Here is a 65260-nt window from a genome sequence, read left to right on the forward strand (position 1 = left end):
CCCTAAGTAATAATAATATACAATTAATATAAAATATTATACAGAAAATCAAACATGGAATACAAAAGAAACCACCTTAAGCATACCTTAGCTATTCCACAATGTTAGGCATCCAGTAAATTTTCAAATTATCCTTACTCATTATTGTTCCTCTATCTATATACTTGTGAAACAGCCTAGGGGGTGGGACGTGTCTAGCTGGCCAAGTTAGAATAGGGCCAATCAGGGTGCGGTCAGCTTTGCCCTGATTGGCCCTGCCCCTGCAGCTCCCGCCCTCCGTCCCTGGACTCTAGCCTCTTTGCTCTCAGACACCTCAGTGCCTGGAGCCAGCAGCAGGTAAGGGGAGAGGGCCCTGGGCAAAGGGTTGTGGTGGAGGGCTTGCTAACGAGGGCCTCCCGCTGCCGGCTACGGTGCTCTGTCTTGGCCCTACTAACGAGCTGCCCAACCCCCGCCCGTCCCACTTGATCTGGCTGCGAGCTGCGGCCCAAAGCCATCTTAAGCTGCCTGGCAAGGGGCCAGGGTAGGGGACCCTTCCAAGGCCCGTTCTTAGGAACAGGCTTCGAAGCTGGTAGTATCTATAAATACAAAATTTCAAATGTATAAAAGAGAGATGCAAAAGAACATCCTATATATGAGTATCATAATAATCATTACTATTGTTGTTGTTGTTGTTGTTATGTGTGAAGTCGTGTCCTACCCATCGCGACCCCATGGACAATGATCCTCCAGGCCTTCCTGTCCTCTACCATTTCCTGGAGTCCATTTAAGTTTGCACCTACTGCTTCGGTGACTCCATCCAGCCACCTCATTCTCTGTCGTCCCGTTCTTCTTTTGCCCTCGATCGCTCCCATAATTACTATTACCTGGGCCAAAAGCTCCCTCTATAGTGGAAAATCCAGTGTTTCTGTGTGCCAGAAGTCAGGATCTCAACACAGTCATTTACCAGTCCCTATTTAATACCCTTTTTTAAAAAAGAGGTACACCACTAACATACCTAATTAATAAACTTAAAGGGCACTTATATTATGCATGTAGATGTCTTATATACTATCAAATTATAAGAAACAGGATAAGTCCTAGGAGGTATTTAAACTGTATGGTGTGACAAAATGCTATTTCAAAAGGACAGTTTTTCCCCCTTCTGGGCTGGGGAGAGAGGAGGGCCTGCTAAGCCCCTGTTCACCTTCCCTTTCACATGTTAATTCACCTGGCCAGGAAGCAGGTACCTGGAAGAGGGGAAGGGAGACCTTTTTCCCAGAACTCTTAGGTGAGGAACTTCCTGTGGGAGGCAACAGGAAAACTATATAGGATTGTAACCAGAGAGGTCTTATTGGTTTTTGGGCTTGGGGTCTCTCACCTGCCGAACATCGGGGAAAGTACCTGCTCTTGGGAGAAGGGGTGGGCAGCCATCTTGGCCACATGAACCATGCAATGAAATGTTGGAACCTCTTTACGCGAAGGTGCCTGCCCTGTATTTAAAACCAGTTGTTGTTGTTGTTGTTAGATGCGAAGTCATGTCCGACCCATCGTAACCCCATAGATCCTCCAGGCCTTCCTGTCCTCTACCATTCCCCGGAGTCCTCGCACTGTCTGCTTCAGCGACTCCATCCATCCACCTCATTCTCTGTCATCCCCTTCTTCTTTTGCCCTCGATCGCTCCCAGCATTAGGCTCTTCTCCAGGGAGCCCTTCCTTCTCATGGGGTGGCCAAAGTATTTGAGTTTCATCTTCAGGATCTGGCCTTCTAAAGAGCAGTCAGGAATGATCTCCTTGGTTTGTTCGCCTTGCAGTCCAAGGGACTCGCAAGAGTCTTCTCCAGCACCAGAGTTCAAAAGCCTCAATTCTTTGACGCCCAGCCTTCCTAATGGTTCAACTTTCACAGCCATACATTGCAACTGGGAAGACCATAGCCTTGACTAGACACACTTTTCTTGGCAGGGTGAGGTCTCTGTTTTTTAGGATGCTGTCTAGATTTGCCATAGCTTTCCTCCCCAGGAGCAAGCATCTTTTAATTTCTTTGCTGCAGTCAGTGATCTTGGAGCCCAGGAAAATAAAATCTGTCACTACCTCCATTTCTTCCCCATCTATTTGCCAGGATTTGAAAGGGCCGGATGCCATGATCTTTGTTTTCTTGATGTTGAGTTTCAAGCCAACTTTTGCACTCTCCTTCTTCACCCGCATCAACAGGCTCTTTAGTTCCTCTCCACTTTCTGCCATTAGAGTGGTATCATCTGCATATCTGAGGTTGTTGATATTTCTCCCTGCAATCTTAATCCAAATTTGTGACTCATCTAACCCCGCCTTTCTCATGATGTGCTCAGCATATAAGTTAAATAGGCAAGGTGACAGTATACAGCCATGTCAAACTACTTTCTCAATTTTGAACCAATCAGTGATTCCATGCCTAGTTCTCATTGTTGCTTCTTGACCTACATATAGGTTTCTCAAGAGACAGATAAGATGCTCTGGTATTCCCATCTCTTTAAGAACTTGCCACAATTTGTTGTGCTCCACACAATCAAAGGCTTTAGCATAGTCAATGAAGCAGAAGGAACTCCCTAACTTTCTCCATTATCTAGCGTATGTTGGCAATTTGATCTCTAGTTCCTCTTTGAAAATTTGATCTCTAGTTCCTCTTTGAAAACCTGCCTGTACTTATGGAAGTTCTCGGTACTCCTTCCTTCCTTCCTTCCTTCCTTCCTTCCTTCCTTCCTTCCTTCCTTCCTTCCTTCCTTCCTTCCTTCCTTCCTTCCTTCCTTCCTTCCTTCCTTCCTTCCTTCCTTCCTTCCTTCCTTCCTTCCTTCCTATTTATATACTGCCCTCCTCGAAGGCAGTTTACATATAACTGAAACTATACATGGAACCATACATTTAATAACATTCATATTAACTGATGTAACCGGGTAACAGTATAACATAACAGTATAACAGTATAACATGAATAATAGTAGTTCAAACAGGTCGAGGAGTCTTAGTGTTTTTTTTGGGGGGGGGAGCAGGGGCCCTGCAGATGTTGGTTGGTTTGCCTGGCCTCAGCCAAATGCCTGGTGGAAGAACTCCCTTTTGCAGGCCCTGCGGAACTGTCTTAGTCCCGTCAGGGCCCTGATCTCCTCTGGGAGCTCCTTCCACCAGATGGGGCCAGGACAGAGAAGGCTCTGGCCCTGGTCGAGGCCAGGAGAACTTCTTTTGGGCCAGGGACCATTAGCCAGTTGGTGGCAGCAGAGCTTAAGCTCTTTTGGGAACCTAGCTTGTAGGATTTTGAGCATAATATTGCAAAAACCAGTTAGGGTATGTTTAGTAGAGTAGCGATCCCCAACCTGTGGGCCACGGACCACATGTGGTCCTTTGACTAATTGGAGGTGGGGCCCGAAGGACGCCTCCCCCCCCCCCGGCCCTTTACAACACACTTTGGGTGTCCTTGTCTCCCATCACTCCCAGATGGGACTCTCTTGTTGCAGAGAAACAAGCTCAGGGTTCCCATTGATTGGTCATTGTCATGAGTTAAAATTTCCATGAAAATGAAATGTTCCTTATGTTCATTGTTGTGTGTGTTGTCTGTATCTTATTTTGAAGGGATGTTTAAACATTGCCATAGTGATCAGAGAGCGTTAGGGCAGTGGTTGAGAGTAGAGGAATAAACTACCCCCCCACCGGGCCTCAAAAAAAGGCGTTGAGTGGTCTCCGGTGATAAAAAGGTTGGGGGCCACTGTAGTCTTTTGTCTCTTTTGCTTAATTCTGTGCTGCGCTAAAGATTTGCTTTTTAAACCTTGTTCTTTTAATAAATATTTAATAAATTGGAAGTGGGCCATGTTTCTCTGATCCACAGAGCTCCCCCGCCTTGGAAACGCTATCGGGAGTGCAGAGGGACGACCTAGAGGGGTGAACCCTTGCAGTAACTCATCCTCCACCATGTTCAGGAGATGGGGCCTTGGGAGACCACAGAGGTGAGGCCTCAGGTGTGGAAAGGGCACTTGGGGTCCTGGTTCTCTCAGCTGCGACTCTGTGCTTTAGCCAGGAGGTGTCAGCGGGTACCCAGAGTGTTTGTTTTGCCACCCGCCTGGAGTTGACCAACAGCCAGAATGGGGTGAGCAAGGACGAAACTGGGCCTGCAAGACAGAAGCGAGCTGGTTCTGCCACATATGGTGAAATTGTGTCCATAGAAAAGATGAAAAAACAGTTGTAGCGGCTTTCTCAAGAACAAGTTATGTCATACTAACCTTATCTCTTTTTTGAGGAAGTTTCTACCTTGCTAGGTAAGGGGGATGCTGTGGACGTAGTTTACCTTGATTTCAGCAAGGCTTTTGAGAAGGTTCTGCATGATATTCTTTATTTATTTATTTAGATTTAGATTTAGATTTTAGATTCTTATTGGCAAGTTGGTAAAATGCGGTGTGGATCCTGTTACTGTTAGGTGGGTTAAGAACTGGTTGGCAGATTACACCCAAGGGGTGGAAGTCAATGGTCCGTCATCTTCTCGGACAGGAGTAAGGAGTGGAGTGTCCTGGGCCCATGAAGGATTTGGAGGAAGGAGTAGAGGGGTGCTTATTCAATTTGAGGATGACCCTCAACTGGGGGGGGGGGCAGACCCTCCAGAAGGCGGAATCAGGAGACAGGAGGATCATGAGAGGCTGGGAAACTGGCCTAGAATGAATCAAATGGATTCCAACAAGGATAAAGGTAAAGTCCTGCGAGGCGGCTGGGGAGGGCGGGGCCAGACGTGCTCCCCGGGGCCCCTCCCGCGCTGGGGCTGCCCTCCCTCCCTCCCGTCCGTCAGGCGCATCCCGCGGGCACGCTGGCCTCCGATTGGCGGAGGCGGGCAGCCGCGGCCGGGGGGCGGGCCGGCGTCCCTTTGTCTCCGTCCAGTTGTCGAGGCGGGCGGCGGGCGCCGATTGGTTGGGGCGCGGCGAGGCCGGCGTTGGCGATTGGCGGCGTGCGGGGCGCGGGGCGCGATTGGCGGGCGCTGCTGGAGGCCCGGGCGAGCGATGGCGGCGGCGGCGGGGGCGGCAGGCGGGCTGGGGCGCGGCGCGGGGGGGGGCCGCGGCTGGGGGGGCGCGGGGGGGCGCGCCGGGCCGGGGGCGGCGGCGGGGCGGGGCGGCCTGTAGGCGGCGGCGGCGCCATGGAGCGGGAGGCGCAGGCCGGGTGGGCCGCGCTGCTGGGCCGGGAGCGGCAGGTAGGCGCGGGGGGGGGGCGCGGGGGGGCGGGGGCGGGGGGGGCGCGCCCGGCAGCCTGGCTGACCGCCTCCCCCTCCCCCCTCCCGCAGGCGCGCGAGTTCTGCCCGGGCGCCAACCGGCAGCCGTACGTGTGCGAGACGGGCCACTGCTGCGGGGAGAAGGGCTGCTGCATCTACTACTACGAGCTCTGGTGTGAGTGGCGGAGGGGGCGCGTGCACGGCGGGGGCGCGTGCACGGCGGGCGGGGGGGCCGCCCCGGCTGAGTGCGCGCCGCTCTCTTTCCCTCCCTCCCGGCTGCAGGGTTCTGGCTCCTGTGGACGGTCCTGATCCTCTTCAGCTGTTGCTGCGCATACCGGCACCGCCGCGCCAAACTGCGCCTGCAGCAGCAGCAGCGCCAGCGGGAGATCAACCTCATTGCCTACCACGGTGCCTGCAACTACCCGCCCTCCACCATGGACCTGCGTGAGTAGGCCCTGCCTCTTGGGCGCCCGCAAAGGACGGGTCCGCAGCGAACACTGGGGCTGGCCGGGGGTCAGTCCGGCATGCTGGGCAGGCGGGGGAGGGGGCAGCCGTGACCTCCCATTCTGCTAGTGAGGAGGGGTTGGCTTGTGTGGCGATGCCGGTTTGACCTCCGCCCATGTTCTGTTTCTCCTGCAGGGATGCTGGCTTCCTTTAAGCTGCCAGCCTACGAGGAGGTGGCCAACCACCCAACCACGCCCCCTCCCCCATACAGTGCAGCTCTCGGGGGTTCTGCCAGCCGCCTGGGCTCCAGCACGCTGACACTGACGGGCAGCTCAGAGAACTGCACCAGCTGCTCCTGCGAGTCCAGCTGCCTGACATCCCCCAGCAGCACCTCACTGTCAGCCACCGAGGCCAGCACGCTCAGTGAAGCAGAGGCCGACGGGGCAGGGGCCTGCAGTAGCCGCACAGGGTGCAGCTGGGAGTTGGCCAGCCCCTCGCTGCCAAGTCGGGCCCCAGCCCCCAAGCACACGCTCTTCTCGTCCAATGTGGAGCTCTTTGAAGGAGACCCACGGCGGGTCTCTGACAGCGACGAAGCCCCAGAGGCCCTGGATGAGGACGAGCATTTCCGGCATCGCCGCCTGACCGGGGACTCCGGGATCGAGGTGGGGCGGGGCCAGGACGAGGAGGCACCGGAGGAGGACGGCGAGGAGGAGGCCATGTATTTGCTTGGCAAGGGGGGTTCCGGCTCGTCCTCTGAACCTCAGTGTCTGTGTGGCATACAGACTGAAGGGGAAACCGAAGACCTGCCCTCCTCACCTACTTTGCCTGTCTGAAGAGGGTAGCCCCTTCCCGCTTCAGGAGAAAATCTCACTGGCCCTCCGAGGCTGCGCGAATTAGGGAGAAAGCAGTTCACTGTGGAGAACCTCCGCCTTACTACCAACACTGCCCTTGGCCAGCTCTCGCGTGCGTGCCGTACTTATTCCTTTGCCCACGCAACATGTTGTGCTCCCTCCCTAGCTCTGTGACCAAAGGTCTGCTGTCCTCCCCCATCCCTGCTTGGGAGCCCAAGGATTCTGTGGCCGGGAGGGAGGAGCTGGGCCACTCACTTGCCTCTGGCTACTGTTGTGTCTGTGTGTCCGCACACCCTGCTGGCTTCCTAACGTTTTGGTACAAGGTGTAGCTCTTCCATTGTGGAGGAAGACCCCAGTTCTGCTCATTTTCCTCCTGAAAGCTGCACTGGGGAAATAGACTACTTGGTGTGTTGAGAGGATAGTTCTGGCTGACATCAAACTGCCTAGGCTGGAAGTGGGGAGCTGGCCTTCTCCCCCCACCCCCCCTCTGCTGGAAGCAGCTTGTTTGGCCCCTGCCATCCTGGTACCAATGGAGTGGAGGTTCCCTCCAAATGTTCGGCAGAGGGCAGCAGTGCGTGCTTATTATTAAAAGAGATGTGGTAAACAGAGCACCTTGTTTTGATTGTACAAAAAAAAAAGGGTTGGGTGCATCTGGGGGGAGGGTCATTCTGGAGGGAGCAACAGGGACAGTGTTCCTGCAGTCAGGATGGGAGACTACCCTGGAAACCCAGGGTGGTTGTTTGAAGGCAGGTGATGTGAAAACACTTCTTAAACTCTGTTGCTCTGAAAGCACCATGAGAAGGTTCACCAGAGGTCAGCTGTGACTGGATATTTCCCACTGCTGGGCAGGCATCTTAGTCTTTCTCACTTTTACCCTTGTGTCCACCAGACCTACTGCCAGCCCGACATGCAGGAAGGGACTTCCAAAGAAGGAGAACCCACCACCTCCCGAGGAAGCCTGTTCCACTGAGGAACTGCTCTAATGGTCAGGAACTTCTTCCAGATGATTAGCCAAAAATTCTTCTGAATTAATTTAAACCCACTGGTTCCGGTCCGATCTTCTGGGGCAACAGAAAACAACTCTGCTCCATCTTCTTTAGCATGCTTTGGGCTGATCCTGTGTTGAGCAGGGGGTTGGACTAGATGGCCTGTATGGCCCTTCCAACTATTCTATATGACAGCCCTTTAAGTACTTGAAGATGGCTGCCGTATCATCTCTTAGTCGTCTTCTCTCCAGGATAAACAGACCAAGCTTACTCAATGTTTCCTCATACGACTTGGTCTCCAACCCCCTCACCATCTTCGTAGCCCTCTGGACATGCTCCAATTTCACTACATCTTCAGTGGTGCCCAGAACTGAACACAGTTTCTGAGTGAGGTCTAACCAGATTGCAGTAAAGCAGTAACCAAATCGTGATCAGGACGCTATACTTATTTTAATACATCCCATTTGCCTATTTAGCTACCGAGTCACACTGCTGACTCATGTTCAGTGTCTGGTCTACTAAGACCCCCCCCCCAGATCCTTCTTATACATACTACCACCAAAACAAGTCCCCCCCATCCTATAGTGATGCATATTTTTCCTACCTAAATGGAATTCATTTTAGCTCAGTTTTTTAACCTGTCAAGGACATCCTACATTCTGATTTTGTCTTCTTGTCCCTCTGCCTCTCTTTTTGCTGCAGTACTTAGGCAGTACAGTTACTCAGGGCTAGACTACACATACATGGAAGCAGAATATCCTGGCTACTAATGGCAAGGGGCTATCAGGCAACCATGTACCAGGGCCCACAACTGCATGATTTGGTTCACATCCCTGATCCAAAGCACCAGAGAACACTCCCATTTTCTCCATTTTATTCAGTAAGAAAATATAATCATTTTTGACATTTCCTCACTTAAAAGGGACAGGGCCCAATTGATCATCGATTTCAAGGGTCCCCTGCCCACCTAGGTGGCACTAGTATTCCTCAGCCATCATGAGCACCACCAGGGCAGACCAACCTGTGAAAGGGTAGCAGCCCTGGCCCTTGCCTGTGCCATCGTGGTATTGCTCCCAGAGGTAGCCACTCTCCATGTACTGCCGAAAGACATTAGCAATGAGGTTGGCTCGCAGTTCCCGGTACAGGGTGGCTGCCTTCTCCTGGAAAGGGCCCTCCAGAAGGCTGTAGTGGTGAAGAGCCCGCACAGCCAGATAGTTGATGTTGATCCAAATGGGGCCCCGCCAGTAAGGGGGGTCATGCTCAGTGTTGTGCTGGAGGTAGAAAGGGCTGCTGCGTGACAGGGAACGCAGGCCAAAGGGGGTCCACAGATGCTTCTCATTGCGCATGTCTGCCAAAAGTGTGCCCAGTCGTGATGATTCGGGCTGAAGCAGTTGCAACAGCAGAGGGAAAAGGGTCACATAGCCCAAGGCACCCCCTACAAACTGCAGCTTGGGGGGCTTGCGGACCACCCGCAGAAGCCTTGGAGTAGGGAGGGGCTGTCCTGGAGGAGGGGGTCGTGGCCTTTCCCGTTCCAGTGACACAGCCTGGGTGTGGTTGCCAAAGTCAGCAAAAGTGCCCAGTGCCTCGGCCCAGTGGTGCTGTCCCAATAGCTGGTTGTCAGCCAGAATATCTGCCATGTGCTGGTAGGCCCCTGCTGGTTCCCCCAGATGCTCAGCCACCTTTGCCATGACGTCTGAAGCAAGTGCCATCCAGCAGCGGAGGTCTAGGTGACGCTCATCTGGTGACGGGTGAGAAGCTCTTGGGTAATCATCCAGCCCCGAGGTCAGAGTCTTTGGGTTGAGAAACACCTGCGTGTCCTGGTCCCTCCCACGCCATTGGAATGTGTAGGGCACCCGTCCAGCCTGGGTGCGATTGTACCAATCATACCAACTCTGCAAGCGAGGGTAGAGACGCCGCAAGTAGGGCATGTCGGCCGTGCCCTGCGACAGGAGCTGCTGCAGCACCAAGAAGAAGGTGGGGGGGTTCCCTGCACTGCTGTGCTGCACCACAAACTCTGCAGGCACCTTGGTGCGGGCCTCATCCCCCAAGATCTGCTCACGAGGAATCCAGCCTTCGGCATTCATGAGGTCAAACCAATGTGCCAGCACCTCATGGGTCAGGAGTGGATCCCAGCGGCTCAGCAGGAGTTGGTGGAAGCCTTCATCCCACAGGAAACCCCGGGGGAAAAAGGAACGTGATGGCACAGCTGTAAAGAGGGGACCCTCGAGATAGTGCTGTGGGAGGTCACTGTGGGGAGACTGCACCAGCGAATGCCCATAGAAGTAACCCATCCCACCCAGCATATTGCTGAAGGCAGCCTTGGCGAAGTCCTGCTCCTGTGCAGAGAAGCCCTTACGGGCCAGCATAAACGTCCTCTCAAAGCGCTCCTCAAAGGCCTCCCTGTGCCTGGCCAGCTCTTGTGTCAGCGTGCCTTCCGCAAGACGCCCAGCTCGGTCTGTAACGCTGCCTGACTCAAAGAGCACCTCCAGTTGGCAGGGCACAGCCACGGTCACCTGGTGAACAAGGAGCTGACTAAGAGGCTCTATCCCATCAGGCGGTCCCCAGTAAGTGTCTACTCCAAAGTAGCGGTGTTTGGGGGCCCCTGGGGGTGCATACACAAACCGAGGACTGAGGCTGGCTTTCACCACATCGGTCAGGCGGTGCAGGCCCTCCACCTTTGCCTCTAGGTAGTTGTAGCTGGAGATGGGGAGAGGGAAGAAGCGTCATGGTGAGAGAAGCAGGCAGCCAACTGTACCTCCCACAACCTCTGTGGCTGCCCAAACGTTACGCAAAAAAAGACAGGACGGCCAGCCAGCTTGGCAGGTGGCAAAGTACCTTGCATAAAGGGGGATCATGCCAGCTTCACTGGTGGGCTGCTGAAAGGACATGGTGAACTCCCCCAGCTCTTCTGTTGTGCCTGCAAGAGAGGCCATGCGGTTCTTCTCCACCACAGGCTGCAGTGTTCCTTGCCCATCAGTCGCCACATAAAAGAACAGGGAAATCAAGACAGGTGGGGTTCCCACTATCCCCTGTAGATGGGAAAGGCAGGAAAGGAATGTCTGATGTTAACCTCACACAGCCAAAGTTTTCTTGTGACGCTAAACCTATCTATGAGTATGTTTACAGTCCAACCTAGACTTGTGATCAGTTTGAGGATGATTCCACTGATGATGAAGCCTTTTTGAATTCAAAAGGAACAGCAGATTGGCGAATCCTCTCCACCTGGCTCAGACCATTTCTGATTCCTGGTGCCCTGGCATACCCCGCATTTCACTACCCAGAAGAGTCTCAAAGTGCTTCTCTTCTCCTCTCCGCAACAAAAACCCTGTAAGGCAGGTAGAGCTGAGAGAGAACAGCTCTAAGAAAACTCTGATTTGCTCCATGTGGAAGAGGAGGAACGGGGAATCAAACACAGTTGTCCAGATTAGAGGCCACTCTTAAGCAAAACAGCCCTTCCTGCACATTCAGCAGGGCCATAATCCTCTGGTACGGGGAACTAGAAGGAAAGAGTGCCTAGGAGAAATGCTACCACAGGCCAATCCCCGCTGCAAGGCCAGGGTACTTTCCCCCAAAGGACCACAAAGGTTCAAGGAGCCAAGGGAGGCGCTAGCTGTCTCCCCACCCACCTCTGGCCGCACAGTGATCCTCCAGCTCCAGTCCCCGCCGTGGCGGCCCCCCGGGCGCTTAACGAAGGTTGTCTCCAGGTGGAGGCCTGCGTCGCGAATCTCCTGCACGCCGAAGTGGACCCCGTCGTGGAGCAGCCAGCCATAGCGGTCCAGACGGTCGCTCTGCTCGCAAGTGTGCCGCAGCCGAGGCTCCCGGTCCGCCTGGCGCAGCCACATGAAACCTGCGGGAGAGAGACACAAGCGCCGCGGGGGTTGGCGGGGGCGAGCGGGAGGGGGCCCCTCCCCAAGGCCGGGCGGGGCTGACCTGCCACGGGGGCGCGCGGGCTGCGCGTCTTCATGCCCAGGTAGACGTGGGGCCGGTAGGAGCCCCAGAAGAGGCTGGGCGCGGCGGCGGCGCTGCTGCTGTTGGCGGGGAGGGCGCGCGCGGCCGGGTGGGGCGCCAGGGCCGAGGGGGGGGCCGCCCCCCAGAAACCCCCCCCGAGCAGCCCCCAGACCGCCGTCAGGCCCAGCGCCACCGCTACGGCCGCCCCCCGCGCCGGAGGGGCCTTCCTCGCCGCCGCCGCCGCCGCCCCCCGCGGGCCTCTCTCGTGCGGCCGGGGCCCCTCGGGCGCTCTCCGCCGCCGCTCGCCCCGCGCCATCCTCGGCGCCGCTCCCGACGCAGCTCAGCCGGGTTCGCCGGAAGCAGGGCGGCCATGGCGACCGCGCAACCCGGAAGCACAACCCGCCCCTGCCACGCGTGCGCGTGTCCTGGATGAGGGCCGCTCCCGGCGTGCTTCGCGAATCCCGCGGCCTTCTGGGAAGTGTAGTCCCGCGGCCGGCCGCAGGCTCTGTCCTGCAGGGTCCCCGCCTGCGGTTCTTCCCCCGGGAGGCCGGTTCCAGGAGGCCGTCGAACCGACCGTCCCCGTCCGAAGCGTTTGCCACTCTTGCCCGTGCAGAGGCAGGCAGGCAGGCAGCTTTGGGGGCTTGTGGGTCAAGGAAACTCCTGTTGTTCGGCGCAGATTTGGAGAACTCCCTGTCTGCATTTCTGCGGTCAATTACATATTCAAAGGACTTTCAGTGTAATTAATTGGGAGTGATACACTGGATAAAAGAACCCCATTTAGGCCACAGGACTATCCCCCCACCCCCAGTGCTGGTGGGCAGTAGAGCCAGGGCAGGCGCCAGGAAGCACCGCTTTCCTCAGAGGAGGCTCCAATGTTCTGAGGCAGTCAGCCTCTGGATCGCCAGAGAATGACCCTGGCCTCCCTGTCGTTGTTGGCCCTCTAGCAGACCTGGTTGGCGCACCAGCCGATTGTACTGGACGGCATGACATTCTGTACGTTTGCAGCTTAATAATGTGCTTGGTGGCATTAGAACCGCACAAAGTGCAAGCAAGGCCTTACACGGGAGGAAAAGGTGTCCTTATACATGACACCTGAGGGCCAACCCCCATTTTCATACCTTGTCTGAGTCAGAATGTGTGCATGGGGGCAGTCTGGAGCATGGCTTTCTATGTGTGTTTTTGGAGCACAACTTTGTGGCATACATAACCAATCACCTCCTCCTCCCTCCCACATCTCTGGCAAAGACACTGCCTGTCAGGTAGGAACCGCTGCTTGTCCGGTCTTCCAAAAACAGCAGGAGCCATATTTGTTGCCCAATTCCAAGCCACCCAACAGTTACGCAACTCACCCAGATTGCAGTGCAAGGAGGACAAAGGCAAAGAGCAAACAGCTGTGTCCTTTGGATTGATCTTTTATTGCTGCTGGCGCCCCACCTCAGTTGCCTGCAAGGACATCAGGCAGCCCGGCCAGAGCCCCCAGACCACTTGCATGAAATACTGCCCCCCCCCCCAGCAAACTACCCTATACCCTGAGATGCTCTCACCCCACCTGCACAGCCGGAAGCCAAAGCAGAGCTCCAGTGCTCTCCCCCTCCCCAACCTGCTGCACCAGTTCTTCAGTGGGTGATCTCAGGTTAGTTTCTGCCAAGGGAGCAGGGTGGAAAGGGACAGGCCTCCCACCCCCCCACCCCGCTCTGTGGCCCTGGTCAACTCATCTGATGCAGTGCTGGGAGACACTCTGGCCTGGAGAGCAGAGGGAGGCCAGTGTATGGTATGGGGTGGGATTTCTGGAGACCAAAGAGCCAGGGCTAATCCCAGCTCTGGCCCCATCACATTTTCCTTCCTGAGATGGGCAGGGGGAGGGGGACAGGCCAGAGACCTGTGAGATGAGCTTGGCTCCCTCTCTCACCAGTCCACCTATGGGAAGCTTGGGCTTGCAGTGCCAGGTGCTGCCCTGGCAGGTGGAGGATGTTAGGAGGGAGAGGGCAGGGCTACCAGCAACCAATCACTGCTTGATTTGTCCACCATCTCCTTCGCTGACAAAGCGTTTCCGGCCCCTGAGGAGAAAGAGGAGGCAGTGAGGGAGGGGCCAGAGGACCAGGGCTCCAGGAAGACTTCTGCTCCCATCCAGCCCAGCTCTGCTCAACCCGCAATCTCCATGTACAGTGGCCAGCGAGAACAGGCAAAAAGGTTATTATTTCTAATAAACTAAAGGAGGGATCTAAACGGCTGTCTCATCTGTAGGTAGAAACGACTATTTCCAGTCTGTTTGGAAACCTTTCCAGGAAAGAGTCCAGACTGGCTCCAATACAAGGGGACATCCTAGACGGAGTCCAGCCTGCTCTCCCGCCCACCCTGAGGGGTAAGAGCGTACCGGGCAGGACAGGCGTCCCTCAGCTGCTTGGTGATGACCCCCTCCTCGAAGCAAAGGTCCACCAGCCGCTCCAGGATGTTATGAGCCAGGGGGACATCCAGACTGATGTCTCCGAGCTCCTCGTACACCCGCCGGAAGCCCTGGAGGAGGGAAGGGGTGAAGGGAAGGACCAGCCAAGGCTGCCAGCCCACTGGCCGGAACCAGATCTGTCTTATGAGGTATACCATAGCGGCTGGTAGTCTCCCTCTTCCCCACAGGCCCCCCGGGCTCCTACCCGATTCATCTGGTCCAGGGTCACCAGCCCCGTCTCCCACAAAACCTTCAGCAGTTTTGTCATCATGGTCACGGCCGTCTCCCCCGAGGACTCTAGCACCATCAAAACTGCCTGGCAAAAGAGCAGAGCCGGGAAGGAGCATCAGCCACAGAGGCCGAGGTGCGGGGCCCTACAGCAGGGCATGTCTATGTCAGGTGCAGGGCCAGCTCCCCATCCCACCTTGCACCTCTGTACCTCATAGACGAGCTCGTGGTGGAAATGGGGAACCTCCAGCTGGCGCAGGCAGTGCTCAGCCTCTGGCACTTCTCCCGAAAGGAGGTACTCGCGGAGCAGCAGGTTCATCTGCAATGGGAGGAGGAAGGAACCTTGGCTGAGGCACCCTGGGACAGGTGGCCAACCAAAGGAGGCCCAGAGACTTGAGACTCTCGGAATCCTAGAGTGGGAAGGGGCCACACAGGCCATCTAGTCCCACCCCCTGCTCAGTGCAGGATCAGCCTCAAGGCTCCAGGAGAAGGATCTGTCCAGCCGCTGCTTGAAGACGGCCAGTGAGGGGGAGCTCCCCACCTCCTGAGGCAGCCCCTTCCATGGCTGAACTAGACTCCTAGAATCCTGGAGTGTGAATGGGCCATGCAGGCCATCTAGTCCCACCCCCTGCTCAGTGCAGGATCAGCCTCCAGCATCCAGGAGAAGGATCTGTCCAGCCACTGCTTGAAGACCACCAGTGAGGGGGAGCTCCCCACCTCCTTAGGCAGCCCATCCCACTGCTGAACTAGAATCCTAGAGTGGGAAGGGGCCACACAGGCCATCTAGTCCCACCCCCTGCTCAGTGCAGGATCAGCCTCAAGCATCCAGGAGAAGACAGCCAGCGAGGGGGAGCTCCCCACCACCTTGGGCAGTCCACTCCACCACTGCTTCCTGCCGCCTTCAGTTTCCCAGAAGCACATGGTCTTTGATTCAGGTCTCTGCTTAAATGCCATGCGGTGAGCACAAAGTCCTTTAATGATTGCTCTGTGTACATTTGTGTTTGGACCTTTAAGTGAGAAATGATCGCTCTCTCCCCCCACACGAGGAACGGCTCAGCAGCAGAGAACAGGCCATGCAAACAATGGGCTTACATGGTGGGAGGAAAGGTACCAGCTGGATCGCAGCAAGAGTCATTCAGCAGTGGAATGGGCTACCTTGGGGGATGGTGAGTTCCCCACACCCCACTGGCCATCTTCAAGGAGCGGCTACCATGGGCGGCTGAGTCTGATCTGACATGGAGGAGGGGAGGCCCCTCCAGCTTTGGTTTGGTAAGGCCAAGGGGGCTGCAGAGCTCAAAGAAGGCATATATGGAAATTGCCCCCCACCTCCCCTGCTGTACCGTCTGCTTTTTGGTCCAGTGAATGGTACCCATCCAGACATCGTACGTGCTAACCCCTAAGGAGGAGAAATGCAGCAAGCACCCTGGCTGGGCTACAACCCCAGAGAATAAGGCAAGGCCCAGGTTCTGCAGCAGAAGAGATCAGGACCACCCTCCCCACTGGAGAGGATGAACATTCCTGCTCTCTTACCAAGGCTTGCACTCAAAGCCAGGAGCTGCAGGGGAACCCCACTGTCAGGTACAAAGATCTGAGAAAGACCCGCACAGGCCACAAGGCCTCTTGTCGAGGCGGTTCCAGAGCGAATCCCTGCAGAATCCTGGCTTTCAGGCCCCAGCGAGAGAGAGCAGGCCCGCCAGTCTCCTCCGTGCTCCCAGGTGAGGTGGCAGAAGCACCTTGGGTGCATATTAAGGCCAGAAGAGCACTCCCACGCCTCCTCACCTCCTTGATAAGGTGCTTGACGGGTCTCTGGCCACCCCCAACGCCCCACACATTGTCCAAGCGGTTGACGTCTTGCTTGATTCGCAGGAGAACAGCAGCACGATCCAGTGCAGCCCTGCAGGCATCAAGAAAGACCTTCAGAAGGGAGCAGAGGGTGCCTGGGCCTCCTGCCTAAGCCCCCAATGGGAGGTTGGCTCTCTCACCGAGCATGCTCACAGTCGACACGGCCCTTGTAGCGTTCGAGGAAGTTGAGCGGCAAAGCGTGGTCCGCCACGGCCCGGGCAATGAACTGGCCCAGCATCTGCAGCGACAGACGGACGGACGGACAGAGTTCAAAGGGCACGTGTCTCCCTAGCACTCTGCCCTCACCTCTCCCACCAGGGCTGGGGCCTGACCTGCGGGGCCTCCGGCGTGTCCAGAATCAGGTCAGGGAGATCCCTCAGCATCCCATCAAAGGCGGCCGCCATGTCCTCGGCGCTGAGCACCTTTCCCACCAGGTCGGACAGCAAGCGCGAGGTCAGCTCCCGGTGGCTAGCCTTGCCCTCCAGAGACAGGGCCACCGCCACCGAGGGCACCGCCGCCTTGTGGCCTCCGAGGTTCAGGCCTCGCAGCAGCTCCTGTCAGACACGTGGCTGCTGTCAGTGGCTGGCCCCTGGCCCCGCCCCCATTAGGGTTGAGAAGGTCCCCCTGCGGCGTCAGCTGAAGGGATTATGCTGCCCCTAAAGGAGGGAGGAGCCTGAGCGGAGCCCCCCCCCCCGCCCCGTGGCTGTATCGTGGCCCTCTCCCATCCCGCGGGAGTGCAAGGACTTGTGGAGGAGGAGCCTGATGCCCGGCCTGAGACTCACAGTGGGTGGCAAGGGCCAGCGCATCTCTCTGCCCTCCGCCAGTCCTTGGCAGATCAGCAGCACCTGGCCCAAATCCCTTGGCTCCCCTCTGCCTCACCCACCCCCAGCCTGGCAGCCCCAGGGGCAGGCTGGCAAGCCGGAGGAAAGTTGGAGGATAGGATCCAGTTGAAGCTGCACCAACTCCCCCTTCCGCACTGAAGGCACCTCGCCATGGCCCCCCACACTCACCAAAACCTCCAGGGGGTCTCCATGCTCAAAGTATTCCAATACCATGGGGTGCACATTCTTCTTCAGCTCCTCCTCCTCCAGCTCGGGCACCACCGTGGCATAAACTGTATCGCCCTATGGAGAGTGCACAGAAGGCACTGGCAGGGCAGCCTCCAGGCCAGAGGGAGTCACCTCTCCCACCCCCTCCGGAGCCCTGCTGGCAGAGTTTCACTTCGGCACATGGGGGGGGGGCGATGCCGGTGAGAGGCTGCGGATCCCCCCCCCTCCCGCAGGCGCAGGTCTAGGGGAAGCCCTCCCCTCCTTTCCTTTGGAGGGGGAATATGCCACCCGGCAGGGAGACCCAGTCCTCTAGCAGGGGCGCCTTTCCTGTGCTGCGGCAGCGGCGGGGGGTGGGTGGGCTGGGGGGACGCGTAGTACCTGGGCCGCCTCGTCGTAGTTGGGGTCCCGAGCGTCGGGCTCCTGGTAGGTGTAGACGACGCCCGGCGCCCCCCACACGCCTTTGCCTCCGGCGCCACCTGGGGAGAGGGGGCACTTGTGGGACGGCGGGGCGGGGGCAGCGGCCGGGGGGGGGAGAGGGGCGGGGGGAGGTGCGCGGTACCTTTCTTGGGCAGGCCGCGCCCCTTGCCCATGCGGGAGCGGCGGTCGTGGCTCTTGCCCGCGGGCGGGCTGTTGGGGTCCGGGACAGGCTCGCCGCCCTCCGAGAGGGACTCGCGGGCGGAGTCGCGGGAGGAGGTGCGCCGCAGCCGGCGCTTGGCCTTGGCCTTCAGGCGCGCCTCGTGCAGGGCCTTCTCCTGGGGGGTCCACGGCCGCCCCCCGTCGCCGCCGCAGCCGCCACCGTCCATCAGCTCCTCAGCCAGCTCGTCCCCCTCCGCGGCGGCCTGCGGGACACACGGCGGGGGGATGGGGGGTTCAGCGCTGGGCCGCCCCCTCCCCCCCTCCGCCCCTCCCCTCCGCCCCCTCCGCCTCCCCCTCCGCCTCCCCCTCCCCGGCCCGGCCCGGCCCGGCCCTCTGCACATGCCCCGAGGCGAGGCGCGTGAAGCAGGGGCGCACGAAGGCGGACTTGCCGGCGCTAAGGGCCCGCGCAGGGGCTCGGCGGAGAGGGCTGAGGTCGACATCGCCGGGCGGAGCGAGGGAGGCTTATCCGAGCCGAGCAGCCCGCGCGTCCCGTCCGGCCTCGGGCTGGGCCTTGCAGGAAGTGAGCTCAGGGCCGCCCCGCAAGAGGAGGAGGCGGCGGCGGCGGGCGAGGCGTGCCGGGACTGGTAGTCTCCGCCGTCCGTCCCCGCGAGGTGGGCTGAGCTGGGCTGGGCTGCAGGCGAAGGGCCCCGCGCCCGCCCTCCCCGTCGGCGGAGCGGGTCTCCCGTGCAACGCCTCCCGAGGAGGGGTCGGGAGGAATGGCGGCTTTGGGCGACGGGGGCGGGCCCTGGCGCGGAAGCAGAAATGGGATCCCGGCGCGGCCGGCCCGGGCCCCACGACCAGCGGAGGGCGAACGGCTGGAGTCTCGCCTTCCTGGCCGCAGGCGCAGCCGGGACACACCGCTGCCCCGCTGGACGAGAGCAGGGAGGGTCCCCCGAGGCCAGCAGGGCACCAGGCCGAGGCCTTCTCCCTTTTGCAAGAACTGCCGAGGAAGAACCCGTCTCTGCCCAGAGCATTCCCACAGGCGCTGTCTGTCATGACCGTGGCCAAACACCCTGCCACCAAAGCGACTTCGGTTGTGCGTCAGAGACACCATGCGTAAACTCACTGCCTCCCTTGCTGCTCAGAGCCCACAGGTCTCCTTTCAGAGTCCTGGTCTCTCTAATTACTGCGGAATGTTACCACAATTTGCAGGTCTGCAAAACCACTTGCACCTCGCTGTGCATTTGGAGCCGTTACTTGTACACTGTATGCACGATCCTTAGCCCCTTGATGCTTGTTAAATTTGGGTGGGTAGCCACGCTGCTCTGAGGCAGCAGCCTACGGTCTGGTCCAAAGTTGACATGGAGGATGAGGGATGGGGTGCAGTGCAGCTTCCCTCCCAAAATGTGCTCTTTGGCCCCAGAAACAGCAGTGGCCCACTGTGGTACCTCATTGCCTTGACTGGAGCAACATCCTTTCCTTCTTGAGATGGGGAAGCCGAGGAGGGGGGCACAACACACTGGCCCCTTGCCCTCCCTCCTAGGGTCATGCCTTTGGCAATGCAGGTGGCAGAACCAGCAGTGCATCCCTGTGTGCTGGTTGGCTGCTTCCACCTGCCTGTCTGGGCATCAGAGGCCACCCCAAACCAGGTTGCTGCTATTATTTTCATTATTATTAACTTTGCAGTGCTACCTTCCTTTAATGTTATTGTTGTTATTGTTATATGTTAATATTGTTACCACCTTACTGTTACCTGAATGATGTTACCTGTACCATTTTGTTGTTTCATGTAAACCACCCTGAGCCTTCGGGGAGGGCAGTATATAAATATAATACAATACAATAAATATTTCTATACTGCCCTCCCAGCAAACTGCCTCAAGGCAAGGGTACAACATATAAATATAATGACCTAAATTAAACCCAATAAAATAAGGTGTTCACTTTCCTGCTTGCTTCTCCTCAGCTGCAGATGCCTGCCTGCAGTTCCCGCTGGGCCTTTCAGACAGGGAAGACCCCTTGTTGGTCAGGCCACGGCTAGTGTGCTGTCAGCTGCATCCCTACGGACGAGGAAAGCGGCTGGAGTTGCCAGCCCAAAGGAGCCTGGGAGGATGAGCCCTGGCAGGCTGAGGCTGCTTCCTGATGCACAGGCCTCTCCCTCCATCCCTCCCTCCCTCCCTCCAGACGTTGCTTTCTGTGGCAGAGGGTAAGAAGCAGCTGCAGCTGTCAGATGAGACATGCCCACAGGAAAGTCAGAAAGTGGGTATTTACCCAAGTTTATTCTGAAATCAAAATGAAATTTCAATGGCTGCAGAAAAGATGGATTTATTTTATTGCAACAGAGTAAGAAGTGATAGGGAAACCAATTTCTCCCCCCAACCAGGACACATCTGGGACTAGATCCGCTAGCTATGGACCAGACATCAAGGCACCTATTCACTTTGCGACTACTTATGCTCCCAGCAGCAGCAGCAGCGCCAGTCCACTTGGCTGCAATGCTCTGAAAGCCTCAGGACCGGGCGGGGGGGGGGTGCTGCTTCAGGGCTCCACAGCTCTGTGCATGCAGGGCAGACCAGGCACTTTCCAGCGGCGGCCCCCGTGCAGCCGCAGTGCCAGCCACTCCTGCTGTGGTGGGCTGAGGTAGGTCTCCGGGCTGCAGCCGCCTCCTTGCCTGCGGCTGAGCAGGTCCCCTGCCTGGCTCTCCCCGGCAGCCCCAGCTTGGCCAGGCAGGCCTTCCAAGCTCTCCAGGCTGTTGAGGCTGCCTGGGCCACTGGCTGGTGTGCGGATGCTGTGGTAGGAGCCTGTGGGGAGAGACGGAAGGCGAGAGAGAGGCTGGCCCCTTCGCCCACTACCTGGGACAGGTACACAAGACTGGCACTGATGCCACAACCATAGACCCTCCTTCCGTGGTCTCCCTCTGTGGGGCCAGCTGCAGTGGGGGAGGGTCCTTCATATCCTGCAGGAGGGAGGCTCCCGAGCATTCCAGATCCCCTTCCATTACCACCTCCTGCTGGGACTCCACTGGCGCCTCCCTCCTGCAAGGGGGGGGGGTAAGGAGCAACCTCACTCATAAGGCCGTAAGAGGTCAGCCATGGGGGACTCCTCACTCAGCGGCCCTCCCTGATGACATGCAGCTCTTTACCCCTGGCAGGCTCCCCCTTCATACCAGGCCACATCCCACCCCACTGGAGGGGGACGAATTCCCCTTCCATTGTCGCGCGCACCGCGGCACTCACAGCACAAGTGGAGAGCTTCCCAGGTTTGGCGCGGCAGAGAGGCCTGGCTGGGCTGCTGCAGGAGGCAGGCAATGGCGTTGTCGGCCTGTTGGAAGACGCGGAGGGAGAGCACCCGCTGCCTGCTCTCCAGGGGGAGCCCTGACTCTTCGGACTGCAGCAGCTCCCTGACCAGCTCAAAGTCCCGCTTCAGCTGAAGGGCACCCTGCAGGCTGGAGTGGGGAGAGCAGTCTACTCACGGCCACCCTGGCTGACAGGCCTTCCCTCTCCCGGTGGCTCAGCCTTACCTGAATTTAATCTGCTGGGCCAGGATGTGGTCCATCCAGGCTTCCAGAAAGGCTGCAGTGACCTGGCTGAGCGCTGGCTCCCGCGCCTCGCAGGGCAGCAGTTGGATGCCCTGCAGGACCTGGCCCAGGACGGCCTGGGCAGCAGAAGAGGCATACTCGCTGGGGGAGGGAGGGATGTCTGCAGGGGCAAGCAGCGCAAGTGGCACTCAGGGCACTGGGGCGTGATGCCTGCCATCAGGCGCCTCCCTCTTCCCAGCCAGCCCCAGCTAGAATACCTGTCTGGAGAGCGAGGCGCCAGTGCTTTCCCAGTGGCATGGTTTGACCAAAGATCTCTGCTGACAGGTGCTTGCATGCAGAAGCAAACAGCCTCGGCGTGTCCACTGTAAAATGCTGGGGAAGAGAGACGGAGACGAGGCTGTTGCCATGTACCCAGCCCCCAGGGCTCCCTGCAAACACCTGGACCCCAATCCACCAGGCTTTGCCAAATGCTCACCTGAAGACTGGTGGCCAGGGCCCTGATCTGGTGGCTCAGCTCCTGCTCCTGCCAAGAGACCAAAGTGCTGTGCTTCTTCCCCCCACTGGAAGGGGCTGTGCCAGCCAAAGCCACCATCCTGCTCACCTCTGCCTGTAGCAACTGCAAAAAGCAGCAGGGGGAGGGGGTGTCCTTTTCAGAGGCCATGGCATGGAGTCCACCATGGGGTTGCCCTCTCTGCCCGGGCCCCAGGGACTGAGCGGTCCTGCATGTCATAGGTGGACAAAGGTGCCACTCCCCCCCAGACCCACTGCTGGCTGGGGTCAAAAGGCACATGCTGGGGTTCTACTTGCCTGCACATCACCTTGGGCCACAAGCAGGAACTGGCTGAGGGAGCCAGACGCCAAATACCGCGAGGCTCTGCTCAAGGCCCAGTAGCAGGCGGCCTGGCTGGCAGCCACGGAGAGGGACAGCAGATCCAAGCGGCAGCCTGAGGGCCAAAGGTGGGAAGAGTGGCAGTCAGCAGCTGCCCAACAGAGCGGCCCGGGCCCAGCGAGGGCCAAGGGACACTCACCGGGGCCCCCGAGAGACCAGGCATCGACACAGCGCAGGGAAAAGGCCAAAGGCGGGAAGAGGCCCTGAAGGAGCCGAGCTGTGCGGCTGCTTGCCACGGCTGTGGTCTCAGACAAGGTGGCCATGCATTTATCGGTGAGGCTGGAGCCCAACGCGTGGCAGAAATCTGGTGCGGAAAAGAAGAATGTCTGTTGAGCCCCTTCTCAGGTCCAAGGAACCCACCGCCCATCAGAGCTCTGCTTTCTGCTGGAAACCCGGTCCCAGCTGGCTCCACCCCCCAGCTGACCTCTCCCAGGCCGCTTGCTGTCCAGCACTCCAACTGTCCAGCACTCCAACTGTCTAGCTGCTGACCTTGGTCCCAGTGCTGGAGGGTCCGGCGAACCAGCAGGTGGAGCAACAAGCCCTGCAGCTCCTCAGCGCTCTCTTGGGGGACAGAGACTGGAAGCAGAGAGAGGAGACACACACACACACACACCCACCCTAGGTCAGTGAGCCTCACCCAAAGACCTGGCCTGCAGAGCAGGAGGAGGGTCATGACCTTGGCTCTTGTTTCCTGGAGAGGCTTTACTCAGGGCCACCAAGTGAGCTCTGCCTGAGCCTCCCAGGGCTTCAGTCGGCCACCGCTCCCCACGCAGGGTCCAGTGATACTGCACCAGCTGCAAGACCTCCCAATTTGGCACACTCCAAGCTGAGCCTGAAAGGGTGTAGAGTCCACCCCAGCATCTCCCGCACCTACCATGGAATGAGGCACGGCCCAGTTGGTGGCTCAAGATGGCTATGATTGTTGATGGGATCTGAGCTGGGGGCGAGTGGAGCTCCAGCTGGTGAGTCAGGGAAGTGGCGGTGGCGCTCCAGATGAGCGGGCAGTATTGTGTATAAAGCGCGCCAGCTGCTTCCGAGTAGGAGGCGTCCAGCCAGCGCACAGCCTTCCAAGCAGGCAGAGAAGCAGAGTCTGATTGCCCCGGGTCTCCATCAGAGGCCTCCAGACCCATGGGGGGCTGTTCCTGCTTGGGCCGGTGAAGGAGGTTATGCCAGAGATTGCCTGTGGAGGCCACCAGTTCCCCCAGGATCCGGAGCAGGTGCTCTTCCTCTGCCTGGCCCAGGGCCTGCAGCTCTGCAGAGAGGCTGGGGGCACCCTCGCCAGCCGGTGGGGCTGCATCTGGAAGCCAAGCCCTCACCCCGCCCTCCCAAGGCACACCGGCTCCCACTCCCCCTGCCTCTGCCCCCAGCCCAAGGAGCAGCCTGCGGAGGAGCCTGGAGGCCGCCCGCTGCCCTCGCTCGGCCGCCAGAAAGCTCAGCACCCTCTCCCCAGGAAAGGAAGAAGGCCACCCCAGGTTTCCCTTCAGCCTTGAGCCTGGCTCTGCCCACAGTGCCACGGAGAAGCGCTGCCAAGGCTTCTCCCTCGCCACTTGGTTGTAGATGTCCAGCCCCTGGAAGAATTCGGAGAGCGTTGCTGGGGTCTGGGGGGGCGTGTGGGCCAGGCGGCGCAGCAGGGCCTCCAGGCAATGCTCCAAGAGGCAGAGGGCCTGCAGGGCCAGGGCGGAGAAGGCCTCCTGCATGTGCAGCACTGCCTCGTGCCTCTGGAGCAGCAGGGGCTGCAGCCAAGGGTCGCTGCGCAGTTGCCGCTGCAGGGCGTCCCAGTGGGCGGCGTGGGTGCGCAGCTCTTCGCACAGCGCCCTCAGCAGGCGCCCCCACCCGGCCTCCGGCCTGCCGCCGGCCAGCAGCAGTGGGCGCTGCGCATCCCTGAGGCGGCGCACGAAGGCCGAGGCGGCCCCGAGTCGCCGGCTGAAGCTGCGGGCCAGGCGCAGGTGGTGGCGCTGCTGCAGCAGGGCGTGCAGGGCGGCGCTGTGGCGGGCCACGCTGCCCCGCGCGGCGTGGAAGGCGAAGGCGGCCTGGGCGGGCTCCGGGCGCCCGTGGCCCTGCAGGCTCTCCGCGCGCGCCTCCTCCTGGCCCGCCAGGCCGCGGCTGAGGCCGAGCAAGCCGCGCTCCACCTGGGCCAGGCGCGCCACGCCGCCCGGCCACGCCTCCTCCGGCTCCTCCTCGTCGTCGTCGTCGTCGCTGGCCTCGGGGCTCCCGCTGGGCCGCGGGGGCGGCAGGCGGCCGGGGCGGAGGCAGCGGCGCAGCAGGGCTTCGGCGGCGCGCAGCGACTGGGCCAGGGGCGCGCCCGAGCGGGCAGGGCAGGGCCGGGCGGCGGCGGCAGGGACGGGGCCCCGCCCCCGCCCCCGCCCAGGGGGACGCGGCCGCCCCTCCCCCGCCGCCGCCGCCGCCGCCGCCGCCGGAGCCACCTGGCCGGGCCCCCCCCGGGCGCCGCCGCAGCCCCGCCGCCGGAACGACATCGGGGGGAGGGAGGGGCCTCGGAAGGGGCGGGCCTGACGCCGACGGTCGCCGTGGGAACGGGGATTCCCCGGCGGACGACCAACCACGCAGCCTCAGCCGCCACGGAAGTGCAGGCGCGCCAATCGGAGCGCGGGCCGCGGTCACGTGCGGCAGCCTTCGGCCTGCAGGCGGCGCCGTTGGAGAGAGGCCGCGCGAGCGGGGGAGGGGAGCGAGCCCCGCCCACCCGGGCATCAAAGGCGCCGGTGCCGCGCGCATCGGGAGCCCCCCCCCAAGGACGGCGCCGCCAGCCCGCTCCCCCTCGTGGCTTCCGGGCAGAGCCCCCCCCCCAAGGGGCTCGCAGCCCCAGTCGCGGGTCCGGGAGGTCAGCAGAAGTGCTTTTGTTTGGCAGAGCGTCCCACCGCCTGGTTGAGGCCCGTTTAACCTCCCTGGGGCGAGGGATCCGGAGCAGGGACTTGACTTTAACACCATTTGGGGACCTATTGGAAGTGGCAGTCCAAAAGATACAAAGGTCCCACACTATTTAGGGCTTTGGGGGTAAGAACCAAGCCTGTGGATTGGATTAGGATGGGATTAGGGCCTCAAGCCTGGGCAGCTCGGACGGCATATGCTGGCTCTCCACTGAATACCAGTAAAGGCCCACATAGCTGCATTCTGGGCCAGTTGAAGTTTCCGGATCAGCTTCAAGGGTGGCTCTGCAGAGAGCGAGTTCCAGTCATCAGTCCTGGAAGTAACCATTGCGTGGGTGGAGATGAATAGGACGCTATTTGCCACCCCTGGCGAAGATGATGAAAGGTCTTTTCCACTCATTCTTTCTTCCTCCAAGAAGCTGAGAATGGTATACATAGTTAACCCCACCCCACATCATGGCTCTGAGAGGCAGGCTGCATAGAGAGTGATGTTCTCCTGGGAGCTTATTGTACATCGCTTTTATATTCAAGCAGTTCAGCAATGCATCTAAGCACATAGAACGAAGTTTGAGTCCAGTGGGGCCAACTTTATTCCGTTGCTTCAGCTCCATCTGACTCTAAGCACACAGACACACACAGCCTTGGTGAAGGACCCATAAGAAGGGAGTGGGAGACCCCTGAGCAAAACACACGGCTCTACTTCCAGGAGAAAACAAGGACAGAAGGAGCTCCATGCGCAGGGAGTTCCAGAGTGGCCCTCCTGCTCCAAAGTCGAGGCACTCCAGCCGCTAGACTGGGCTGGCTCCGGTGCATGACGTGCTCGCTGCAGGCAAAAATACAGCAACACGAAGAGGGGGGGTGGCGACCGTGGCTCTTCTATCTGGAGTCCTTGAGGCTTGCTAGGCCCCCGCCCCCGGCAAGGGATGGGTTGTCTTTTCTTTTCTTTGCAGTTCCAGGTTGGGAAGTCCACTGATTCGGGGACGGAGGCTGGGAGGGCGGGGGACAGCGCACCACCCACCCCCACGAGCTGCCCTTCCTGGAGATCTGCAGGCTGGAGAAAGTGGGCGGGCCTGCCCTCAACCAAGATGGCGGAACATGGGCGTCCTCGCAACGGAGCGGATTTCCGGCAGGCGAGCAGGAAAAGCGTCCCTTGGCGGAAGTGGGCGGCGGCGGCAGGCCATGCCTCTGGCGCCGAGGGGGGAGGCCGCGCTGCCCTCCATGCAGGTAAGGGGCGGGCCAAAGGGGGCGGCGAGGGGCGCCGGGGAAGCCGCCTGACCCTTGACCTTCTCCCCCCTCGCGCAGGGCTTGCAGCTCGACATGCAGCAGCTGGAGGAGGAAGGCGGCGGACAGGACCGAGACGGAGGCCCCGGTGAGCGGCGGCGCGGAGGGAGGGCTCGGGGGGGGGGCGGGAACCTGCCTGTGATTGGCCGGCTCACCCAGCAGAGGCGGCCCCGCCCCCACCCCCGGCAGAGAACCCTAGAGTGGGAAGGGTCCATGCAGGCCATCTAGTCCACCCCCTGCTCAGTGCAGGATCAGCCTCCAGCATCCAGGAGAAGGATCTGTCCAGCCGCTGCTTGAAGACGGCCAGTGAGGGGGAGCCCCCCACCTCCTGAGGCAGCCCCTTCCACTGCTGAACTAGACCCAAAGAATCCTAGAGTCGGAAGGGGCCATGCAGGCCATCTAGTCCACCCCCTGCTCAGTGCAGGATCAGCCTCCAGCATCCAGGAAAAGGATCTGTCCAGCCGCTGCTTGAAGACGGCCAGTGAGGGGGAGCTCCCCACCTCCTTAGGCAGCCCATCCCACTGCTGAACTAGACTCAGAGAATCCTAGAGTGGGAAGGGGCCATGCAGGTCATCTAGTCCCACCCCCCGCTCAGTGCAGGGTCAGCCTCCAGCATCCAGGAGAAGGATGTGTCCAGCCGCTGCTTGAAGACCACCAGTGAGGGGGAGCTCCCCACCTCCTTAAGCAGCCCATTCCCCTGCTGAACTAGACTCCTAGAATCCTAGAGTGGAAAGGGGCCATGCAGGCCATCTAGTCCCACCCCCTGCTCAGTGCAGGATCAGCCTCCAGCATCCAGGAGAAGGATCTGTCCAGCCACTGCTTGAAGACCACCAGTGAGGGGGAACTCCCCACCTCCTTAGGCAGCCCATTCCACTGCTGAACTAGACTCCTAGAATCCTAGAGTGGGAAGGGGCCATGCAGGCCATCTAGTCCCACCCCCTGCTCAGTGCAGGGTCAGCCTCCAGCGTCCAGGAGAAGGATGTGTCCAGCCTCTGCTTGAAGACGGCCAGTGAGGGGGAGCTCCCCACCTCCTTAAGCAGCCCTTTCCACTGCTGACCTTGACCCATAGAATCCTAGAGTGGGAAGGGGCCACACAGGCCATCTAGTCCCACCCCCTCCTTAAGGCAGGATCAGCCTCAAACACCCAGAAGAAGGATCTGTCCAGCTGCTGCTTGAAGACTCCCTTTGAGGGGAAAGTGTTTTAGTTTCTGAAGGCCCTGATCTCTCCTGGCCTTGCTTGGGCCAAAACCTAAAAGTCCTTGGCCCTGGCTGAGGCCAACTTCTCCTCCTTTGGGCAGATGTTGGTGGGGGTCGTGTAAGGGAAAAAGCAGTCCAAATAGATATTGATTAGCAGCGGGAGAAGGTTAGCACCTGTGGTACCCGACTATTTAGAGCTATTTAGGGCACTCCGCTCTGCGGGTATGAATTTACTGGTTGTCCCGGGCCCACGGGATGTTCGCCTGGCCTCGACCCGGGCCAGGGCCTTTTCAGTCCTGGCCCCAACCTGGTGGAACGAGCTCCCAGAAGAGCTAAGGGCCCTGCAGGATCTACCAGCTTTCCGCAGGGCCTGTAAGACGGAGCTCTTCCGCCAGGCATATGGCTGAGGCCAGGGCAGCTCTCCCACTAATCCATCAGAGGATCCCCTGCAATATTGAGATCTCTAACACCAAGATCATGGTTAGATGTATTGTATTGGTGCCACCCTTTTCTGAACATTATTCTCTCCACCAGGCTGAACTAAGATCAGAATTGTGACCACCGCCGCTATATGTTATGTGATATGTTATATGTAACTTTTAATTGGGGGTTTTATGGGGATTTTATTGTGTTTTAACTATTTATGTTGTAAACCGCCCTGAGACCTATTGGGAGAAGGGCGGTCTAAAAATTAAATAATAATAATAATAATAATAATAATAATAATAATAATAATAATAATAATAATAAAATAGGTGCTGAGCCTTTCTGCTTTCTCTGCATCCTCCATTAGAGTTTGTCCATCCGCACCCAACAGTGGGCCTATTGCCTCCTTTACTTAACGTTTGCTCCTGTCATAACTGAAAAATCTTTTCTTGTTACTGTGGGCTTCCCTGGCCAATCTTAGCTCACTCTTAGCTTTGGCCTTTCTGATGAGTGATCTACAGATTGATCTACAATGATTGATCTACCCTTTTATTTAATACCGTGGAGCGGTTTAAAGATATCTTGGTAGTATCTTTATTGATACTGCTTTGTTTGTGAACCACCATGAGCCAGTTTCTGGGAGCAGCAGTATAGAAATGCAATGATAGACAGACAGCGAAAGAAAGAAACCAAGAAACCAGGTTGGTCTGATGGGGCCTGTTGGAGACAAATCTGTGCTGATTTCCCAGGATTGACAAATTAATTTCTGCTCCATTATTTTCCCTGCAACTGAGGTTAGACTCACTGGCCTGTAATTTCCCTGGTTATCTTTGCTCCCTTTTCTTAAGTTTGGGGTAATTTTAGTTCTCCTCCAGTCTTCTGGCACCTCTCCAGTCCTCCAAGAGGTCCTGAAGATGATGGACAGAGTTCTGCAAGCTCCCCAGAAAGTTCTTTGAGCAGTCTCTGGTGCACACCGTCCAACCCAGGGGATTTGAACTCATGCAGTGCAGTCAGGTGCCTATCTACAAAGTCTCTATCCGTGTCAGTGCATCCCCCAGACACTATACTTTGTCTACTACCATCCCTAGAGGTGTCCATATTCTTCTAAGGGGAAACAGATGCAAAATAGATACGGGGCCTTTTTGATTTTTCTCTGTCCTCTCTAAGAGTCTCTCCATCTTCAACAAATAGTGGGCCTATTGCCTTGTTTACCTTACATTTGCTCCTCACGTGTCTGAAGAAGCTTTTCTTGTAATGGTGGGTTTCTCTCATGCCCAGCTTTGGCCCCTCTGATGGCTGACCTACAGTGCCTGGTAACCTGCAGATACTCTTCTTTAGAGGTCTGTCCTTCCCTCCATTTCTTGAACATTTCCCTTTTCTTCCTGAGCTGCTGCTGAAATTCTTTGTTCATCCAAATAGGCTTCTTGGATCCCGTACCATGTTTCTATCTTGCTAGAATAGTCATGGGTTGAACATACAATAGCTCTTGTTTAAGGAGACCCCACCTGTAACTTGCTCCTTTCTCTTCCAGCATTCTGGTCTATGGGATCTTTCATCATGTCTCTGAATTTATTGAAGTCTGCCCTAGAAAAGTCTAACAAATGCATCTGACTCCATACTTCCTTGGCCCTCCATCTCAAAAGGAATTCTAGGAAGACATGGTCACTCCACCCCAGGTCCCCCCCCCTCCTGCTCCCCATTCACAGCAACTCTTGCCTGTCGGTCCATGTTAAGCTGTCAGAATTAATCTGGGGCCATCGCAATGTTTGGAAAGACACGCCTGTTGTTCTCTGCTGCCTGGGCTTGTGTTGCTGTCGCTCGCGGGGGCAGGGGCCCAGGGACCAGTAGTTCCAGTGCTCCTCACTTGGCCAGTTCTGGGGATGCCTCCAGCTTCTGAGAGGCTTCTTGAGCTGCCTTGTGGAGAAATGCTACTGCCCACCAGGTGCTTGGCTGGGATCCCGGCTGCCCCTCTCACGCCTCTGCCCTTGGGTCAAGGAGCAGCATGGGGATGAGCAGAGAACACCATGTGCCCCATGCCCCTTTCACGCTGGTGCTTGTTTTTCTCCAGGTGGAGAGCAAACAATCTGCCAGTCCCTGTGCCTCTCATGTGGCTGCTTCTCATTTGTGGATGGTGAAGGCTGTTTATACTGTGACGAAGAGGAGGATAGCCTCAGCTATGAGGACTGGGAGGCCTACAGCGAGCCTGAGGAGGAGAAGGCCCCAAGTGCGAGTCCAGCTACATTCTGCGGCTTCAAGAAATCCTTTCTTTGCAACTTACCTGTGCCTGCGACTCCAGCCAGAAATAGGCAGGACTGCTCCCTCCTGAGCTTTGTTCTGCCCCAAAAGCAGCAGCTGTCGGCTGAGGTGAGCCGAGGAGGGACGGGCTTCCAGCCCAGCACAAGCATTGTGCTCTCGGTGCCTTCTGAGGCAGCTTTTTCCTCCCTCTGCTCCATGGTGCCGCTTGGCATTCTCTGTCATTTCTGGGTTCCCTTTGCTGATGGGAGTTACCAGCCAGCTTCAGTGTCCTGTGTGTGGCCAGCTGAGCTGCCTTCACCAACTGTTTCCTTAATGCCTGAAGCTCTCTCTGGCCCAGCAGACCAGACTACCAGAAACTCTGGACCCTGGACCCTGTCTCTTCCCTCTAGCTCAAGCTGCTGGGACAGGCAGGGCGCCTGGAAAACGGGCACATCTGCTCCTTCTGGTGTGTGCCCCTACAGGCAGTGCGTCTGCTTGGTGTGAAGGGGGCCTCACTGCTCCACAATCCCGTAGGAAGCCGAGAGGAATGCAGAAGAGCTTGTGGCGGAGGAAGAACGAGCAAAAAAGAAGGCCGAGAAGAAGAGGCTGAAGAAGAAGGTAGACGCTTGGGTCTGCATTTGCGGGAGGACGCCTTGTTGGGGAGGCTGCCCATAACTAAGCAGCAGTTTCATCTTTTCTGCAGCGGCAAAAGGATAGGAAGAGACAAGAGAAGCGCAACCAGGAGTTAGAAGCACAGAGCCATGCTCGCCCAGTGAGTGACTATATCGGAGGTGGGGAGTGAATGCGCATGCACGTACAGGCAGGAAGAGACTCCAGGCTCATGAGTGGGCTGCTGTGCTCGAGGACACCAGAACCTTCCTTTGCAGTGTGGTGGGCCTGGCCCTGGTTGTCCTGCCCTCTCTTTGGGGATGGGAAAGCAGCACGGGAGGGCCTGCTGGGGAACAGTTTCCTGCTAGCCCTCTTGCTCTGCATTCCTTGCAGTGTGCGCAGCAGATGGCACAGTGTGGCCCATCTTTGCCAGTGGGATGGGCCTCAAACGGGAAAGAGGGAGCCGCCTCAGCTGATGCGCCAAGTGTGCTGAGGCCCGGGCCTCCTGAAACAGAAGGCGGTGCCTCCCAAGGCCACAGTGAGAGCCTGACCCCCCCAGGCTCCAGCATGGAGGAGGAGCTAGAGGTGAGTTCTAGTCACGTGAAACTTCACCAGTGGCAACGAGGGAGCCAGCAGCCAAATATTTATGGGGAAGCAGGATTTGAGTTCCTTTGTTCTCAGGGCAGATACTTTGTTGCCGGTGAGGCACAAGATTATTCTTCCTGCAACCCAGAGTCTCTGCAAGTGGCAGGTGGGGTGGGGTGGGAGCGGGGCTCATGCAGATAAATGGACAGGAATCCTTATTAGTTAAGTTCACTTTGACGGTTTCCCGTAAGAGGTAGTTTTCCCAGCTGAACAGCTGTTTTTTCATCGTGGCCATGGCTGGTTTCTGCCCAGTTTGCCAGCTCTTGGGTTGTGAGCTACAACTGGCCAGTTTCTGGCCTTTGGCGCTGTCTGGGCAGATGTTGAGGGTCCGAAGCACGCTCAGTGTGGGAATGATGTTTCTTCCCCCCCGCCCCCCCCCTCCCGGACAGGAAGAGCTGGATTTTTCCAGCACGTTTGTCTCGAAAGCTCGCCGCAAAGTGAGCAGCAAGTCCCTTCTACACAGAGAGAGAGCCCAGGGAGGAAAGGCTGGGAGAGGGAGCAATGCCCAGCCAGGGAGGATGGAGCCGCAGGAGGTGAGTGAGGCTGGCCCCTGGACTCAAGCTGCTTCTCCTCCCCCTCTGTCTTTCCCTAGCAACCCAGCAGGCCCACCCCCTGCTGCCTCCACCTGGTGACTGGCGATGGCCCTCCTGCTTCCTGCAAGCAGGCATTCTCTCTCTGGGGAATGAGAGGCTGCCTGTGGCGAGCCCTTGAAGTCGCCTTGCACCCTTCAGGCTGGATTTGTCTTGGGAGTCCGGCCAGCCTATTTCTCATACATCCCTTTCTGTCTCAGGCTCTGAAACCTGGGCTCCGGAAGACTCCTCTAGAGCAAAGCATGGTCCTGGCAGGTGAGTGGGGTGGGGAGCAGGGGGGTGGCATACTAGCCTGCCTTCACCCAAGCTGAGCCCTGCCCTGCCCTGGGGCCCATGCCACAGGGGGAGGGGGCCTTCCTTGAGGATCTGAGTGAATGATGTTTTTTGCATGATCCTCTCCCACCCCCCCACCCCCTGCAGACTGCGGCAATGAGACTGCCAAGCGCGGATGCTACAGGGAGGCCGTGCTCCTCTTCACTGAGGCCGTCAAGCTGAACCCCCAGGAATACAGGTCTGGTGGGCTTGGGCATGGGCCCCCCTGAAAGTGAGTCTGCAGCATCTGCAGCATCTGGCAACCCCAGTGGCAGCCACCCCTTGCTTCTTCCTTCAGACTGCTCTGCCCCACTCTGTGCATTCCCAGAGAATAAGGATGGCATTTCCTGTTGACAGCAGAGGATAGGACCCGCAGTCATGGATTTAAACCACACTGATAATGATATTGGCTAGATATCAGAGGGGGGGAATTTACAATCAGCCATGGGATGGGCTGCCTAAGGAGGTGGGGAGCTCCCCCTCACTGCCTGTCTTCAAGCAGCCACTGGACAGATCCTTCTCCTGGATGCAGGAGGCTGATCCTGCACTGAGCAGGTGGTGGGACTAGATGGCCTGCATGGCCCCTTCCCACTCTAGGATTCTCTGAGTCTAGATCAGCAAGGGAATGGGCTGCCTAAGGAGGTGGGGAGCTCCCCCTCATTGACCATCTTCAAGCAGTGGCTGGACAGATCCTTCTGGATGCTTGAGGCTGATCCTGCACTGAGCAGGGGGTGGGACTAGATGGCCTGGATTCTTTTCCATCTTCATCACTCCTGCTTTTGACTGTTTTTAACAGACTTCTTACTGAATTCCCAATGACCATTCTGCTTACAGAAGTTTGGAAGAAAGAACCAAAGAGGAAGTTTCTTCCAAATTTAGATTTATCACATAACGAAGGACTGCCATAAAAAGAAGCTTCAAAGGGAGATTAAAACGTGTTTGCTGAACCGGAGTTCATTCACAAATTCAGAACATTGGCTCCCCCCGGGTAAAGAGCCATGTAGGATTCTTGCCTCCCTGCAGACACTAATTTCCTGCCCCTCTACTGTAGTCGAGGTGATGCTATTTTGCATGGCACCTCTGTCTTTGGATGCCTTTTTCTACCACACCCAGTTGCATGAAATTCACACGAGCTTACTGAAACTTTTCCATTCATCATTTCTGATGGGGAGGGCTTCACTGAGCTTAGAAGACATCTCCCATAGCAATATGTGTATCAAAACAGAGCTATCAACTCCTTGTTTGTCTGGAGATTTTTCTGGACATCCATCCATCTGTTCAAAGCATCTCTCCTCCAGGGATGGGACATCGTCTGGGCTGGGAGAGGGGCAATGATGTGTCTCTCTGTCTCTTTCTGCAGGTTTTTTGGCAATCGCTCCTTCTGCTATGAGAAGCTTCAGTGTTATCCGGAGGCCTTACGGGATGCCCAGTTGGCCCTTCGTCTGCAGCCAGGCTGGCCCAAGGGGCTCTTCCGCCAGGGCAAGGCTCTCATGGGTCTTAAGGTACTGATGGGCCATGTGATGGGGGAGGCCCAGAGCAACCCCACGTGGAGGCCCCATAGGCTGCTGGCTGGCATCCCAGGATCCTTCTGTGGAAGGAGGGGACTAGCCCTCCCTGTCCAGAGCCCTCTGGCAATGTGTTGCTTCCTCCCCCTGCCCCCTGATGTGAGAGCCACGGGCCTCTTTCCTCTGGAGGAGGCTAGCAGGGCATTGGCAGTGATGCCACAGAATGCTGCTACTTCCAAGGACAAGTAAGGAAGAGATCATGGCCCATTCTGCTACTGTCCCAGATGGCATATTTGGACATTAAGATCATACATTCAGCATCCAGTGACAGTTTATGACTCAATGGAAACCACTGCCTGCTGGCCCTAGTTACCTGGTGGGAAGTTATGCCTGCCTGGACACCCAACCTGGAGGGTTCCTTTTCTGCAGGGCGCTGAGGCTGCTCTCAGGGGTACGTCCTGAATCTTAACCGTGGTCTGTCCGGCTCAGTGTACCTTCCTGGGAGTGGCTCCCCAGGTGTCCGACTGAGAACACTTTACTTCACCACCTCCTTCCCCTTCCTCCCCTTCCTTCCGGCATCCGAGATGCTGGGGTTGGATCTGGGGCCTTCTGCCACTGAGCCGGATGCTGTAGATGGTCTTGAAAATCTTTGTAGGACAGGTTTTGACTGAGTAAAACCTTGCCTTGAAAAGCATTTTGCTTGTTGCCAGACTGTCAGACCAGGATCTGGGAACCCCACTGAAGCCACAGAATCTTTTTGTGGTGTCTGGGGTCAAGTAACACAAACAGCCTCACCTACCTTGCAGGGCTGTTAGGAGGAGAGGGGGCAGGACCCCTTGCCTGGCAGTCCTCCTGGCCCGGTGTCTCTGGGATGGGAGGAGGGTGGTGCCAGGTGTCCCTGCAACCAGTTTTTCCCTCCCCACCCCCCAGCAATATGCGGATGCTGCCAGGACCTTTGAGGAGCTGCTGCGCATGGGTGGATTCCAGGACGATGCGACGGCTCAGCTGCATCGCTGCCAACTCCACCTTCTGCTGGTGAGCAGGCAGTCGTGGATCCCTTGTGGGGCATTGTGAGGTGGCCTGGTAGCTGCCCTACTCAGAAACCACTCAGAAGAGGGGGACAGGAACCCCTCTCCCGCGGGCTGCCTGTAGAGAGTGGTCCGGGGACACCAGTGAGGCTCCTGGCCCCAGCAGCTTGAGCTCTGTGAAGCCTTTGGCCTTGGCTGGCAGAGGGCCTCCCTCCCTCCCTCCCTCCTTGCCTGCCTGCCTGCCTGCCTGTGTCCCAGGCTTTGCCCAGGGATGGAGGAGGGTGTTGAGCAAGGGGGAGGGCCTGCTTTGCCTCCATCTCCAGACGGGTTCAGGTTCTCCTTTGGCCGCTTGGTGATGTTCCTGTCTTCTGCCAGCAGAACAGCGTCACTCCGCGAGCTGCCCCTCTGCCTGCATGGAATGGCACGGCGCAGGAAACCCGGCAGCCTTGGCCAGGTCAGCTCCAGGGTGCATGGGGGAGGGGGTATGGTGACTAGGCTCTGGACAGCCTGGTGGAATGGTGAGTCGGGCGGAAGTTGTGGTGCTAGCCTGCAGCAGGATGGAATGGCTGGGAAGCAGGATGCACCTGTGGCATGTAACCCACTGCTCTCTTCTCCCCACCCCCACTTCTGATCCCGCGGAAATGCCAGGAGGCAGAGCTGAGGCAAGCTGCAGCCTGCCGGGGGGGACGGTCACCATCACCCCCTTGAAAACTCCCCTCCCCGTGCTGCCGTCTGCACAGGCCCCAGCCAGGTAAGGGGAGCAACTGTGTAGGCCTGGGGCTGTCTGGGTTGTGGGGGGCAGTGAAGGCCCAGGGGACTGGTGGGAAGCAGCCATGCTTTAGGCGGGGTGGAGCCCGGATACTCAACTTCACAGTCAGGGGCTGCCTACAAAGACAGGCATGGGGGGAGCCCTTGGCCACGGCAACGGGATGCACCAGAGAGGCTCTCTCTCCCCTTGCTTACCGCGGCCCATCTCTGCCTCTCTGGTCCAGGAGGAGGAGGAGGAGGAGTGGCGGCACAGGGCAGGCATTTTCTCCATGTCACAGTGTTTGCAGCAGACAGAAGGAGACCCCGAAGTTCCGGGTCCCATTGCTGGGCCAGGGATTAGTAGATGCCAAGAGGGTGTAGCCAGCAAGCCTGGAATTGCAGCCTGGTCCTACTGGTGGGTGAGATGGGTGCTCTCTTCTACAGGGAGTGGTTTGCCGTCTGGGTGGGGAACCTGACACCCAAGGTCACCCAGGACACCCTGCTGCACTACTTCCAGCCGTGAGTTCCCTTTGCCCTGCCCTGCCTCACTGAGCCTGTCCTTTGGTTCATGGCCTTGGGTGGCCCCATGGTGGGTGCTAAAGAAAAGAGGGGGAAAGAAGTGACTAGTCTGGGGAGGGGCAGCGATCCCTCAGTGGGTGAGCCTGTGCTTGGCATGCGGGAAGTCCCCGGTTCAGTCCCCGGAGGTGTCTCTGTTTAGGAAAGGGCCAGGAGGTTTGGGGAAGTGAGAGACCCTTTTGTGCCTGAGGCCTGGAGAGCAAGTGCCTGTCTAGGGAGACGGCATCGTCTTTGGCCACCCCTGGTCTGAAGGCGAGCAAGAGGCACACAGCAGAGCCCCCAGGGCCTCCTGCCCACCGTGGTTCTGCCCTCCAGCCAGACCGAGCCAAAGCCTGCCTGGGAGGGATGGCCAGCCCCTCGCCAACACTGGGGCGGCTCTGGAGGGGGGGAGGTGGACCGGGGCTCCGTGATGCTGACCCACGTCTGGGCACAGGTATGGACCTATCGATTCTGTCCGCTGCCTACCCCAGAGGTTCTGCGCCTTCGTCAACTACACGCACCGAGAAGCGGCAGAGGCAGCTTACGCAGATTTGCAGGTGATTTGGATTCTCCTTCTGCCCCTGCTGGGGGGAGGGGCCAGGGCTGCCTGGCCAGGGGGGGGGCGGGGGGCCATTCGTGGCTCTGGAGAGATTCTGGGGCTCAGTGGGCATCAGGCTCCAGGGTGCTGACAGTTTACATCTGAGGCTGACAGCCGGAGGCCTTTGGAGGGCCCGCCATTTCCCGTGAGCACCACTCCAGGGGCTCCTTCTCATGAGGAGCTTTAGAAGTCGTGGAAGGAGGGTGGCCTGAAAGGGGGGTAGCACTGGACACAGTTGCCTGATATTCACAACAACCCTGCAAGGTGTTTCCCCCAGAGTGTTTCCCCCTGGCTCTCAGGCCAGGTGAGCAGTGTGGGCAGGTGGGTCAATGATCAACTGGCTAGCTTTCTTGTGGAGGTGGGGGCAGGGTGGTGTTCTCCAGCCCCCTCCTGCCTCATCCACAGCCAATCTGGTGTTTCCTGCCCAGGGCGTGGAAGTGGATGGACGGCAGCTGCAGCTGCAGCTGAAGCACCCCGTGCATGCCACCCAGCCGGTCACCAAGGCCTCTGGCAGCACCCAGCAACCTGGCAAGAGGTAGGCTGGGCACAGAGGTGCATTTTGGGTGAGGAGGGCATCTGCATCTGCATCTGGCAACCCCGTGTCCCTCTCTTCCAGGGAGCATGCCCCCCTTGCTGTGGCCTCGGCCTTTTCCCGGCTCAAAGGCAGTCGTGCCAAAGGGACTGGTGGCTCTTGCGGATCCCTCCCCCAGAGAGGACGCCTGGCAAAGGAGCCGCAGCAGCTGTGAGCAGAGCTCCCTCCAGGGCTCCCTGAGGGCCCAGATGCTGGACGCTGAGCAGAGCTTCTGTGAAGACCTTAAAACTGCCTGTCCAACACTCCTGGTGCTGCAGGTGGCAGATGCGGGGGGAAGGGAGGGGAGTGTGTACCAAGGTCACGGCCTCCCCCCCCCCCCCCCCCGCATAGGTTTTTCAGCTGCTTCTCCCACATTTTTGGCTGGTGTGGAATTGGGTGCATTCAGCCACCGGTGAGGAGGAAAGGGGCCTCCTCTGCTTCTCCAAGTGGGCTGGGCTGGCTTGTGGGCCCCCCACCCACATGAAGCTGCATACCTCTGCACTCATTTGCTTCCCCTCCTCCCGCCCATGTGGGAGCAATCCACAGGCCAGTCAGCCATCCTCTTGGACGGCGGACAGCCTTAGAGCAGGGCTCCTGGCCCTCTTGGGATGCAGGGAGAGTGAGGCAGGTTGGATGTGTTGGGGGGGGGGGGTGTCAGGTGGAGTGCTCAGAGGCCAGGGTCTGATCCTGGCCCCCACAGCCAGACAGTCCTCAGAGGCAGGGTTGAGGTGAGAGCAGAGTCGCCTTTCCTTCTCCAACTATTCAGGGATTGCTGCCTCTCACGTTGGTTTTACACTGTTTGCAATAAATTTGTGGGAAACCAGCCCTGGCTCTAATTCACCCCCTCCCCTCCACACATACACACCGCACTCTGGGGTGCCTCTCAATTGCAGTGGTGCCTGGATCATCTTTCCACGGCCAGGCCTGAGCAAGGGCAGCAGGGAGCCTCCCTGCTCAAGGGCAGCCATCTCAGGCCAGGGAGGGGGAGGGGGAGGGGGAGAAGGCGAGGCTGCTTCCTCTGGGCCAGCTCCCAGTGCCCAGTTCTTAGTGCCCAGCCCTTGCCTGCCCATCTACCTGCCTCTGGGCTGGTCCTCACTGGCACATTTGGGAAGGCAGGCAGAGGACATCAGGCACCCTTTTGCTCGGCATAGATCCCCAAGGAATCACCCACTCATGTGTCCTGGCACCCCTGTGCTTCTAAAGCCCCCCCCCCAACCTCACTGCTGTAGGGCTGCAGTGTTCCCTTGATGTCCTGTTTGGAAGTGACTGCCTCCATCAAATCAGGGTCCTGGGTGTGGATCCACCCAGCATTATGTGTCCTTCCCCCCGCCAGCAGCCATGCTGTTGTGGCAGCTGCTAATTGTCCTCAGTATTCTAAAAATGTCAGCAGGTTCAACAGGATTGGGACCACTGGCTTTCAAGCGGACACCCTGAACTGTAGCCAAGAGACCAGTGGGAAGCCCACAGTCTGGCGCATGAGCTGTTGTACACTTCCTCTCCTCATACCTGTCCAGTGATTTGCACCAGCTGCTGGCTTTGCTCTTGAGGGCTGCCTTGCAGGGACGTGCTTCAGCAGGGAGCAGCTGCCAGCCCCGCCGTCTCCTTGGGCAGAGCTGTATCCATCCTTCCTGGAGGTGCCAAGATGCCAGCAGCGCTGCTCCATTCAAGGAAGGCTCCCAGCTGGCATCCGCTCCACCACCCTTGTTATTCTAACCTCCCGCTGCTCTCAGCCAGCCTGTGACTCAGGAGAGGGCTGCTTCCAGCTGGATTAGAGGAAAGGAGAAGCAGAGGAGGGTGTGGATGGCACTGCAGGACAGGCCTCCAGGGGACGTCTGTCAGCCTCGGCGGGGATCCGAAACTTTACCCATTAGGTCCCTCACCTCAGCACCAGTGCTGCCCTCTTGACCCAAAGTGTATTGTATATTCCCTGACCAAAGAAGGTGAAGAAGAAGAAAAAGAGTTGATTCTTATATGCCGCTTTTCTCTACCTGAAGGAGGCTCAAAGCGGCTTACAGTCGCCTTCCCATTCCTCTCCCCACAACAGACACCCTGTGGGGTGGGTGAGGCTGAGAGAGCCCAGATATCACTGCTCAGTCAGAACAGTTTTATCAGTGCCATGGCGAGCCCAAGGTCACCCAGCTGGCTGCATGTGGAGGAGTGGGGAATCGAACCTGGCATGCCAGATTATAAATCTGCACTCCTAACCACTACACCAAACTGGCTTTCTTTGTATTTAAAGGCCTCCTTGTATTCCAACACATAAACCTATCCCTTTGAGAACCCCATTTCATTTGCACTAGCATAGTTGCCCCAAAATTAATTTAAATACTTCTGAAGCTATTAATATCTAATATAATTTATTTATATTTATTATTGGGCATACTTTGTACTGAGGCTAAAGTCAGATGATGTAAATCAAATGCAGGTGCAGTATGGGACATCAGTAAGTAAACTAATTGGGTTTGAATTGCCTAAATTTTAAAACAAGCCGACAGCGAATTTCAAACAAAATAGTAGCATTTAAATTACTATTTATTGTTATGTGACACAGAAACTCCCTGGTTTGGGGCCTGTGTACACAACAATCTGTACTTCCAGCCACCCTCTGAGTTTATCACCAGCAGTCCTTGCAAAGGGGGCGGGGTCATCCCATATTGGGCCCTCCCCTTCAGTTACTGTTGGTCCTCCTGCCAGTCGCCTGTCTGGGCCATCCCCCTTACAGCCCAGGCTAGTCAGGTCTTGGAAGCCAAGCAAAGGCAAGCCCTGCTGGGAGGCCATGGAGGCAAGCCAGGGCAAAACTCCTCCTCTCGGACCTTGGGAACTCCATGCCCCCCCCCCCTTGGCTGCCAGCCCTCCTATCTGAGCCATAATGGTTGAGATCCACCCCATCTTTACACAGGAATAAGATTGAGGGCTGACCCTGGGATTACATTGATTCCTGGAACGAAAACACGTATTTGGTCAATTGAACCGATGCTCCCACCGGGGCTGGGTGCTTTACAGTACTTTGGGTTTCTGAACATTTCTCTAATTTTCCTGTTTGGGAATTGCAACATGCAGCAGTTCTTGGTGCATCTGGAGAGCTGAGGGCAATGATCTGGGACACAGTGCCTGCCACTTCGAGGCTGTTTCCTGTGGCCTCTCAGAAACCTTCCTGGCTTCTGAACTGGCCTGTCTCCCCTGGGAGGGAAAGGTATCCAGGCCTTCCCTGGGCTCTGCTGAGCCAGGAGGCACGGGGTGCTTGGACGCCCAACAGCGGGCCTTGTCAGCCAGGAGAAGAGGAGGGGTCTTCTTCCGGAGCAAAATCTTCCTGAAGAGCAGGAAGAGGGTCACTGCTGGGGCCCATTGGGTGCTCTTTAACAGAGTCCTGGATGGCTTTGAATTGCGGGGAGCAGTTCAGTTTGGAGGCTGCAGAGGACTGTGCCTGATTCCCAGTGGTGAAGAGCTGGGGGGGGGGCACAGCTGGGGTAAGAAGGCAGCGCTGTGGCAAATGGGGCCCAGCCTAGGTGCGGGGTCTGGGGGAGGGGGGGGTCTGAACTGGCTGAGGGGGAAAGTGCTGAGTTCATTCCATAAATCCGTCTGTCCAGTGCGGAGCAGAGGTGGGAAGGGGAGCTGTGGCCAGGCCCGGTCGCCCTCGTCCCGCTCTTGCGGAGCTGAGGAGGAGGGCGGTGGGATGCTGCAGCCGCGCGGGGCCGGGGGCTATCGGCCGGCTGGCTTGCGGCACCGGGGTGAGGCTGCTTGGCCCCCTTCCGGCCAGCTGGCTGCTGCAGGCTCCCCCGCCGATTTCACGGGGCTCCGGTTTCAGGCCCCCTCCGGCCTTCCGTTCCCAGGGCAGGAATGCCCGGCAGCTGGGCCCGCCCGGACACTCCGGAGGCGCCTGCCTGCCGGGGGTGGGGGAGGGGGGGAGACGGCGCGTCCTCCGCCCTCCCCCCCCAATCGGGCCGGGGTGCAGCGGCTTGGCCCTGCGTAGCGACCCGCGCCAGCTGCCTCGGGGCGGGGGTAGGCGCAGGGGCATCGGCGCCCGGTGGGCGAGTCCGGAAGACGGGGGGGGGGGGGGCTGCGGCGCTCCGAATCCCGGCGGTCGGGCATACTCTTCAGGCGAGGGGGGGTGCTTGTCGTCCCCCTTCCGTCTGCCTTGCATGAGGGCCTTTGCTCGGGCTCTGGCCGTCCTTACAGGGTTGTTGTGCGGAACATGTGGAGACAGTGATTGACGGCTGTGCTTCCAGCCCTGAGCTCCTAGGACAAAGGAAGGAGAGTCGAAGGTGCCCCACCCTGTCCCCGGGTGACCGCATGCCGCCTTCCCCTCCCCCCGTGTTGCGTCTTCCGCGCCCACGTCGCCTGGGGGGGGACTCTCTCTCTCTCTCTCGGCTCTTTTTCTCGGCGGATTTCTTATCGGTGACCTTCTTGCCTCGCATCAACAGTTCATCGCGCCCAAGATCTTGAGTTCCGGCCAGATGACAACAAGCAGTTGCTCTTAGCCAACAGAGAGACTGCTTCTGAACTCAGAGGTTCTAGCCATGCCCTAAACTCGCAGGATGTCCCCAAGCAGCCAAACGACCCTGGGAGGCAGAGGCCCCTCTTGAAACGTCCCTGCAGCTCCGGAGGGCTTCTCCCCCCCCCTTCCCCCCGCTCGCCTGCGCTGGGGAACTTTCGCTTCCTGCCTTCGTTTATTGGATGGATTGTATTATATTGTTCTCGTCTCGTTTGTATGTCATTGTTCCTCTCAATGGGAGGTCCAATTTTATAGCATTTTGCGGCATGCATTATACTGGCCTTGATTGCAGGGGCGGAAAGATAAAGCAAATTTATTTATCTTTGCCCATTGGCCAGGCCGGCCTCCCTTAGCTTGTAATGCGAGCAAGGAAGAAAGGTCGGTCTACAAGCGCGTGGGAGAGGCCGTGGGGCTTCTGGCGCGCGTTCCTGTGGCCAGGCAGGCTGGTCGGCGCGAGGGGGAGTCCTCCTGGCTGAGCAGAGATTCGCGCCCGGCGCTCCTAACAATTGCAAGCCCCCGCCCCCGGGCGCCTCCCTCCGTGGGCCAGCAGGGGGCGAGCTCGTCCCGCACGAAGGTCCCCGTGGAGGCTCCGCGTGCTCTGTAGGTGGTCAGGTGAACACTCCTGCCGAGGACCCAGCCTGAGGGCTCAGCGAGGCGAGCACGGTACTGACCAGTACCGAGGCACAGTCGGTAAAAACGAATCAACTCAGGTGGGGCCAATGGCGTGCACAGACGGGCGGATCTATTAGTGACTGTGTTAGAGGGGTTCACTGGTTCGGTTCTGACTCTTTACTGCCATGCTGAGATCGCGATAAATTCCTGGCTGAGAGTTCTGGGGGCTTCCACAGGCCAAGGCAGCCGCCCCCCCCGCCCCCCCCACCCCGGATCACCAGGGACAGCTGGCATGTGGACGGGGCAGGGGCACAGGAAAGGTGCCCTGAGAGCCAGCTTGGAGTAGTGGTTAAGAACCTGGACTTCTAATCCAGCAAGCCAAGTTGGATTCCTGGCTCGTGCTCCACAAGCAACATATAAGAAATGACTCTTTTTTCTAATTCTTCTGTTCTGACCAAGTAGTGATATCAGGGCTCTCTCAGCCTCACCTCCCTCACAGGGTGTCTGTTGTGAGGAGAGGAAAGGGAAGACGATTGGAAGCTGCTTTGAGACTCCTTCGGGTAGAGAAAAGTGGCATATAAGAATCCTTCTTCCTATTCTTTGCTTGAGCTCAGGAATGTTCCAACTCAGGCCTGGTTGTTGGGGCGCACATAGGAGAGAGAGCCCCTGTGTGTGTGTTTGCATGTGTGTGTGTGTGTGTGCATGAATTCCCCAACGTGGTTGCAACCTTCACGACCCACCTAGAAGGAGGGGGCTGTGGCACCACCAGTCAGGCCATCAGCATAATGGGACTGCAGTACAGCTAGACGGGGTCAGAGGAGTCCCGAAAGGAGATTGGGCCTGCTTCAAGGTAGGGGCCACTCCCCCCCACCACAGGTGCCACCGCCTTCGCCCTGGACCCTTCCCATCCTGTCCTCCCTGGCTTTTGCAGTGGCCAGAAAGGAGGGCCTGAGCCATACCAGTGGAAGAGGAGCGGCCAAGGCCAAAGCTTCATGGCTCCCTGGTACAAGGACTTGTCCTGGGCGGGAGTGACTCCTCCTATGTCCCCCCCAAGGGGCGACCCTACTTGAGGGGGAGAAGCGGACTCCCAGGGAGGAGAGGCAGTGGATCCAATGGTTCAGTGACTGGGGAGGACCTCTTTGCCGCCAGGCCTGGTCCACCTTTGCTAGAAGTTGTGCGCCTGTGGGGCAGGGTGCTCCAGGGCAGGGGCAGACCTCTGGGCAGGATGAGGGGACAATGTCTGGTGTACAAAGATAAGAGAAGAAGACCCTGAAGGGGGCAGCAAGAAGACTGTTAGATAGGTCAGAGAGTTCAAGACCTTTCTACCCTTTTAAGTGTGCTTTCTTGCCTGCCCTTAGACTAATTCTCTTAGGGCAATATCCTCCTCCGTCTCAGAAGTTTTCCCGTCTCTCTCTCCTAAGCTAGCCATGTAGACAGACACTGTCCTATCTGCCCTGTCACAGTATTTTGTTCCATAAATAAATCCTTTTATCTCCTTTATCCTAAAATACTACATGTGCATATCTATGACTTATTTACCCCGATCACAGCTTGGATGGAGGGGAACTTCCAGGAGGAGCCAAGGGGATGTCCCACAAGGACCTTGATGCCCTCCATGGATTTTACCCTCCCGCCTGCTCAAATGCAGCCAGAATTGAGCTCCGTCCCTCTCTACGGGACCCGCAGCCCAAGACTTTGCCCTGCCCCTAATGCCCAGGCCAGCCTCCAGCTAGACCAGGGGCCAACCTGTTCCTCTTGGGGGAGAGGTAACGAGAAGGCGTGGAGGCTGCGGCCTTCCAAAGAACCTCGGAAGAGCTCTGCTGGGTCAGGCCAGGGGGGTCCGTTCAGTCCAGACTCCCCCCTCAGTCAGGGGCTGGAAAGCATAGCTGTGTACAAGCCAACCTGTGGTCCCTCCCATTCTCACCCCTTCCAAGTCCACAACTGGGCAAGTTGGGAGTCAACATGACAATATATATCGTAGTATCACCTTGTATATGCTTAACAATTTTTAAAAACTATATAAAAACTAGGGGGAAAGCCCATTTCTAAAAATGGGCAAGAGCAGGGGCCCGCGGAAGGAAGTGCAGCCCCCACTTCCAGCGTGCATGCGCAGAAGGACTGAGGAGAAGGCGCGGCTGGCTGCATGCGCGCAGGTGGGTGCCTCCCCACTCTGCAGGCCGTTGTAGCTGTGGCAGGAAGGATGGCCACGGGCCCAGATGGAGGGGCGGATGCGGGAGGCGGCGGGCGAAGGCTACGGCAGGCGCCGTTCAGTCAGCCAAGGTAGGTGCATCTCCGGGGCAGCGGCAGCGTGCGGCAGAGTTCTGTGGGGGGTGGGGGTGGGGGTGGATGACGGCAGGGACTGTAACGGTGGGGCCACGGAGGGGGTGGGAGTGTGGCGGTGATGGTTGGGGGTGGGTGGGTAGAAGCGTGCGCTGGGTGGTAGGCTTTGTGGGAGGTTGGGGGGTAGGGTGGGGGGAAGGAGTGGCGGAGTGGCAGCGCATGGGGCGGCGCGGTGGGGGTTGAGAGGTCAGAAGAGCGCAGTGGGCGGGAGTGGTAGGTTTGGGGGGGTCTTAGTGGGCGGGTGGGCACTTACCTGGGGCAGCCGGCCAGGCACGGTAGCAGCGGTGACAGCTGGGCTCTCTTTGTGGTAGGCTCGGGAAGCCTCCCTCGCACTCTGGGCAAGTTGGGTGGCTGGGCGGGAGGAAAGAAGCTCCTTTCCTGCCAGCAAAGGCTTTGATGGGGTGGGAGTGCAGCGGTGAGAACATGTGCGTCGCTGGAGCGCTGGTCTGAGGGTGGGCCAAGTAGCCAATGGGGAGCCGTGCTTTGCGCGGCTCCCCATTGGCTACTTGGCCCCAGAGTGACACTCAGAGGGGCGAATCAGGAGCCGCTTCACGGCTTCTGATTCGCCCCTCCGTGGCTCCTGATTTGCCCCTCTGAGTTTTTATCATGGACGACGCCTGCCCCTTTCTCCTCCCAACTTGCCCTTAGGGCTTTATTTATACCGTGGAGTGGTTAAAGATTAATTAACTCCCATCCCTTCAGTAAACCCTTCCAGGGCTTTGAAGAAACCACAGGGTTTCATTAAGCTCTTGTTGATAAAGTCTGTTCTGGAGGGCCAGCCCCAGGGCAGAGAGGCCAAGGCCTTCCCCTGATAGGAACAGAAGAGCCCTGACGGATCCAACCATCTGGTCCAGCCTCCCATCACATACAGTGGCCATCTAGTTCCCTTGGAGGGCAAAACAGGGCAGAGAGGCCAAGGCCTTCTCCTGTCAGGAACATAAGAAGAGCCCTGCAGGATCAGACCAGTGATCTTTTTAGTTCAGCACCTTTCCCACAGAGTTGTCCTTGGAGAGTTGGTGACCTTCCCCTGATGTTGCTCCATGATGTTGCTCTTGTGAATATGTAGGTTCCCCTCAGTCACCATAGCTAGTGGCCATTGATAGATTTATCCTCCATGAATCTCATTTTAAAGCTATTTACTTTTCTGGCCATTATTACATCCTATGGCAGCAAATTCCATTTTTTGTTCACTCTTTGTGTCCATCCTGACTGTAGTGCCCATCAGCTTCAATGGACATCCTGAAGAACTAGTGGGAGAAGGACAAAGACTTCACTCTCTCTACTACTTGCATAATTTTCTAAACCCCTCTCATGTCTCCCGTAGTCCCAGACTCTTTCACCTGTCCGCCTAGGGAAGGGGCTCCAGACTCCTCGTCTGCCTCCCCCACCCCGATGCTGTACTTTTCTTGGTTCTTATCTGCCACTTTACCCGAAGGAGTCTCGAAATGGTTCACATTCGCCTTCCCTTTCCTCTCCCCACTGTTGGAATAGGCCATGCCTGGTGTACACAGAGAAGACGAGCCTGAAGGGGGCAGCAAGAAGACTGTTAGACAGGATAGTGAGGTCAGGACCTTTCTCTCCTGCTAAGTGTCTTTCCTTGTCTGTCTCCAGATGGCTACTCTTAGGGGCAATTTCCTGCTTCTTCTCGGAAGCCTCTTTCTCATTCTCTCTCTGCTAACTCAACCATATACAGCAGTGGTCCCCAACCCCCGGTCCGTGAGTCAGTCGGCAACGGTCCGCAGCTACTCCTCCTTGGCACTGCTGCCTTGGGAACGCCCTGCCACTCTGCTGCCGGCTCACCTATGGTGCTCTCCAGCAGCCGCCATGGCTAGAGCTCCCATCAGCATGGCACTGCACAGCGGGCGACGGGAAGTCTGGGGCACCGATGGGAAAGCAAGTGAAGCAGGGCCACAGGCGGCGACGTCCCTCTGCAAAAGACTACCCCCCCCCGCCCCCTGGGTCTCAGTAAAATTGTCAAGCATTGACCGGTCCCCGGTGATAAAAAGGTTGGGGACCACTGATGTACAGTAAGACACCTTCTCATCTTTGGTGTCTTTGGTAAATTCTGCCATTCAGGTTCCTTGATTGCTTGACAATCTCTATGTCCAAAGCATTTATGCCACAATGACAGTCTCTGTGTTTACAATCTTTCACAAGATTTACACCTTGCCCACAAGAATCAAGCATGTACAAATTGACATTTTTGCTTGCAGTGACTATTAGCTCATCTCCATCCTTGATAAGGCATTTTTCTCTGTTAATATATACATGCATTTGTCTGCAATTGCTCCCACCAAGAGGAGATTAATTGCAAGAGAAGAGACAAACAAGCAATCCTTTATCAAGATTTCTTGAATTTTGCTGAGGGCAATCTACATCTTAAATGAGCTGTTCCAATCCCTAAACAATCCATTGAACTACTATCAGCTACTGTTAATTCTTCCCTTTTACTTTCATCCAAAGTTGTAAAGTTCTGACGATCCCGCTCATACGGGCCACTGATCCAGAATCTAGGTAGCACATCTCACTTTGATAAACAAGGCATTTAAAATCTCTATCTTGCTTTCTGTTTGGATTGCTGTCTCTGCTCTTTCTCTTCTTAGAAGGCTGCCATTTGGCTTTGTACCCTCTGGGTCTCACAGCAGCATCCTTTTGTTCTCCAAATTTATATTGCCACTGAATGTGTCCCTTCTTGCAACAGCGGTAGCAGTTTACCCTTTTTGTTATTTACATTGAGAGCTGATGACAGCTCACTTTTCAAAGATGCCCTCTCAAATAATTCATTCTTATACAATTCTTCCAACATGCTAATTAGTTCTGCTAGAATCCTGTAATCTTTTGCTTCTATGTGAGACACAACATGCTTATATGACTCTGGAAGGCTTATCAGAATAAATACTTCTAAATCATCATCAGTGTTCTTTTCAGAGCTATACAATTGCTTTGCGATTGAAAGTATTTCATCTCAAGTTTGCCCTTTCTTGCATACAAATAGTGTAAAGTCATTTAGACAAATACAATTTACTCTTTAAGGAGACACTGACATAAAGACCCTCAAGTTCCTCCCACATCTGTTTGGCAGTTTGCACATCTAAAACCCACAACAAGTCTCTGTCTTAAATGTAATGCATTTAAGTACCAGTGCGAGTGCCTTAATATTGTGCTCATCTCACATTTTCCAGCCTCCAGCATCAGTTTCTGGCGGGCGATCTTTTCCAGTCGCATCGAAGATTCCCTGTTCCAGCATTAAGGCTTTAATCCTCACTCTCTAAAGAAGGTAATTGTTCTCCAGAAGTTTCTCGATCGAGCTACCATGCTGAGCTCCACAGGTGGTCGCCATCTTGGTCCTTTGTTCTGCCCACTCCAACCAAGCCCCAGGCAATCTCTGATATTTACCTAATTAGTGTTGTGCTCTATGCCATGCATCTGTCTACATGGCTACCTAAGAAGAGAGAGACTGAGAATCATAGAATCATAGAACCATACAGTTGGAAGGGGCCATACAGGCCATCAAGTCCAACCCCCTGCTCTACGCAGGATCAACCCAAAGCATCCTAAAGCATCCAAGAAAAGTGTGTATCCAACCTTTGCTTGAAGACTGCCAGTGAGGAGGAGCTCACCACCTCCTTAGGCAGCCTATTCCACTGCTGAACTACTCTGACTGTGAAAATTTTTTCCTGATATCTAGCCTATATCATTGTACTTGTAGTTTAAACCCATTACTGCATGTCCTTTCCTCTGCAGCCAATGGGAACAGCATCCCGCCCTCCTCCAAATTACAACCTTTCAAATACTTAAACAGGGCTATCATACAGCCCAAAATGGCATTTGCCTTTTTTACCGCTGCATCACACTGCCTGCTCATGTTTAGTTTACAATTCACAAGTACCCCAAGGTCTCGTTCACACACAGTGTTACCTAGAAGTGTATCCCCCATCCAGTAGGCATGCTTTTCATTTTTCTGACCCAGATGCAGAACTTTACACTTTAGTAAATTGTTCTCATTTGCCCATTTTTCCATTGTGTTCAGATCTCGTTGAACTCTGTCTCTATCTTCTGGAGTATTTGCCAGTCCTCCCAATTTGGTGTCATCCAGTCTGATGAAACACCATTGACAACAACTCTTTGAGTGCGGTTCTCTAACCAATGCCCTATCCAGATTGCAGTCCTTCAACTTATCCATCAGAACATCATGGGGAACCTTGTCAAAAGCTTTACTAAAATCCAAGTAAACAACATCAACCGAATGTCCACGATCCAGCAAACCTGTCACTTAGTTGTGCCTGGGATGGGACACCTTCTCATGCTCTGAATCAGGCTCATGGAAGTTCCTCCACTGGGCAGGCAAAAGGAGGTATGGTGCAGAGGCCAGGAAGGCCCTATTTCAGGTGGGTCAGTCCCTCCAACCCAGACATTGCCCAGCTGTTGATTTGACCTAGAGGCCAGCAGACAAGCTAGAGGTCGGCTTGCAATGCTCTCCTTCTACGCTGATGCACGGGAGGCTCAAGCCCTTGCTGGGCTGTTTGAGCATCATGGTGGAACACCTTGTGGCTGCCGCTTAAACAACCATCAATACCATGTGCCCCCCCCCACTTAGAGGGGGTAATTAAATTTGCTGACAATACTAAATAAGTACTTAAAAGGCTGCCATGTAGAGGATGGAGCAGAACTGTTCTCTCTTGCTTCAGAGGGATGGACCAGAACCAATGAGATGAAATTAATGCAAAAGTAATTCTGTCTCAACATCCAGAAGAAGTTCTTGACAGTTAGAGTGGTTTCTCAATGGAACAGGCTTCCTTGGGAGGTGGTTGGTTCTCTGTATTTGGAGATTTTTAAGCAGAGGCTGGATAGCCATCTGACAGAGGCTGATTCCATGAAGGTTAAAGGGATGGCAGGTGACAGTGGATGAGTGATAGGATTGTGAGTTTCCTGCACAGTGCATGGGGTTGGACTAGATGACCCAGGAGGTCCCTTCCAACTGTGATCCTATTATTCTAAACTTGGAGGGCTAGCCAACACAGCAGAAGACAATCAGGATACAGGTTGATCTTGACAGTCTGGAAAACTGGGCTAAAATGAATTTCAATAGTGTTAAATGTAAAGTTCTATATTTAGGTAGGAAAAATCAAATCCATCATTATAGGATGGGTTGGACCTGTCTTGGCAGAAGTATGTGCAAAAAGGATCTAGGGGTTTTAGTGGACCATAGGCTCACTGAACATGGATAAGCAGTGTGAACATGAGTCAGCAGTTAGAATACGGTGTTCAATTTTGGGCCCCACAATTGAAGAAGGATGTAAACAAACCGGAGTGTGCCTAGAGGAGGGCAAGGAAAATGATGAGAGGTTTGGAGACCCAGAGCTTGGTCTGTTTAGCCTGGAGAGAAGGTGACTAAGAGGTGATATGATAACCATCTTCAAGTACTTGAAGGGCTGCCATATAGAAAATGGAGCAGAATTGTTTTCTGTTGCCCCAGTGGGTGGGACCAGAACCAATGGGCTGAAATTAATGCAAAAGAATTTTCAGTTAAACAACAGGAAGAAGTTCCTGACAGTGAGAGTGGTTTCTCAGTGGAACAGGCTTCCCAGAGTGGTGGTGGGTTCTCCTCCTCTGGAAGTTTTAAAAGAGAAGTTAGATAGCCATCTGACAGAAATGCAAATTCTATGAATTTAGGCTTATTGTAAGTGGATGAACAGAAAGGACTGTGTAGGTGCTTGGCTCTTGTGGCCATTACCTGCATTCTGCAGGGGGTTGAACTAGATGAGCCTTGGGGTCCTTTCCAACTCTATGATTCTGTGATACTAGAGCAGTGCCTCAATGGAATGGTCTTCCTCGGGAGGTGGTGGGTTCACCTTCCTTGGAAGTTTTTAAGCAGAGTCTAAAGCTCATCATGTGAATTTAGGCAGATTGTGGGTGGGCAGGAGGGATTGTGTCTGAGCTTGGCTCTCTTGGCCCTTTCTTGCATGGCCAGGGAAATGTTGATCACTAATTTGGGATTGGGAAGCAAATGTTTTCCAGGCCAGAAGACCTGGGATTCTGTTTGTTTGTTTGTTTTTGGGGCGGGTGTCATTTGGACATAGAATTGGAGTCACTGTGGGTGAGCAGGTAGTTCCTGCATTCTGCAGGGGATTGGACTAGATGACATTGAAGAGCCCTTCCAACTCTATGATTCTATCATTTTATTACTTCTGGCCAAGGCTTCTGGCGCATGCTCTGCGCTTGAAAGACCCGGCAGGCGCCAGAGGAAGTCCCTGCCCCGGAGGCAGTTTCAGTACAAGGGGGAGGCCAGGCCCGGACAAGGTGAATGCCAACCGCTGGAATCCTAGTCAGAGGCTCTCGGCAAAGAGTGCGGGAAGGGCAGGCAGCGAAGGCTGTGGTTGGCCCCCTCGGGAAGGGCAGGCAGCTCGTTGCATGGCCGCTCTTTGTCCCGCAGTCTCCACTGACCCCCTTCCCATCCTCGCGCGACAACCCCCCTCCCCCCCCCCGGCGTCGAGGGCGTCCTGGCCCGAGCTGAAGAAGCGCTGCTCCCTTCGGGGGTCTTCTGCTAGAGGAATCCCTCCGGGGGCCACCCTTGGTCTGCCTGCGCGCTGGCCTGCTTCCCTTCCACTCTCCACCCGTCCCCCCGTCCCCCGTGCGCTGGCGAGAGAATGAGACTCACCCGTCACTGTCCAATGAAAAGCGGTTCCCCGCCGGGAGACTCAAAAGCGCATCGGAGAGAAACATCATTTCGGCGGCGGTCTGGACGGAGCGGGAACAAAGACTTCCAGAGTTTTTGCGGGTCGCCCCGCCGGGCCCGCCCGCTCGCCCGCTCGCTTCCCCGGGGCGCTTCCTGCCGCAAGGCGGCGACGGGGGCCTTGTAGCGGAGGCGCTCTGGGCCGCCGCAGTCTCGGCTCGGGGCCGCCGGGTTTCTGTGTGATATTTGGGCAGGGCCTGCCGGGAAGTCGGGGAGGTGGTGTGTGTGGGGAGGGGGTTGGAGCAAAGTCCCGGGGGCATCCGGCTCTCCACCGTCCGTTCTTGCTCCGGTCGGAGGCCCGGCGGCCCGGGGCGGCGCCAGAAGCAGAGTTTCCCACTCCCTCAGGGAACGAATACGGCCGGAGACCAGATTCCAGGGAAGGCCGAGACCAGGAATGGATCTCGGGCTTGGGGCGAGGCTTTCCCCGCCGAAGTCTCAGCCTCGGCCCAGGCTCGGAGGCCGCTTCATCCGAGAGGACGGGAGCCAATCAGCCGGCCTCCCTCCCTCTCCCGGCTAGGACCCCCGTCCATCACCCGCCGCAGGCGGCCGCCTTATTTCACAGTCCAGGGTGTGGCACGCCTAAACCTCGGTTGCCGAACCAGCCGAACCCCAGTGTCGCCCCCCCCCCCGCCGCAGAGCCCCGGCAGCAGTATAGCGGCACCAACCACTGCGCCCCATGTCTCACCCCACCCCCACCCCCACCCCCACCCCCACCCCCACTCCCGTGGTTATTCTGCCGGTCCCTCCTGCCTGTTTGCCCTGAATCCCAGCCGTCCAAAAGGTTCAGGCTCACCACCGCCCGGCTCCGCCCCACGGCAAGCAGCTGAGAACTGGCGGCGGGATCAGGTGCACCTTTTTATTCCAAATATTTACACGTTCACACCAACGGGAGAAGGGGCGGCGGCTCCCAGATGGCGCTGGGGAGGGAGAAGAGGCGAGCAATCTCCCTCACGCTGGGGCAGCCACGGCCTCCTTCCCCGAGAGGACGGCGAGTTCGGGCAAAAGAGAGACAGGAGCGGCCCGGAGTCTGGACAGCAGGCCTCGGGAGCTGCGGAAGCAGAGTAGCGTCAAGGCCGATCCGGAGAACTTATTACGCTGTGCATCCCCCCCCCCCCCCGACTCTGCCTTCGCATGGGGGGGGGGGTCTGCAGCTCTGGCCTGGAATGTGCTAATCCGGCCATGGGACAGAGGTCAGCAAGCCCCCCCCCCCGCCTGTCCGCTGCCCCTCTTTCCTCCAAGGGGGCAAAACCAACAGGCAGAGACGAACAGCCAAGAACGCAGGACAAACCGGCTTTTCAGAAACAATAGGAAACTGAAAATTGCACCGAATCCTCCTCCTAGGGAGGAAGGAATGGGGGGAGAAGGGGGCGGGCTGTCCGACAGGGCTTTGTGGGGAAAGGGCTGGGCACTGGAGAGACGGGGGGGGGGATCCGGGAAGGGGGCGCGCAGGGCTGGAGTCCCGGGGTAGCAAGGCCTGTTTGGGGATCCCGCAGCAGCGGCCAGGTTCCGGCCCCCGGGAGGGCTGTCGGGGGGGGGGGGTGGCCCTCAGTCTCCCACGTCTATCTCTTCGTCATCGTCGTCGCGGTCCTCCCCATCGGAGAAGCCGTCCTGGGCGCGGAGGGAGGCGCCGGGGGAGGAGGGGGGTGAGGCCCGAGGCAGGCTGCTGGATCGCGCCCGGGCCGGCTCGGGCTCGAGCTCGGGCATGCTGGCCAGCTTCTCTAGCGCGGCCGGGGGCAGCTTCTTGAGGGACTCGACGTCGGCCTTCATCTCCTCGAGGTCCCGCTTCAGCTTGGCGCGCCGGTTCTGGAACCAGGTGATGACCTGCGCGTTGCTGAGGCCCAGCTGAGCGGCGATGTGGTCTCGGTCGGCCGGCGACAGGTACTTCTGATAGAGGAAGCGCTTCTCCAGCTCGTAGATCTGGTGGTTGGTGAAGGCCGTGCGGGACTTCCGGCGCTTCTTGGAAGGCTGCCGAGGCCCGAAGGCACCCAGCGGGTCTCGGCCTGCGGGGGAAGAAGACCAGAAGGACGCTCGGTGAGGGCCAGGTCAGAGCCCCGCGCCGCCCGAGAGGAATGGGCCCACCCGCGCCGCCGCCTTCGCCGGGCCGCGGGGGGGAGGGGCGGGGAGGGTGCCAGGGAGAGGTCGCCCGGCCTTTCGCGGCCGAAGGGTGGCACTGCGGGTGGCAAGCGCTCTTTCCGCTCGCCGGAGGCACCAACCACCTTCGGCGCTCCTCTGCCAAGTCTCCCTCTCTCTCTCCGGCTCCGCTCCTTGACCGCAGAATAGCTGCGGGGGGGGGGGTGGAAATCAGACGTCGCTGCGCCCCGTTCAGTCCCGCGGTTAATGTTCAGAACGGACGTGGACAGATAGGGCGCTTTGGAACCGCCGACCCGAGCCCTTCCCCCGGCCTGATTCAGACCAAGAAACGTGTGTATGCGCGTGCGCGTGTCCGTGCAAACGACAAGCTGACTGCCAAGAAAACAACGCAGACATTTCATGGCGGGGCACCTCCCCTGGTGCTCAACCTCCAGGAACATCGTGCTGGAAATCTAAGCGAACCGAGGCGAACACGTTCTCCCTCCACCCCCACCTTCACCCACGCGTGACCTTCCCCCCCTTTTTTCCAGCGCCTTTCGGGGATCCAGGAAATTCGCATAAACCCATAGAGCGATAAATACGCTTGTAACGAGGCAAGTGCCTTAGGAATAAGAACTGGGAGCCACGATTATTATTATTATTATTATTATTATTATTATTATTATTGTTATTATTGTTATTATTGTTATTATTGTTATTATTGTTATCGCCTGCAGTACAATTGCTCAGCATGACCATAAAGGTCACCCTGGAGGGGAAGCTCCTTTGCACTGGAGTCTTTGTAATAAGAATGGCTTCCCGTCAGCCAGAAATGTACGCGAGCACAAACCCCGCAAGATAAGGGAGAGCGATGGAACAGGAGAAGAGCACTAAGACTTACAAATACCGATAGCAAATCTATGGGAGAAGAAAGTGATTGCCACGACGGTTGTCATGGGAGCCCTCGGAGCACCTGGGCCTTGAGCAAAGAACACCGGCTCAGCTTGAGATCCTGCGTTGCTCGGAACAGCAAAAGTCCTGCCAAGATGCCCCCTGCAATTCCCAAGAACTCGGCTAGATCTCAAATTGCAGAACTGCCTCTACTAGCCCAACGTCTAACTTTGACATTACTGTTGTTGTTGTTGTTAACAACCACCACCACCACCACAAGCGCGACCCAGCCTGGCTGAGAAGGCGGTCTGGTGACCCCCAGTCTGTGTGATCAACAAGCCGGCGCTGTGGAGGAATCCAGCCGTCCTTGTTCCCGCGGTTGGTTTTCTTGCAGGAGCCGCCGAAGCAAGACCGACACTCCAGCCTCACTTTCCCCTGGACGGAAGGAAATGTCCCCCCCCCCCCCTACTTGCACTACTGAGCGGGGAAGCAGGAAAAGGCGCCGGCCTCGGCAACCGCTTCGGCCTAGTGCAGAAGGAGGCGAAGGTCCCGGCCCTGCACAGAAGCCTGAAAGCGACACAGTCTCCGGTTCGTGGGTCAGATCCATGTCCCGCTTCGGACTCATCTAATATGTTTGGCGCATCCCTTCAAAGTATTCCACCCTGGTTCTCGAGGTCTTTTTTTTTTTTGGGGGGGGGGGGTTCTTCCGAAAGGGACCTGCAAGCGGTTTGTGCCTCCGAGTGGATGCGGCTGGGAGGAACAGAAATCAGAGGAAAAGCTTGAGAAATAAACTTCCCAGACAACCAGTTTGTACTCCAATCGAGCAATGCAAAATAAGCATGCAAACAAACAAACAAAATCCACCGGTTTTTCGAGCACCAGAAGACAACCGTCGCTATTCACAGCTCCCGAACGCCCTTGGGGTTTGAAATGGGATTTCTGTCTCTTGTTTCGACCTTCGCACCTTTCCCGAATGATTCGACTCAGCCAAACACCTTCCTAGGGACAAACCGGTTCAGAATAAGGACAGGGAAAATAAATCCTTTCCCCAACCCCTTGACAAAGTGATTTGAGCGAGTTTTGTTCGGCCTATAACCATCTTTTATTTGCAGCCACATGAGCGAGGCCGAAAGAAAACAAAAGGCGGAACGAATTCTATTCTATTCTGTTCTATTCTTGGCTCCTCTAGGCCCGCTTCGGGTCCGGGTTCGTCCTCCCTTTCCCTTCGGGGCAACTGCCCCACCACCTCCCGCCAACGAGAGACGGCCTCCAGGATCAGGAGCTGTTAAGGGCCGGGACACTGGTCGCTGATCCGCTGGAGCCGACTTGGAGCCGGCTAGATGTGCGGGATCCGTTGGGGAGCAGGAGGGGGAAACCCAGGATGCGCAGCAGTTCAAGGGGGCCAGCAGCCAGAAATTCTTGCCCACCTTTTCGATTGGGAGAAATCACAGGGCCCTTCCAGAGGGAGAATTTCGAAAGACAAAAACCCACAGACATTGCTGGGGGGGGGGGGGGTCGGGACCACTCTCCTTTCTGGCCCACCCAGGATGGACACCGAACTCTCGCTGGGATGTTCCAGTCCCGGCCGCAAAAGCCTGCAGAGAGGCTGGAGAGCTGGGGGAGGTGCGCGGATGGCTTTGGCGGGGTCCGAAGACCGGAGAAAAGGCGGCTTTGACATCCCAGTTCCTAAACGCTTTTCTAGGGAGAGTTTCGGATGGCGAACCCTCCTGGAAGCGGCAGGAGGAGGAGGAGGTTAAGGTCTACTAGGGATTCCTGCCCAGGCTAAGGCAGAGCCCCCGTCCCCTCCTTTCCCGTTTCCGCCCCCAGAGCCCCGCTCCCAGAAGAGGCAACGGAAGCCTCCCCCCCCACCGGCCTGGCTTTTCCCGTTGGCCGCGGACTTCAGCCGCCGCAGGGCTCCAAGAGAAAGCGCGGAGTGGACTAACCCTGGCGGAGAAGGGCAGTCAGACTTGCTCCTGCGGAAGGACCCGAAGGGCACCCCCTCCCTGCCGAGGGACGCCTGCGGCCCTTACCTTCGGCAGCCTGCAGCACATTCACCTCCAGGCCTATAAAGGTTTTGGTGGCCAGCTCCTCTAGGGCGCAGAGCGGCGAAGCCGGGGCCGGAGCGCCGCTGCGGAGGCTGCCGGATGAGCCGGTCCCCTTGTCCGGCAAGCGGCCCGAGGTAGTCTTGCGCCCGGAGGGCTTGCTCAGGATGTCCTCGATGCCGAAGGGGGTCAGCGGCTTGTTAGAGTTGGCGGGAGGCGGCAGCTGGTCCAGTGGGTTTCGGTATCTCTCCTCTGCGCTGCCGGGCTGCGGCACCGGGGGAGCCGCTTTCCCTTCCTCGGCCGAGGTCATTGCCGGGGGAAGGGGGCGGGAGGGGGAAGAGCAGCCCCTCCAGCCTGCCCCCAGCTCCCGATCGGGACGAGGATTCAGCAGAGCCTGGGGGTCATGCTGCCGCCGCGGAAGAGAGCTGGGTGGGGCTCGGCTGCTCCAAGAGGCCCCCACCCGCCTCCAGCCCCTGATCCGGGCAGCCAGCAGCCCGTGGGAGTTTGGACTGGGAGCACAGTGGCCAGGCGGCCCCGCCCCGCCTCCCCCCGCCCCCCCCCCGCTTTGTCGGGCCGAGCCTGGCCCGAGGCTTCCCCTGCCGTTTGGTCTTCCTAATCTCCGGCTGCCGTCGAGCCCGTTCAGTTGCGGCCAAGCCAGCTCGACGCTGCAGCCTTAAAGGCACCAGGCTGGGCCACCAATTGGGCACCCGTGGAGGAGGAGCCAGCGGGGAAGTGTGAGCAAAGTTTCAGAGCTGGGGGGGAGGGGAGAGAACAAGGAAGGGAGGGGAGAGGAGGGGAGGGGTGCCCCCTTCTCAGGCCACGCCAGAGCGGAGAAGGCCCGCCACCGTCTCCCGGGCCTGGCTGGAGGCTCCCATTGCGTGCCCCAATCCTGGCGTGGCAGCAGGGGGCCAGGGAGGCCAGCACTGCGATGACCCCTCGGCGGCTTCCCAAGCTACAAGCCAGGGACCGAGGAGTGCGGCTTCCCTGCCATCCTGAGCGCGCCCTCCCTGGTCGGCAAGCTGCTTGGTGAGTTAGCCCTGCACCACATGCTTCCCCGGCGCTGCTGCCTCGGGATGTCTCCGCAGGCATGGGCGCGCCTTCCTTGTTCTTTGAGCGGAGGGGGGGGGAGAGGTGATCCCTGGTCCAGAGGCTGCTCCCCCCACCGCCCTTGTCCTGCCCTGCCCTGCCCCCGTCCTGCCGTGACTTCGTAGCTCTGGTTCAATCGGGTCCGGTGAGGAATAGCCGCCCCTTCTTTCGGGCGCTCCAAAGTTGGTCTGGGTCTCGGCGCTTCCCGGGATGGGGGGGGGGGAGCTCCGACTTCAGTCCGCCCAGCCGCAGGCGTTCCTCCTCCGGGGTCTGCACGACTCCTACGGTGGGGCGTGGGTAGCTTGTTCAGAGGTCCTCTCAGTCTTGCTCCTGGGCAGAGGATCACCTGTCCTCGCCACCCTTTCCTCCCGCGTAAGAAAAAGGGAATTCGGGCGGCCTCGTGGGAATATCTGCAGGGAAAATTCTTTCTTTCTTTCTTTCTTTCTTTCTTTCTTTCTTTCTTTCTTTCTTTCTTTCTTTCTTTCTTTCTTTCTTTCTTTCTTTCTTTCTTTCTTTCTTTCTTTCTTTCCCACAGTCCCGGACTTTGCAAGTCGGCCTGGGGCCTTCTGAGGAGATCCGAGGCGGGAGGCAGATTTCAAGCGAGCCTGGCCTCCCAGCTGGCCAGGCTGCGCCGCCGACTGTTGCGGGCCACCAACCTTTGCGGGGGGGGGGGGGGGAGGCGCCCTGGTGCTGGTGGGGCTGAGGAGGCTGGTGGGTCCGCCCCGGGCCGGCCGGCCTGGCTGCCTGCGGCCCAGCTGGGCATTCTGCTCGACCCCCTCGTCCCCCAGCTGCTAATGCAAGGCAGACTGCGAGAGCCCAATAAAAAGGGGCCATAAAAGCGGCTCGGCCTCCGCCGCCGAAAAGCGCTTTCCACGGTCCAAGTGGCCCCGAAAGGCCGGGAGGGCCCCGGAGTGGGTGTTGCTGAGACCCCTGAGCTCTCCGCTAGCCCACCAGTGGCTCTTCCGAGGCGTACCCCGACTCCGCTCTCGCCCTCCCCGCGGGATCTTTGCCTGCCTAGAGTTTTACGGGCCTAAATGGCTCATAAAAGCGCCGTGTCTGGGAGTGATTAAGGCCCGCCGAGCGGGGCTTTGGGCAGGTTTTGGGTTTCACTGCCCGGACCGGCCGTAAAAGCTCCTACAAATAGCTCCACGGTCCCGCACGCTTGGAAGCCCCCCCCCCCCCGGCTGCCCCTCACCCCGCACTGCCAGCCCCTCCGCAGGCAGCTGCTGGCCAGAGGTAGACAGACTCGACCTGCGGAGAGCAAGCCCTCCGTCCAGCCACTGCTGGAGCCCCTAGATTCCTCCAGTCCCGAGACCCGCCCCCCCCCCCCAGCAGTTCTTCCCTCCCAGACTGAAAAGCAAGAACGGAAATGCCGGAAAGCCCCCTTTCCATTCCCTCTCTGGATTTGCGGGGGTAATGGGGTGGGGTGGGGTGGTCAAATGTGGGAACACACGTGGGCGTGTGTCTGTGCCCCCCCCCACACACACACACAATCAACGGGGACACTCAAGGCCGCTCTAGTTGCAGTTCTGCGGCGGGGAAAGGCGAAGGGCGCACCTCCTCCTGCGTGCCTCCCCTACATTTGGCTCTTGGCGAGCTTGGCATTTGCCCACCGGTTGCGGGAGGGGGCGGGGGTGTTGTTCACTTGAGGGCTTCTAGAAGACCGACTCAACTGGGATTTCCCTTTCCCCTTCACGCAGGTGCCTGCGTCTTCCAAGGCAGCCGGGATCTCTTCTTCCGTGATACCCGCTTTGGGGTCTCCCGGGCCCTGGGATTCTGGCCAAGGGAAAGACGCCAGCCGCTTGCCTTCCTCCTGGGGAGGCCCGTCCTGAATCCGGATGCTGGGCCACAGACTAGCGTTTCCTTCGGGCCTCCTCCACTTTATCAGCCGCCTTCGCCCTGTGCGGTCGGTGAGGCTAGGAGCAGGTGACCGGCGGTGTGTGTGTGTGGGGGGGGCTATCTCCTCGCTGGGCTCCCCCCGAACCGAACCTGGCCCACCGGCAGCTCCCTGCGGCTGACCGCTGCACTTAAAGCTAGTTCCAGGCCAGAGTCCCGCGCCTACCGGGAACTGCGGCGGCAGCCTGGCCTTTCCAGATTGGCATGCACAACCCACAGCGCCCGAACACCGCCCAAGGGAGCGGGCCCAACCTGGCTTGGCCTGCAGGGACCGAAATGCATCATGCCCACGCCGACCAGGAACGCCGAAAGGCCTCTCTGACCCTTGCTTCGAGGGAAGGCTCCAAGACCCACTTGCGGGGGGGGGGGGCTCCTCCCCAGCACCTTGGAGGACTTTTGAAGTTGCCCATCATTCTGATTACCGGGTCTAGTTCCTCGATCGGGCTGCGTGCCTCCCCCCCCCCCCCCGTGTATGGATAGCCGCGGCAGCGTCCCTCCCCCCCCTTTTTTTTTTCTGGATTTGTCTGTGGGCCAGATGGAAGCAGCCACGGATGTCGATGACGGAAGGAAGGAAGGAAGGAAGGAAGGAAGGAAGGAAGGAAGGAAGGAAGGAAGGAAGGAAGGAAGGAAGGAAGGAAGGAAGGAAGGAAGGAAGGAAGGAATCCCGGGGTGTGCCGGCCGGAGTGCTCCCTCCCTGGTGTTGTGGGTGAAAGGGCCGCTCCAGAAGGGCCGCGCTGGATGGCGGCGGAGCAAAGCAGCGGTCCTGTAGGCCTTTGGGCCAAACGCTCGGTCTGCAAAGTTGTCCTGGAAAGAGGCGCCCCTGGAAGGATCGGCGGGTAAGTTACCCAAATGATAAACAGTTGTGAGATGGGGGGGGGGGGGAGAGCAAATCTGCTTCAGACAAGATCAGAGCGGTGGTCCCCTAAGCGCCCCTTCCCGCCCTACCATTCCATTCCCTCCGCCTTCACAAGGGTCCTGCAGGGACATTCTGGCCAACACCCGTGGGCAAACCTGGCTCATTCAGTGGGGCAAACTGGGGCTCGAGGCAGCGGGGAGGCAGTGCGCCCCCCCCCCCGCTCTCCCAGTGGCTATTGAACCGCTTCCGCCCCAGCCCCTCGAACCAAGGCACCCCCGACGCACTGCAGGAAGGATCTGCCCGGCATCTGCCCTCGCCGCCGTTTGTCTTTCGGTTAGGAGAGAAGCCGCGCTGGTCCCCCGGCCAGACGCTCCGCTCAAGGCCGGCGGCATTTTAGAGCCCGAGGACATTTGGGCGGTGGGGGTGAGCCGGGCCTTTCCGAAGCGTCTCCCCGGAAGCCCTTGCGAGTCTCGAAAGGGGGGCTGGCAGGATCTGCTGCCGAAACGAAGGTGGACCCGATCCTGCCATCTCCCGGGCCTCGGGCCGCTGCGCCTGTGTGTGGTGGTGGTGGGGGGGGGACAGCTTCCTTCCCTCTCTCCCAGTCCGGCACTCTCTTTTCATGGGGGGGGGGGAGGGAAGAGGCGACAAAAGGGGCGGCCCGGCTTTTCCTGGGACCGGTTCATGCCCGGCCGAAGGAAAAGCGGCCACGGCACGGTCTGGCGGGCCAGAAAACGCAAGCCTGGGGCGGGCCTGGCCGGAGGCACTTGGGGGGAAAGGGCTGCCCTCCGGCCGCGGAATGGCACTCAGTGCCGCCCTCCCCGCCGCGGGGTTCCTGGCCCCTCCGAGGCTCCCGCCCCTCCCCTCCCCTTCTTTCCCCAGGGGCGGAAGGGTTAAGCGCAGCTGTCACTCATCGCCGCCGGGCCGCGCTCCCCTCCGTGGCGGGGCCTTTAATCCCCCCTCGCAGTGATCGATGGGCCGTTTACGGGCGCGATTAAGGGCCGGCGGATTCCGCCGCTGCTGCGCTGGGGGTGGGGTGGGGACCATATGGTGGCTTTCATGTAGGGACAAACCCCACGGCGCTGCCTCAGCTGTCTTTCAAGGAAGGGGGGCGGCAGCAAAATGCAGTCCGAGAAGGTTCCGCGGTCAGGACGTGTGTGTGGGGGGGGGAGGGGGGGATGTCCCGGGTTTGAAAATCTGAGTCGGAGAGAGAGCATGTCTCTTGGTCTGTGGGGACCGTCAGAGCCGGCTAGTGACTGACGGAGGGGGAGGGTGACGGAGCCCCGGCTTCGGGGGGCGAGATGTGGGGGGAGAGGAAGCCAGTGGGTCCTTCGGACTTTCCAAAGTCTCTTTCTTTCTTTCTTTCTTTCTTTCTTTCTTTCTTTCTTTCTTTCTTTCTTTCTTTCTTTCTTTCTTTCTTTCTGTTCCCTGGAGCCAGATGTTTTGGCGGAAAATTCCTGTTTTGGTTCGCTTGTTTTTGTCCCAGGAAGGCAAGGTTTTGCAGCCAGCGTCTGAGCGGCCCGACCTGCTTTTTCTCGGGTCACCTAGGCTCTCCGGGAAGACGGGGGGGGGGCGCTTCGCTCCCTGCCGCGGCCCCTGCAAGGGCTGAGGACCCCCCCCCCCGAAGCCAGCGAGAGGGGCTTTGTTTCGAAGGAGGGCGGCGCCCTGTAAGGGAAGAACTAGCTGGATTCCGGCTGGCCCAGCAGTGGCGCGCCCCACGGAAGCCCTTTCCTTAGCCCCGCTTTTTTGGCCAGAAAGTGGCTGGCGCTTGACAGTTCCTGGCGTCCTGGCTCTAAGTGGTGGTGGGAGACTCAGGCCGATGACTCCTGCGCCTCCTGAAAAGGTTCACCGTAGCCTTGTTCTTAGGGACTCTTATAACCACGATGACGCAGCCGCTCAGCCACCAGGGGTCGGACGCCGGGAGACAGCGGCCGAGGCTCCACCAGGGCTTCATCTCACAGACGCCCCTAAGGCAGGCCGGGCAGTGCGGCTGGCGCCCGGTGGGCTCCTTGGAATCGGCTCCTATTCAGGCGTGGCTCGGAAGGCAAGGAAAGTGTCCCCCCCCCCCCCTGCAGGATCCTTGAATGGCGGCGCGGCCAGAAGTATCCCCGGAGATCAGCAGGGCGAGGAAGCGCGGGACAGGCCGCGCTCTGTCCACGCGGAGGAGGAGGAGGAGGAGGAGGAGGAGGAGGAGGAGGAGGAGGGAGACATGACTGCAAGCGCGCCTTCGGGGCAGGCTGACCTCGGCAAAGCCCTGGAGGCGCGAAGACGCGGGCCGACGCAACTCTGAGGTAAGGGCCGAGCTGGGGGCCGGAGCCGGGAAGAAGCTCTGGGCCCGGGGTCGGGCAGGAGCGGGTGGGGGGGTGGAGTGAGTGGGTTGAGAAGACGTTCCCCTGCGCAAGACGCCCGTGGGGGGCCTTTCGGCGGAACGGTGCCACCTTTCCAGGCAGGCGCAGGACGGCCCCGTTGGAGACGGTAGCAAGACCGGCGGGGAAGGCCGCTGATCGTTGCCGAAGCGACGCTGCGCTCCTTCCGGCCTCTTGCCGTTCCCGTCCAGCCCGGCGGCGTCGGCTGCCTCTTCGGATCTGGGACGCGCCGCAGGAGCGGCGGGAGCAGCGGGTCGGGATCCTTCGGACGGCTGGGGAGAGAAAGCCCCCCCCCCCCTCCTGGCTTTCTGCTGTCTGGAGCTGGGAGAAGAGGCTGGATGTGCCGGGTAGAGTGAACCATCTTCGGCTGACGGGGGGGGGGGGGGTCTTTTTGTCCCCTCCCCTCTTCTAATCGGTGCTTGCCCTCCCCCACTAATTTGGGTGAAGAAGGAAATTCTGGGGGACTTTGGAGTGGGGGAGGGGGTGGGGGACCGAAGCCAGCCTGAACTCTCCCTACAGGCGTAAATGGCTGAACGGAAAGAGCGGCACTTTGATCACCTTCCAAAAAGACACGTCCCACCTGAAAACAGGAAAGCAGCCGGAAAAAAGGGAGGCCGGACAAGAGACGGACGGACTCCACGGAGCCCGGCTGGCAGGGAGGACGCCTCGGAGGTCATTCCTTCAGAGGGGCTCCATGAGTCGGCGCGTCTTTTACACCGCTGATTTAAATCTTTTATACATGCGCATGTGCTGTGCAAACTCTGTTGGATGTTTGAAACGCTTTCGTTATTTTAAAGAGGCGTCATAGAGTTATTCGAAATAAGAATCAGACCACTTGATCTGTCCTCGGGAACCTACAGCTGGGGAAGGGGGCAGAAAGGTCTGGGATCCAGAGGTACCAGCCCCACCGCCCAACTCACCTCCAAGCCGTTGGAGGACCGCCCGATAAGGCTCTCTCAGCAGCCTGCCCTCACCTCCCCGCCACCCACCTAAAGAGGCAGAAGACCCCCACCAGCGCCGGAAGGGGCGTCGGTCAGAACTGGCTGGCTTTTCCTCTGTGGATGCAGAAGGCCTCCTCCTAGTGGCCCCTCCCCACTGCAGACTTGATCCGCAGGTCTTTGACCCAGGCCAGGTAATTGTGGCCGGGGTGACTCCAGAGGAGGAGGAGGAGGAGAGTAGGTTCTCTACCCCATGCGCAGGGTGGTCAGCCTGACCTGGCACAGGGACATAGTGGGGCTGTTCCAGGAAGACCGCCAGACCAGCCAACCCGAGGTATCCTTGCAGGGCTCGGGTTCTGCCCTGAAGAGCCGGGGCCCAGGGCTTCTGGAGAGGATAACAGCAGTCCCTCCGCCGCTGGCCGACCATCCTTCCGAGGTCGGTAAAAATGAGTACCCAGTTTGCTGGGGGGTAAACGGTGATGACTGGGGAAGGCACTGGCAAACCACCCCGTATTGAGTCTGCCATGAAAACGCTGGAGGGCGTCACCCCAAGGGTCAGACAGGTGCTTGCACAGGGATACCTTTGCCTTTTAGTAGTAGTAGTAGAATGTTTGTATGATTGCCGCTCCCGGAGAACTGGCTCGCGGACGTTTACAATACTTCATACAAAAATACATTAAAACATTAAAAATTCCCATTAAAAAACTCATAAGCCAGAACTCAGTTCAATGACGGCGATACCATGTTAACAACTGTCCCCCATCCATGCTCACAGGATGGTCCAAAAAAAGCAGCCAGACGGATGATTGGACATAGGAAGGATCGATCTGGGAATCCGGCCCAGTCTAGTACTGGCCTATGTCCCTAGGGAGAGGGGACCCGGGCTCAACCCCCGGGCCACCAGGCCCTCTCTGGACCCAGGTTCAAATTTGAGCTCTTCTGTGTCCTACTAGGTCCTAACAGGATTGCCAGGGCGATGGAACCCCGCTGGAGGAAGGACAGCCGAGCCCCCTGATGCTGCAGGAGTCCTTGGTCACCCGCCAGTAGGGCTGGAGCCAAGGATCGCCCGCGACGGCTGTAAGTCCCGGTCGATATTCCCAGCGCTAGGCCCCTTAGAACATTTCTGGGCATACACAGAGTGCACTTCCTTCCTCGGCCAAGAGGAGACATAGGGGAAGATCCGGAGAGAGGCGAGCAGCTGCCTAGCGGGGTCTTTGGGCTTCGGCGGCTGGAGCTCGCGGGAAGCAAGAGGGGACCGTAGGGCAGGCCCTGGCTCCTGCGGGCTTGTGGCCCTGGAGGTGTGGGGCGTGTGGAGCGCAGGTGCCGTACACCCACAGGTGTGTAGCTGGCCCGCTCTCTCTTGTAGCGGTGGGGGAGGGGAGCCCATTGGTCCAAGGCGCAGGGGTTGACTCTCTTGCACTAGCGCGCCCCTTCCTCTTCTCAGGAGCAGACAGGACTCCATGCCCGGCCCCCTCCCGCTCATGCTGTCCGGAGCGCCTCTGTCAGCAGACCCCCGGGCAAGGAGGCAAGAAGAGTCGTGCTTTGGACTCTCTGGGTGTGGGCCCGGTGCAGGGAAGGCTTGAGCAAAGGATTTCTTTCGCGCCGGAGTGTGTGCCCCCCCCACACCGATGTTCACGTGACGTCTCTCAGTTCATTTGTCTCCCCACCAAGCTGCCTCCCCGAGTGACTCTAATCTAATTGGGAGGCAATAAAACCCGCGCGCTGGCGTGTCAGCGCCGCATCCTCGGGGACCGCCGCGGTGACGGGCGTGAAGGCTGG

At 58.2% G+C, this 65260-nt stretch overlaps 7 protein-coding genes across 16 annotated transcripts; 3 read left to right on the top strand and 4 right to left on the bottom strand.

Annotated features, from left to right (window-relative positions):
* The first annotated feature begins 5072 nt into the window (after positions 1–5072).
* On the top strand, positions 5073–7090 carry WBP1 (WW domain binding protein 1). Its single transcript, XM_077301400.1, has 4 exons — positions 5073–5169; positions 5260–5362; positions 5470–5631; positions 5827–7090. Exons 1-4 carry the CDS (start codon positions 5116–5118, stop codon positions 6462–6464), a joined length of 957 nt encoding a protein of 318 aa, XP_077157515.1. The 5' UTR covers positions 5073–5115; the 3' UTR covers positions 6465–7090.
* Positions 7091–8325: 1235 nt separating this feature from the next.
* MOGS (mannosyl-oligosaccharide glucosidase) lies at positions 8326–11811 on the bottom strand. The gene is made up of 4 exons (XM_077301402.1): positions 11399–11811; positions 11095–11315; positions 10304–10497; positions 8326–10165 (listed from the first exon to the last, which is right to left on the bottom strand). Exons 1-4 carry the CDS (start codon positions 11730–11732, stop codon positions 8446–8448), a joined length of 2469 nt encoding a protein of 822 aa, XP_077157517.1. The 5' UTR covers positions 11733–11811; the 3' UTR covers positions 8326–8445.
* A 1001-nt stretch (positions 11812–12812) lies between these two features.
* Positions 12813–18603, bottom strand: LOC143819593 (programmed cell death protein 4-like). Its single transcript, XM_077301403.1, has 11 exons — positions 18004–18603; positions 17538–17817; positions 17357–17454; positions 16940–17053; positions 16262–16483; positions 16070–16167; positions 15867–15981; positions 14299–14406; positions 14065–14175; positions 13791–13930; positions 12813–13473 (listed from the first exon to the last, which is right to left on the bottom strand). The coding sequence occupies exons 1-11, from the start codon at positions 18586–18588 to the stop codon at positions 13422–13424; spliced, it is 1923 nt and encodes a 640-aa protein (XP_077157518.1). The 5' UTR covers positions 18589–18603; the 3' UTR covers positions 12813–13421.
* Positions 18604–19863: 1260 nt separating this feature from the next.
* CCDC142 (coiled-coil domain containing 142) lies at positions 19864–24552 on the bottom strand. Of its 3 annotated transcripts, none has more exons than XM_077301405.1 (9): positions 22856–24552; positions 22471–22557; positions 22121–22285; positions 21900–22036; positions 21568–21708; positions 21350–21464; positions 21075–21252; positions 20791–20875; positions 19864–20355 (listed from the first exon to the last, which is right to left on the bottom strand). In XM_077301405.1, the coding sequence occupies exons 1-9, from the start codon at positions 24453–24455 to the stop codon at positions 20002–20004; spliced, it is 2862 nt and encodes a 953-aa protein (XP_077157520.1). In that variant the 5' UTR covers positions 24456–24552; the 3' UTR covers positions 19864–20001. The 3 variants fall into 3 exon arrangements, 2 of the variants coding, with proteins under 2 accessions (XP_077157520.1, XP_077157519.1); XM_077301404.1 differs by having other exon boundaries at positions 20791–20999; positions 22856–24548; XR_013225012.1 differs by having other exon boundaries at positions 20243–20355; positions 20791–21018.
* A 1370-nt stretch (positions 24553–25922) lies between these two features.
* Positions 25923–37985, top strand: TTC31 (tetratricopeptide repeat domain 31). Of its 2 annotated transcripts, none has more exons than XM_077301406.1 (17): positions 25923–26087; positions 26166–26232; positions 29836–30131; positions 30537–30620; positions 30706–30774; positions 31005–31196; positions 31646–31789; positions 32047–32101; positions 32267–32357; positions 33519–33660; positions 34594–34698; positions 35067–35145; positions 35340–35442; positions 35883–35957; positions 36448–36550; positions 37020–37126; positions 37208–37985. In XM_077301406.1, exons 1-17 carry the CDS (start codon positions 25959–25961, stop codon positions 37335–37337), a joined length of 1971 nt encoding a protein of 656 aa, XP_077157521.1. In that variant the 5' UTR covers positions 25923–25958; the 3' UTR covers positions 37338–37985. The 2 variants fall into 2 exon arrangements, with proteins under 2 accessions (XP_077157521.1, XP_077157522.1); XM_077301407.1 differs by having other exon boundaries at positions 35070–35145.
* Positions 37986–52081: 14096 nt separating this feature from the next.
* Positions 52082–56879, bottom strand: LBX2 (ladybird homeobox 2). Its single transcript, XM_077301408.1, has 2 exons — positions 56331–56879; positions 52082–53339 (listed from the first exon to the last, which is right to left on the bottom strand). The coding sequence occupies exons 1-2, from the start codon at positions 56650–56652 to the stop codon at positions 52885–52887; spliced, it is 777 nt and encodes a 258-aa protein (XP_077157523.1). The 5' UTR covers positions 56653–56879; the 3' UTR covers positions 52082–52884.
* Positions 53154–63307, top strand: LOC143819597 (uncharacterized). Of its 7 annotated transcripts, none has more exons than XR_013225016.1 (6): positions 53154–53217; positions 59129–59354; positions 59860–60160; positions 62044–62468; positions 62624–62890; positions 63063–63307. XR_013225016.1 is itself a non-coding variant. In XM_077301410.1 (5 exons), the coding sequence occupies exons 3-4, from the start codon at positions 60063–60065 to the stop codon at positions 62465–62467; spliced, it is 522 nt and encodes a 173-aa protein (XP_077157525.1). In that variant the 5' UTR covers positions 57083–57368; positions 59129–59354; positions 59860–60062; the 3' UTR covers position 62468; positions 62624–63307. The 7 variants fall into 7 exon arrangements, 2 of the variants coding, with proteins under 2 accessions (XP_077157525.1, XP_077157526.1); XR_013225015.1 differs by lacking the exon at positions 53154–53217 and adding an exon at positions 56968–57076; XR_013225013.1 differs by lacking the exon at positions 53154–53217 and adding an exon at positions 57083–57368.
* The last annotated feature ends 1953 nt before the right edge of the window (positions 63308–65260 follow it).

This window comes from Paroedura picta, chromosome 10, assembly GCF_049243985.1.
Source record: "Paroedura picta isolate Pp20150507F chromosome 10, Ppicta_v3.0, whole genome shotgun sequence".
Taxonomy (NCBI): domain Eukaryota; kingdom Metazoa; phylum Chordata; class Lepidosauria; order Squamata; family Gekkonidae; genus Paroedura; species Paroedura picta.

Coding starts and splice junctions, on each gene's coding strand:
- LBX2 (XM_077301408.1), bottom strand. CDS start 56,652: ATGACCTCGGCCGAGGAAGGGAAAGCGGCTCCCCCGGTGCCGCAGCCC. Junction 53,340..56,330: donor TGTGCTGCAGGCTGCCGAAG/GTAAGGGCCGCA, acceptor CTTCCCCCGCAG/GCCGAGACCCGCTGGGTGCC.
- LOC143819597 (XM_077301410.1), top strand. CDS start 60,063: ATGGCGGCGGAGCAAAGCAGCGGTCCTGTAGGCCTTTGGGCCAAACGC. Junction 60,161..62,043: donor GCCCCTGGAAGGATCGGCGG/GTAAGTTACCCA, acceptor CCTTGTTCTTAG/GGACTCTTATAACCACGATG.
- WBP1 (XM_077301400.1), top strand. CDS start 5,116: ATGGAGCGGGAGGCGCAGGCCGGGTGGGCCGCGCTGCTGGGCCGGGAG. Junction 5,170..5,259: donor TGCTGGGCCGGGAGCGGCAG/GTAGGCGCGGGG, acceptor CCCCTCCCGCAG/GCGCGCGAGTTCTGCCCGGG. Junction 5,632..5,826: donor GCCCTCCACCATGGACCTGC/GTGAGTAGGCCC, acceptor TTTCTCCTGCAG/GGATGCTGGCTTCCTTTAAG.
- CCDC142 (XM_077301404.1), bottom strand. CDS start 24,455: ATGTCGTTCCGGCGGCGGGGCTGCGGCGGCGCCCGGGGGGGGCCCGGC. Junction 22,558..22,855: donor GGGCCGTGCCTCATTCCATG/GTAGGTGCGGGA, acceptor CTCTGCTTCCAG/TCTCTGTCCCCCAAGAGAGC. Junction 21,000..21,074: donor GCCCAGCAGATTAAATTCAG/GTAAGGCTGAGC, acceptor TCCCCACTCCAG/CCTGCAGGGTGCCCTTCAGC.
- MOGS (XM_077301402.1), bottom strand. CDS start 11,732: ATGGCGCGGGGCGAGCGGCGGCGGAGAGCGCCCGAGGGGCCCCGGCCG. Junction 11,316..11,398: donor CCCGCGCGCCCCCGTGGCAG/GTCAGCCCCGCC, acceptor TCTCTCCCGCAG/GTTTCATGTGGCTGCGCCAG. Junction 10,498..11,094: donor GGATCACTGTGCGGCCAGAG/GTGGGTGGGGAG, acceptor TCCCATCTACAG/GGGATAGTGGGAACCCCACC.
- LOC143819593 (XM_077301403.1), bottom strand. CDS start 18,588: ATGCTCTGGGCAGAGACGGGTTCTTCCTCGGCAGTTCTTGCAAAAGGG. Junction 17,054..17,356: donor ACTACGACGAGGCGGCCCAG/GTACTACGCGTC, acceptor CACTCTCCATAG/GGCGATACAGTTTATGCCAC. Junction 16,168..16,261: donor ACACGCCGGAGGCCCCGCAG/GTCAGGCCCCAG, acceptor CTGTCGCTGCAG/ATGCTGGGCCAGTTCATTGC.
- TTC31 (XM_077301406.1), top strand. CDS start 25,959: ATGGGCGTCCTCGCAACGGAGCGGATTTCCGGCAGGCGAGCAGGAAAA. Junction 26,233..29,835: donor GGACCGAGACGGAGGCCCCG/GTGAGCGGCGGC, acceptor GTTTTTCTCCAG/GTGGAGAGCAAACAATCTGC. Junction 35,443..35,882: donor TCTGCACAGGCCCCAGCCAG/GTAAGGGGAGCA, acceptor TCTCTTCTACAG/GGAGTGGTTTGCCGTCTGGG.